Source organism: Vicia villosa, linkage group LG5 (assembly GCF_029867415.1).
Source record: "Vicia villosa cultivar HV-30 ecotype Madison, WI linkage group LG5, Vvil1.0, whole genome shotgun sequence".
Classification (NCBI taxonomy): Eukaryota; Viridiplantae; Streptophyta; class Magnoliopsida; order Fabales; family Fabaceae; genus Vicia; species Vicia villosa.
Genome location: NC_081184.1, coordinates 155,779,625 through 155,851,713, shown reverse-complemented (window position 1 = coordinate 155,851,713; position 72,089 = coordinate 155,779,625). Strand labels below are relative to the sequence as shown.

The 72,089-nt window shown below is 35.1% G+C and overlaps 3 protein-coding genes, 1 long non-coding RNA gene and 1 other non-coding gene across 7 annotated transcripts; 1 reads left to right on the top strand and 4 right to left on the bottom strand.

Moving 5' to 3' along the window:
• Window positions 1–5,067: 5,067 nt before the first annotated feature.
• LOC131603373 (B3 domain-containing protein REM16-like) lies at window positions 5,068–7,974 on the bottom strand. 2 transcript variants are annotated; one of them, XM_058875676.1, is made up of 4 exons: window positions 7,688–7,974; window positions 6,542–7,211; window positions 5,799–5,986; window positions 5,068–5,693 (listed from the first exon to the last, which is right to left on the bottom strand). In XM_058875676.1, the coding sequence occupies exons 1-4, from the start codon at window positions 7,796–7,798 to the stop codon at window positions 5,274–5,276; spliced, it is 1,389 nt and encodes a 462-aa protein (XP_058731659.1). In that variant the 5' UTR covers window positions 7,799–7,974; the 3' UTR covers window positions 5,068–5,273. The 2 variants fall into 2 exon arrangements, with proteins under 2 accessions (XP_058731659.1, XP_058731658.1); XM_058875675.1 differs by having other exon boundaries at window positions 6,533–7,211; window positions 7,688–7,973.
• Window positions 7,975–20,633: 12,659 nt separating this feature from the next.
• LOC131607889 (uncharacterized) lies at window positions 20,634–21,407 on the top strand. Its single transcript, XR_009285429.1, has 2 exons — window positions 20,634–21,118; window positions 21,208–21,407. It is a non-coding gene; the product is annotated as an uncharacterized LOC131607889 (long non-coding RNA).
• Window positions 21,408–23,162: 1,755 nt separating this feature from the next.
• On the bottom strand, window positions 23,163–28,162 carry LOC131603370 (protein HIGH CHLOROPHYLL FLUORESCENCE PHENOTYPE 173, chloroplastic). Of its 2 annotated transcripts, XM_058875672.1 has the most exons (16): window positions 28,006–28,162; window positions 27,588–27,824; window positions 27,347–27,502; window positions 27,196–27,246; window positions 25,954–26,088; window positions 25,734–25,757; window positions 25,479–25,590; window positions 25,144–25,269; window positions 24,986–25,035; window positions 24,741–24,899; window positions 24,564–24,659; window positions 24,361–24,476; window positions 24,152–24,275; window positions 23,955–24,068; window positions 23,752–23,832; window positions 23,163–23,622 (listed from the first exon to the last, which is right to left on the bottom strand). In XM_058875672.1, the coding sequence occupies exons 1-16, from the start codon at window positions 28,063–28,065 to the stop codon at window positions 23,476–23,478; spliced, it is 1,788 nt and encodes a 595-aa protein (XP_058731655.1). In that variant the 5' UTR covers window positions 28,066–28,162; the 3' UTR covers window positions 23,163–23,475. The 2 variants fall into 2 exon arrangements, with proteins under 2 accessions (XP_058731655.1, XP_058731656.1); XM_058875673.1 differs by lacking the exon at window positions 28,006–28,162 and having other exon boundaries at window positions 27,347–27,486; window positions 27,588–27,727.
• Window positions 28,163–28,228: 66 nt separating this feature from the next.
• TRNAG-UCC (transfer RNA glycine (anticodon UCC)) lies at window positions 28,229–28,300 on the bottom strand. Its single transcript has one exon. It is a non-coding gene; the product is annotated as a tRNA-Gly (tRNA).
• Window positions 28,301–63,624: 35,324 nt separating this feature from the next.
• Window positions 63,625–66,000, bottom strand: LOC131607888 (protein GRAVITROPIC IN THE LIGHT 1). The gene has a single exon (XM_058879841.1). The coding sequence runs from the start codon at window positions 65,884–65,886 to the stop codon at window positions 64,441–64,443; it is 1,446 nt and encodes a 481-aa protein (XP_058735824.1). The 5' UTR covers window positions 65,887–66,000; the 3' UTR covers window positions 63,625–64,440.
• Window positions 66,001–72,089: the final 6,089 nt, after the last annotated feature.

Below are 72,089 nucleotides of genomic sequence, written 5' to 3'. Positions count from 1 at the left end.
TAACTAAAGGGCTTAAATGCTGTTTTGATCCTTTAAATTTTTTATTGTTTAATTTTGGTCCTCATTTTTAATTGTTTGATTTTGGTCCTTCAAATTTTCAAGGTTTCTAATGCTTGATTTTGATCCCCAAATTTTAGTTGCTTCATTTTGGAAATTGTCCTCTAATGACATTTAGATTAAATTTTTTATTTTTTGGTTGCTTTTTCTATTTTCTTCATTCTTCTGTTTTCAATTTTCTTTTCTATAATTATATTTTTCTATTGAATGTAATATTTAGAAAAATTTTAAATATTTTATTCAACTTATATCTAATGCCAAATTATTTGAAAAAAAACTATTATCTAATTAAAATAATAAACTTTATGGCCAATAACTCCCTCGTATTTAAGCATAAAATTCCAAAGTCTAATAATTCTATTAATCACATATAATTTCAATTTTTTATAAGGGATATTGCATGTTTGTCTGTATATTCTCCGTTGAATGAAATATTTAAGATTTTTAAAATATTACATTCAAAACTTAACTATTAAAAAGAGAAGAAAAATAACATTGTAGAGAAGAAAATTAAAAAAAAAAAAAGAGAGAGAAAAGGCAAAAAAAAAAAAAAGAAATTTAGTCTACATGTCATTTTTAAGACTATCAAATGCAAAAGGGGACAAACTTGAGGAGTCAAAATGAAACAATTGAAACTTAGGGGGCCAAAAGCAATTAGAAAACATGGGGACTAAAATCAAGCAATTGAAACACGAGGGACGAAAATCAAACAATTGAGAGATTTGGGAGGTTAAAACTGCATTTACGCCTAACTAAAATGACAGTTTACTAAATTGGATGAGTGACTTTAAAAATCCAATAATAAATTATGTAATATATTTTGAATTAGTCGATTAAATCATATATTGAATTTTTAAGAAAAAACTTAAATAATTTTTATATAATTGTTTATGAAAAAATTCGAGTTATGTTGATATTAAAAAATTGAAAGAAATGTATAGTTCTATAATAAAATATATTTTAATTTTTTTTTAAATTTTATCCAAGTACTTGAAAAATGGAAGAAAAAAAATTTATAACTGAAAATGATACAAATCAAAAGATAAACCACAAGTTTTTATTTATTTAATTAGAGAGAAGAAAAAAAAACTAATGAAAATATAGTGAAAGTTATGAAAAGAATGAGTAAAATTATAACTGAAAAGAATTCATGCTCATTTTAGCTAGAAAATTAAATGCCAATCAATATATATTTGGTGTACTTAAATAATCATATTAATTTGCATCAAACAGTTTTTCAAATAATTTATTTGTGTTTTTTTGAATTAAGAATATACCCCTGTATTTATCTAATTGCTAAAAATAAGTAATAAGTAATTTGTCTCAAATTTTAAACGCACATTTGTATAGAATAAACTAGTAACAAACTTGTGCACGCGCATGTGTTTTGTTATGTTACGCGCATTTATTTACATAATATATTTATTTTAAATAGAAGGTTAACAAAATATTTAGATTATTAATAAATTTTTTCGTATGTAAATATATTTAAATCAATAATAGATTTTTTGCGTTAAATTATTTTTGGATCAAAAAAATTTGATCATAAATATCATTTCTGGTATATAAAAATATTTAAATCAATAATAAAATTTTTATCATATACAAATATTATTTTTGTTTAGGTATCATTTACAAAAATATTTGGATCAATAGTAAATTTTCATATATAAAAATATTTAAATGAATAATAAATTTTTTCCCGTATACTACTTTTGAATAAAAAATATTTGGATCATAAATACCATTTTTCGTATATAAAAATATATAGATCAATAATAGATTTTTTCCCGTATACAAATATTATTTTTGTTTAGGTATCATTTACAAAAATATTTGGATCAATAATAAATTTTCGTATATAAAATTATTTAGATCAATAATAAATTTTTTCGCGTATACCATTTTTTAATAAAAAATATTTGGATCATAAAAATCATTTTTCATATATAAAAATATATAAATAAATAATATATTTTTTCCATATACAAATATTATTTTTGTTTATGTATTATTTACAAAAATATTTGGATCAATAGTAAATTTTCGTATATAAAAATATTTTCATCAATAATAAATTTTTTCCCGTATCATTTTTGAATCAAAAAAATTTTAATCATAAATACCATTTTTCGTATGTAAAAATATATAGAAAAATAATAGATTTTTTCCCGTATACAAATATTATTTTTGTTTAGGTATCATTTACAAAAATATTTGGATCAATAGTAAATTTTCGTATATAAAAAATTTAAATCAATAATAGATTTTTTTCCTGTATATCATTTTTGAATAAAAAATATTTGGATCATAAATATCATTTTTTTATATAAAAATATATAAATCAATAATAAATTTTTTTCCGTGTATAAATATTATTATTTTTTAAACAAAATCATAATCTATATTATTAAAAATATATATTGAGAGATAAAAAAAAATTGTTATATTTAAAAGACTAAAAACATATTTAATTTTATAATTAAATGTTATTAAATCTTAATTTATCGAGATAAAAAGATGAAATGAAAAGATGTTGGATTTTTTGTTAGATAGAAAAGAGAGAAAGAATAGTATAGAATAAAAGAAGGGTAAGAAAAAATAATATTAAAAAAAAGAAGGAAATTATAATTGAGCATATAACATGTTTAATTGGTCCAAACTTGACAACCAAAGGCATAATAGAACAAACATGAAGTTGAAATAGTCTAAAGTGACACCATTGGTTATAACAAGTTAATTTTGGATACAACTTACCCTCAATTTGATGATGTGACAGAATAAAAAGAAAGGCTTGATGAGAGATTTTTAGAACATTTAATTTTCTTATATTATAGGTTGAAAATTTATAATACACAAAATTAATGACGTATACAATAAAAATAATGGAATGAATATTATATACAAAACTTATATGTTACATGGTTAATCATATGTTATTGTTTCACATGTTACTTTAGGTGTTAAGTTGAAGATATTTGAAATTTTATTAGGCCAGACTAAAAATGTCTCACACAATGTTGAAACACTCAGGGAGACAAACTGATATGAATTAAACGATAAACAATTTAAACAAATAACAGATAAAGAACACTGAATCAATAACTCATTTAGGTGTAATGTCACCTTACGTCAAGAGGGTTTCAGCCCAAAGAAACGAAACTTCACTAATTCAAGTAGTTAATAGTATATAGGGCAATCTTATCTGAACTCTTCCGGTTCAACATCATTTTCCTAATACTACTTGTGAATTTCAACACAAACTCTCTCTAAATATGATATCACCTCGCTTTCACCCAAACACTTTCCCAAGTTCTTGCAAAAACTAATTATTTGTCACGTGATTCAAATCATAATTACAAACTGTTTTGGGCTGGCCAGAGGCCCAAATAACCAAGGTCAAATTCATCTCTAATCCACTCCACTTGACCCAATGTATAAAGTCAGTTCACACGGAAAGTAAGATATAATCTCCCTGATCTCCATTTTTTTCCTACATTCATCTTGAATCTTGAACTGACTAGAGCGTGGAAGTGCTTACCATGTAGGTTCACCTCGCACCACCGTAAAGTAGATCGGAGAAACAATTTAAGATCATTAGTTTTCCAGCTGCATTCCATTTGTGATTCCCAAACAAAACAATGGCGTCGTTTGTGGAAAACGACATCTGATTTCCGCTAATTTTCATCTTCAGGTCAATCTTGATCTCATATTTGATCTGTAACTGCAATAGAAAAAGCAAAGACACCAACTTCGGTAATTATGTCTAAAAATCTTCGATACATCTCCTGAATCAAACGTTATCCAAATATCACCGATTGAAGAATTTTGTGATATTACATCACCTAGCATTTATCCTCTACATTATTTGGATAACAAACATTGCAGTGTAATTAGGTTGCTAAATTTGATATTGGGAATTGGAATAGTGTCAATTAATAGTTTCAATACAGTGTGACTGTGTGACCAATCCATTTGCTAAAATTGTTTTATTATGATAAGTCAATTAGGTCCCGTGTCTTGAAATGCAATTGGTTTTCTGGATCTTTTGATACAAGTACAAGCCAAACCAATGTGGTACACTTAGGGCTGTTCAAAAAATCTAAGAATTGAACCGAACCGCCGAACTGAATCGAACTGAAGTTAAAATAATCGAACCGTTATGTATGGTTAGTGAACCAAACCATTATAACAAATAGTTCTAATATCGAACTGTAACTGAAACCAAACCAAACTGAAAATGAAAAATGTTTAAAACAAGTTTAAAATTTTTTTTAACAAATAAATAAAAAAGAGCTTAATGGTTCGGTTCTTTGATAAACGGTTCGGTTTGTGAAAAATTATCTTCAAACGGTTCAGTACGGTTCGGAATTTCAAAACGGTATATCAAATCAATAATTTTGGTTCAGTTCGGTTCTTAGTAAATTGAAACGGTTCGGTTCAGTTCAAGTGAATTTTTATTATGGTTCAGTTTTTTTCCCGAACAGTACCATGAACACCCCTAGGTACACCCAATTCTCACCAATATCTCCAAACCAGAAAATAGGCTATTTGGCAGCAACAACACTTGCTGCAACAACCAATTCTGCACCAATATCTCCAAACCAGAAAATAGGCTATTTGGCAGCAACAACACTTGCTGCAACAACGTGATTGGAACAATGTTGAACCTGTAAGTATTTACGACATAGTCAATTTTACCTGCAAAATTAATTGAAATGATGACCAATAGCAGATCTGTTGACTCAGCTCAATCATTGAATTAGGAGATTTTGCATGGCTTTTGAACCATGCCAATTATTTCTAAATTTGGCTCATGCTAAACATCTTCGTGACCGTGTATTGAGTTCAAAATTGTTTGAAAGTTTAACTTGTAGATGATTGAACTCCAAAACATAGGCTTATGAACATGAAAGTTGCTTGACCAATTGCTCATGTAAGAGATAATAATAAACTTGCAAAACCTTGAACAATAGATCAATCCATGAAACTAGATAGATCAACTCAAACTTGAGCCTTAAAAAGTCTAGCTGTTGCAGTAGAAAGTTTACATATGTGAATTACGTAGGTAGAAGCAGAAGATTGAACAAGTTAAACAATCCAACATAACATCCAAAATACAAACACATTTCATATTACACACCCCAACACAACTATTAACATATACTATTGCATAATTCTAACGATGAAACTTTCTTCGGACGATCAAGTTCTGTTTAGACAGCACTGGTAAGTGGTTCAACGGACTCGAGTTCTGTTTGGACAGCACCGGTTCGTGTTTTCTTAATTGACCTCCTCTTTCCCTGAGATTTCACCTCGGTTGGTGTTTTCTTACTTGACCTCTTCTTTCCAGGTGAATTCACAGCAGTGAGAGGAGTAATCTCCTCAACTACTCTAAAAATGGTAATGTCTAAGATCAAAGTTTTGTCCATATAACCAGCAGGCTTAAACAAACACACATCAAACTCTTCAAGATTATTTTCTAGCGCAAAATATTTCCACCCACCGGTAAGTCCTCCACTGTTACGAATATTATAATAGAAGTATTTCCCAAGCCATTCACTCTCACCCATGCGTAATATCACTTCTTGAGATGACGGAGAAAGATGGTTTATTATCCACTTGTTAGGGAATGACTAGTCGCAAAATATAAATACAATTAGTAGCAACGTATGAGTTGTATAATATGCAGGAAGTAACCAAAATTCACAACCAAATTTGAAAGGGAGGAAGTAGTTTACCACGAAGAATTTCTTGTATACATGCGTGGGTCGCATGGTTACAAGTAACGTGTCTGCGGCACATGTTGCCTGGGCCAACTGAAGAGTATTTTCAATCTCATTTTTTGTGACAGGCCTTCTATTTGAAGTATATAGTTCCTTGGTTCCAGATCCAACCTTTGGAGAAACCTTGGGAGAGAGTTCAGCACCTTAAAGACATGATCGAACACAAAAGTGATACATCGACACTAATAATAGTTTGAGAAAAATGAATTAATTGAATGTAATAACGTGTTTCAGTCATGTTGGTGTTCGATACCAACACGTGTTTGACATTAGATACACCTTCCAACAGAATTAAATGTCAGAGCTACAAAGATTTCTTTAATTGATTCCACAAAGCACTAGTGAAGTGTCACAATGTTGGACTCAAAAAAGTATACAGTAAACTATAATGTCCAACTATTATTGAACAAAAATGTTGTGGTTTTTCAAAATCAAAATTTTCTGCATGTAATTTCACTCATTCAAGAGTTTTGAAGATAAAAATATATCCATAAAACAGTAGTAAGATAAGTTTCTTGGTGAATGTGGTTTTCAGTGATGCGCAGATATGCTGATAGTTTTTACTATTGCACTCAGTGGACAATATAAATTGTTTCTTGTGCAATGGTTAAAACTATGTGATCAATACATCACTTTTACCATAACTGTTCCTTGTTTCTTTCTCTAATTGATAAAAGTATAAATGTTACCAGACACACAATTACGAGCTCTTTCGTGAGAATTAGCGGTTTTTGATGGTCTTCCTCTCTTTTTGATAGGGACAGGTGTATCGGCATAAACAGTTTTTGGTGGCCTCCTCGTCCGTTTACCCGTTGTTTGGAAGGGACCAGTTTTTGGCTCGGTGTCAGTGACTGCATCAGACATGAATTGCTCGGCGGCGGAAGCAGATTCAATACCAGCATTAGAAGTCTTGCCATTAGTAGTTTCGATAGGCACAGCAAGTGGCACTCGGATACTGTTAAGATGCAAAGATTTCTCAGGTGAAACACCTTCATCAACACCATTAGGAGTCTTAACTTCTTCAACAGAATTATCTGAGTCCCTTTTCTTGTTAGACCATCCACCCCCCTGTTCCTTATAGGCGGCATGCTGACATTTTCGAACAAAATAACAAGCTGCTTTCTCACATAAACTCTTGCCATCAAAGATTAAAACCTCAAACAACGATTCACCGTTGTACTTAAAGACAAGGAAATCATTTTCTTTCAAAGAGTGTTCTTTCACGAATTGTTGCCAACCGCGCGTGAAGTACAAGGTATGGTCTCTAGTTGTCAACTCTATATTCCACAGCACTCCACCAGGTCCTTTTAGGGTCACACTTTCAGGCAAGTTTTTCTTTATATTGTCAGAAAATGTTTTGGGAATTGCCTGAAAACAAAAAAAATACCTATTTGTTGGTAGACTACATGCATAAAAGTTAATCTCAACCTATGAAGGCCAACACAAACACTGGACTCGGCACTAACATCGACGTGTCCACATCAGTAATAATTTTAGAAAATATATCAGTAATCAAATGTATTGGTGTCATGTCGGTGTGTCAAGACATTCAACCAGACATACATTCATATGTGTCAGACACCAAACACACCTTCAATTAGAAGTATTTGTGCTACATAGATCATAACTATCCCATTGAAAAACAACCATTAATAATCTCAAGTATACTATTTAAATAGTGATAATAACAACCCAAGATCAAACATATTACAATCTATGAATCTCCTCTACCATGATGCATGCATGATCAGAACCTAAAATGTAAATGCATGCTTCATCTATAGCAATGTAAGCCAAAACAATATGGAGATGCAATGAAACAAAAGAATGAAAGGAATACTAACAAGTTGTTGATCAAAATCAGAGCGGAGAAATTGGGTGAAATGGATAAACTGAAAATGTGTCCAGTAAATGTCTTCCTCCCATGCTGTGCACACTCCTCTTCTTCCACCCATTTGAAACAGAAGCCGATACGAAAATGGTTGAGAGCTGAAACACTTTAACAGTTAACACTGAAAATGGCAATGAAGGACATTGAAAATAGACAGAAAATGTGAGACAAACCAATATATCAGGAAAAACACTTGTGTTGCTAAAGATAGAAAGCATTAAGCATAAAATTCCAAAAGTGTGATACTTTCAAGAGCTTTCACTTCACAACTCAAGTTACTTGCTGGTCTAAACAAAATTATTATATTCCTGACTTGATGTATCTTTCTTTTTTCACTGTAGTAGTTAAAAACCCGTGAGTTGCACAGATCAATTATATAGCATAAAATTAAAATTTATTGTTAATTTTGTTTAAAATTATTTTTAATATCAATTAAATTAGAAAAAAACTTTTTTGAAAATTTTAGGTTCTGATCATGCATGGATCCTGGTCGAGTCATTTTAGATACGGTGTAGATGTCACTTCACAACTTGCAAGGGCTTTGAGAGAAATTCAAATTACAAAGTAGACATTGCATTTTAGTCCTAATTAACTATCACCAAACTATCTTGTCCTTTCCTTTATATTAATTTACACTAAGAAAACATTAAAAAAAAAAACTTAAATACACCTTTGGTCCCTGTAAGTTAGCGAATTTTTGATTTTCGTCTCTGTATGTTTTTTTTTGTTGGTATGAGTAAGCAAAAAGCATGATATAGGGACTCAGGCCCAGAAAAAAACTTACAGGGACGAAAATCAAAAACTCGCTAACTTACATAAACCAAAGGTGCATTTAAGCCAAAAAATAAATATCTAATGTCTCACTTTTTCCCAATATAATTCATCACAAAGTGACACATGGTCTCGATCCAATTATTATTTTTTAACTTCAACTTTCTCCATCTAATTCAATCTCTTTTAGGATGTGTTTGATTCTCAAGAGAAATTATGAAGAGAGAAGTAGATAAAAGAGAAAGATGTGAAAAATATAATAAATTTTAAACATTGATTGGTATAAGAGATAGAGAAGAGAAATAGAAAAGAAAGGAATGGGATGGTTTTGTGAATTGAGTAATAAGTCATTTTCTAAAACTTTATCTAGAATATATATACAACTTAAAAAATTATTTTGTCAAATTAAATTCATTTAAGAGCCATAAAACAACTTAAGTAGTAAATAATAAGCCAAAAATAAATTAAATCTCTTGAGTGATGGCTACAGTAAAGTGCTATTAATTACCGTTAAAGACATCATCGTCCCATTACTATACATGCATGCAGCCACACAATCAAGGATACAATAGTCATTTTGTAAATAATTAGGCTCTTCCTTCCCGAAATAGATCATTTGCACTTTGGATCCTCTCATTCCCTCCTTCCTTCTCCTTCAAACAAAATAACTGTGAGAAGAAAGAGAAAATGAATAAAAAAAAAATCATAAATTAAAGAAGAGAGATGAAATATAAGAGAGAAATAGAGAAATTAATGAAGGAGAGAGTTGGAGAGAAATTAGTGAAGGAGAGGATCCAAGCCCGATCATGTGTAGTATTTTTGGTGCTATCATCTCTCATGTGTCATATCTGGCCATTAGATTTAAATCTAATGGTTTAATTTTCTTTCACTTTTTCTCTCCCCTCTCTATAAATTAATTTAATGGTTTGAATTTGAGCAAAATGGTAAGCAGAAAATATCTAGCATGAGAGGATTCATGTCCGTTCTTTCCCTTTCTTCGCTAGAAAGAGGAGAAAACAAAAAGGTGATTTTTAGCATCTCTTATTTCTCTCTCTTTAACTTCTCTCATGCACCAAATAAGAGAAACACACGCTCTTTTCTCCACTTCTCTCTATTCTACTTCTCTCTTTACTATTTCTCTTTAAACAATCATAATCATAATGTTGATTCAAATTTCAAATTTGTTCCACATTTCTTTTTCTCTCACTTTTTACTTTTATTTTTAATTTTTTTTCTCATTTCATTTTCTTTTTCCCTTTTTATTTTTTTCTAAGTATAAATAAAAAAAATTAAACCCCCTTTTAATTTTTTTTCTCGCAATTTATTTATTATCACTAAAAATACTAATAATCTATTTTTTAATTTTAATAAAATTTACAATTTATTTTATCTCACAAGTCCCTATCAACACAATATCTATTTTATTTTAATCAATCATTGTCTAAATATGAGAGACAAAATCATTATTTTTAAATATTATTTTTGTGTTAGGTATGTTTTTGATCCCTATAAAATTATTAAATTTTGTTTTTGGTCCCTATGAAAAATGATATATTTTGGTCCCTAAAAATTATTATCCACGTAATTTTAGTCCCTACTGTTAAACCGATGTGTATTTTTGAATGATTATTTTACAGACATGTTTAGAATATTTTAAAAAGTTTCTTGAAAAAAAAAAACTCAAAATTTGATTTCTAAGTCAAGATTCGCATTAATTTTATCATTATCTTTTGAAATTTAAAAAATTCATATTTAATTCTTCTCATTTTAAAAAATTCTATAATTTGGTAATGAAACATTTTATAGTATTCTAAACACGTAGGAAAAAAACTATTCAGAAATTTAAAATTTCAAGAGTAATTAAACAGTTTTTAGAATTTTAGAAAATAGCAAGGACTAAAACTGAATACATAAAAATTTTGTAGGGACCAAAATATGTCATTTTTTTTATAGTGACTAAAATTGAAAATTGAAATATTTATAGGAACCAAAAACTTATTTAACTCTTAATTTTTTTATTTCCCCATCTCACGGTGCATTTTTTTTAAATAAATCATTTTAAATTTTGCATGTGTATCTAAATACATTTTATATTATATCAAATGATTTTTTATCTTACTGGTCATTATCAGCACAATGTCTATTTTATTTTAATCAATAATTTAACTTGATTTAAAGACATAATTATTATTTTGAAATATCAAAATTTCTTTTTTTTTTTTCTTCATCTCACGAAATCATTTTTTCTCTATGCATAATTATTTAATATAATTGAGTTTAAGTAATTATTTTTTATTTTACAATTCAAAAACTTATTTACCATTGGCGTTTGTATATAATTATATTTTATACTATACAAAGAACTCTCTATTTCATAAGTCACTATTAACACAATATATATTTTATTTTAATCAATAATTACTTTAATTTGAAAATAAAATTTTTATTTTCAAATATTAATTTTTTATTTTACAAGTTCTTTTTTTTCTTTGTATTTTAATATAATTGAGTTTATATAATTATTGTTCATTTTAAAATTAATAATTAATTTCAAATTAAAATACATATTTAAATACATTTTATATCATATTAAATAAATTTACTCATACAACTGCAACTGCAGAGATATTCGACTACTTTAGTAATCAGCAGTAAAACTCATGTTCTACTTACATAATTAACAATGCAGCCTAATCACACTAAAAAAATAATGCTTTCGAAGTTGTTGAAAAACTATAACAACAATGTGCCGGATCAAATCCAAACTGTAGTCTGTAGCAAACATTAGATGAAAAAGTAGGAATATGAATTTGAAGAATTTAGTAAAACAATAGTAAAACTGACATCATGCTTACATAACAACATATATAGCCTGATTACACTAAAAAAAATACTGCTTTCAAAATTGTTTATTAATCCAACTCAATAAATACAACCTGATAGATATTGAATATTAAACATAGTCAATTTTACTCAATAGTAAATAGATTGAGTTCTAACTTTATTTTTACTAATCTAACTCACATACCATTATGTACTTTGTCGACATAAGCTTGAGTGGTTAAAGTTAGATTGACATAATTAAGTAATGCATTACTTTCAAAAAAGAGTAAAATTAAAGCTAGAAACATGACAAAGCTAACCAAGGTTTAAATAGATCTAGTAGTACTCCAAACTCCAACGCAAAAATAATGACTCCATAAACAATTGACTTAGAACCTAGCATATTACTTACACATTTACAACTGGTTAATTAATTTGATACCAACATTATACCAACCCAAATAAATAATCTAAACCTCTATTTTTCTCAACAAATGTCACATTGAGAACAATCCTCAATAATCATTAAATATCTTATTGAGCACAACTCTCATCGTTAGTAAAAAGTTGATTTTATAAAATAACCTTTAAAATTTTCATTTTCGGATATCTTTCAATAAATATAAAAATGAAGATATATTAATAAACTGAGGGAATAATACTTAATAATCATTATCAGCACTTGCAAAGTAAAGGACGTGATGTTTAATTTTCCACCATGTCCTCTTTGTACCTAAAAGATGAAAACAAACTCTGACATTTAAATGAAAAGTAAATAAAGAAAAAGAAAAAGGTAACATAGCTCCCTAAAATACAGACACGGGCATAATAAAGATCACAGAAGGGGAAACGAAAAGAGAATTTTTCAATCTATTTCTTAAATCTTTTAGTTATTTCACAAAATTTCACTTATATTTTTTATTTTCGTAGATGTATATTCGAAAATACATTTTTATTTTAAAATTGTTTTTTCGTAGGTGCATCTACATAAACATTTTAAATTAGTATTTGTTGGCAAAAACTACAAATAAATTCAGTTCAGAGATTAGGTACATCTACAGAATGACTTAGCGCTATAATATTTTGTAGATGTACCTATGGAAGCATCTGATATAACCAGCATGATCACTCCCCCTTTGTCACATTTCTTTTTCATCACTCACTCTCACCACCCTAAAAAACCCTACTTCATCAATATCATTTTTCACTCCAAAGCTCCAACTTTTTAGTGCAACAAATCAAAGGGAGCAAGAGAAGACTCAATTTCAGGTAAATAGTCATCTTTATCCATTGCATTGCCCACATTATGCATGAATTTTCTGCAAAAAAAAAAAATTATGTTGCTTCCGTAGGTACATCTACGGAACATGTTGAAGATGAACACGTTTCGGAGGTGCATCTACGAAAGGTGTCTGTGTTGTTTTTTTACATCAGTCTTGTAATTTTGTGTTATTTATGTTCTTGGTTACGAATAGATATGGTGCACCCCGATAATATCTCAAGAGAATTAGTTCCTTCGTCGATATTTCTCCGAATGTTGAAGGGGTAGTCGTAAAGTTAGTGCGGTAGATGTTGGCGGTGACTTTAATAACAAGCAAGAGTTTGATGATCGGAAAAGCATGCTCACATGGATTCGTTAGAGGGGGAGTACAAACTTGACGAAGTCATCAGAAAGATTCAGAGGCTTAGAACAAAGACCTCACTTGAGACCAAAGAAACAGAACATTGGTGGGATGAAGTGGAAAACGACATTGATGTCATTCAAATGATGTATGGATCAGATGAAATTGTTTTGACTATTGTAATTTTTTAGATGTAGTTTTTAATTTTCTGTTTGAAATTTCGATGTAATGTCGATTTTAATCAATGAATGTTTCTTTTCCCGTTGTTTTGTTGATTTTGAATTTATTCCGCAGGTGTACCTACGGTGTGTTCTGTATGTGCATCTAAGATATATTTTCACACAAATGTAAAAAAAAAGGTACTTCCAAAAATACATCTACAGAATCAGGGGAACAATTTTGTCAATTCAGTGATGCGTGAGAGATCTAAGAGGTCTAATAAGAAATTCTCAAATGAAAATATATATGAAATTTAAAAAAAAAATCATCAAACTTTATTTTCATTTAATTAATTTAATCGGGGTTTCTATTTCCGAATTTAATCATATGAATGTATAATAAATAAGTAGTCGTGTTAAACCATCTCGATTAGTGGACACAACGCTGTTAAAAAAAATTATAAGAAAATTTTGTTATTTATTATAATCCTCTCTATTTCGAAAAAGATTAACTTTTATAGATTCACGAATAGATAATACTCAATTTCAATCGCACTTTTGGTGATGGAGAGAATGGGGAGAATTAAAGAAATAAAAATTATATTATTGAATTGTATAAATAATAACTATTTATACAGTTCTCATTGGGTTTAGGCTTACCCAACTTAAATTATATTTGATATTATTATATTAGATTATATTTGATATTACATCTAATATCTAAATAATATATAAATCCTAATAATATATCAACACTATGTAGCACAAATACCTTTTTTTTTAATAAGCAATTGATTATAAGAAATGCACTAGGGGTGCAACCCTTACAAAGAGACGGACCAAAAAAGGCGAATCAAAAGCCAACTAAGGGAGCCTTGTACCAATTATAAAAATCGGATAAAGCTTGGCTAGAAATCAACCACCTCCAAGAGGAAAAAATAATGTTGTTATACACCCAATCAAAGCAAAAAGGTTTGTTTTCGAAAACCATCGAGTTTCTCATACACCAAACACTCCAATTTGTTGCAATCCAAATAGAAAGGATCTTGTCTTTTATGTTGGAACTCTTGACCCTAGCAAGAATGGATCCGAAATTCATAAGCTCCGCCAAAGACAAGTTAGAATCCGATCCCAGCCAAGCAAGAACTTTGTTCCAGATGTTAACAACCACCGGACAGACGAAAAACAGGTGAGAAAGAGACTCCGGCTGATCCTCACAGAACAAGCAAGCTGGAGAAGGAATGTTAGCAACTCCCCTATGATATAATTGGTCTTTAACAGGAAGTTTCCCCGCGAGGAGCCTCCACGCGAAAATCTGAATACGGATCGGTATGTTTAAAGACCAAACAGATTTCATGTGACTGACAGTGATGGCTGGCCACGCGAAATCTTTTACTTCCTCCATCTTTCGCGAAACAGAGGACACCGAGAACCCGCCATCAGAATTCAAGGTCCACTCGAACTCATCCTCTTTCTCCTCATCCAACTCGACTTGCTGCAGCAGGTTTTGAAGGTCCCTCCACTCCCTCTGAACAGAGATGCTGCTGGGAATCGAGTGCTGAAGAGCCGTATCAGCTTCTCTCGAATCCGTGTCCTGCAGAAAAGCAGAAAAAACATTGAACAGCCTCTGAATATCCCAGCAATGGTCTGCTCCCCTGGCCTGAAAGAATTCCTCAACCGAAGCTAGCTTATTGGATGAGAGATCGTACATATCCGGGAATAAGGCCCTGAGAGACTGGTTTCCCAACCAAGAACAATCCCAAAACAGAGTATTTTTGCCATCTCCTACTCTAAAATTCACATAGCTATGGAAGCCTTCCTCCACTCCTTCTAGTTGCACATTGTTGCTCATTACATCTTTCCACCACAAAGAGTCCTTGTTAGAGATGGATGTTCCGGCAGATGCTTGCACCTTGAGTCTTGGATTAAAGTATCTTAAATCCACGAATCTCCTCCAAATAGGGTCTTTCTCCGTAAGAATGCGCCATTTCCATTTGAGGAGAAGCGCTTTGTTCAAGACTCCCACATCCCTAATCCCCAACCCTCCTTTTTCCTTTGGCTTGCACACAATCTCCCATCTAACCCAATGAATACTTCTTTTACACGCGTCTCCGCTCCATAAAAAATTACTTTGGATTTCTCTTATCTCTTGTAAAATCTTCTTAGGGGCTTTGAAGAACGATAATGAGAAAATAGGGATAGCATTGATAACCGAATTGATAAGAGTCAACCTTCCCCCTATGGAAATATTCCTCCCTTTCCAAGAAGAAAGTCTATTTTTGATTTTAGCAATAAGCTCCCTCCAAGACTTCTTCCTTCTAGGATTAGACCCCACCAAAACGCCAAGGAATTTGGTAGGAAAACCACCTTTTTTGCAAGCAAGAAACGAGGTTGCCGAGTGCATGAACCAATCACTCACATTAACTCCTAACACATTGCTTTTGTTAAAATTGATTTTGAGCCCCGACACGAGTTCAAACGCTCTAAGATTCACTTTCAAGCTCCAAAGATTGTCACAAGTTGGTTCCCCTAAAATAACGGTGTCGTCCGCAAATTGAAGAATATCGACGAACTCTCCCTCCTCCACTCCATATCTAAATGGTTTGAAATCCCCCACTTCAATCGATTTGTTGAAAATAGATGTTAAACCTTCCATTGCCATGACAAAGAGAAAAGGCGACAACGGATCTCCTTGACGTAAACCTCTTTGGACCGAGAACTCTTTGGTAGCACTTCCGTTAACCAAGATGGAGAAATGACTCGAGAAGACACATGCTTCCATCCAAGACATCCATCTCATGCCAAATCCCATCCTCTTCAAAATGAACCGAAGATAGTTCCAAGAAACGGTGTCGTAAGCTTTCTCAAAATCTACCTTAAGCAACATGCAACTCATCTTCTTTTTCCTCGACCAATCTACAATCTCGTTGACCAAAAGCACACCGTCCATCATGTTTCTATTCGGGGCAAACGCGGTTTGGTTGAGCGAAATCAAATTGCCAATCACACCTTTTAACCTATTAGCTAGCAACTTAGCCAAGATCTTATAGATGCTCCCTACCAAGCAAATGGGGCGATATTCACTAAGCTCCTGGGGGTTGATGTTCTTCGGGATCAAAGTCAAAAAAGATGATGTTATAGCTTTGATTAATTTTCCTTTTGAATGAAAATCGTTGCACAAAGCCATGATATCTCCTTTTAAAAGCACCCAAAACTTTTTAAAGAAATCTAAGGAGAAACCGTCCGGCCCCGGACTTTTGTTGCCGTCACACGCCCACACAGCCTCCTTAACTTCTTCTTCCGAAAACAGCTTTTCGACATCAATAGAATCCTGGGGCAGCAGCTTCTTAAAACTGATGCCTGTGAGTTCAGGTCTGCATTGAACTTCCTCCTTGAAAAAATCACGATAGTGATCAAAAACGTACTCTTTAACCTCCTTGACAGCTTCCAATCTCCCACTGTTAGAATTAATAGAGCACAAGTTATTTCTCCTCCTTCTTTCCCTCATGAAATTGTGAAAGTAACGAGTATTCCCATCTCCTTCGGAAAGCCACATTTGCCTAGATTTGGTACGGATAAGCCTTTCTTTTTTGGTAAGATTGAGCCAATAATCCGCCAACGCCTTAGATCTTTTAGCCACCACCTCCTCCGAGACATTTCCTGCAAAATTAACAAACATATTATCTAAAATATTCATTTCCTCCCCGGCCTTCTTTATGTTGAGGTCAATCCACCCGTACACCTCCTTGTTCCACCCCACTAAACTCTTCTTTAGGATTTTCATCTTCTCAACCATACAGTAGTCCCCTCTCCCTTTAACCTCAATGGAATTCCACTCCTTTATGATGAAGGATTTGAAGTCGGCATGATCAAACCAAGAATTATTGAATCTAAAGGGTTTCGGGCCCCAATTTTGTCTATTATGTTTCAACCAAATCGGTGCGTGATCCGAGACGTCTCTAACACCAATGTATTGACCTTCTACCTTCCAATCTTCAATGAAGTCCTCCGATAGGAGAAATCTATCAAGCCGACTCATAGCTTTGCCGTTGCTATTGAGCCAAGTAAATTTTCCTCCTATTGAAGGAGGATCCACCAATTCCATATCATCAATGAAAGCCTTAAATCCCGCAATCTCCCTTTTAAAACTCCTCCCCATCTTTCCGACTCTTTCTTCCGAGGAGGATATAGAGTTGAAGTCACCTCCTACACACCAAGCTCCCTTCTCATTTTTCTCCTTAAACTCTAGCAGACTCTTCCAAGACTCCATTCTACTGTTAAAATCACACGAGGCATAAACGTTGACGAAATAAATCAACTTTCCCTCCTTTTTTACACAAAGACCAAGGTAGCCTTGACCTCTAAAACTGAAAATCAAATTAAAGAAATCTTTCTTCCACATAGTCAGAAGACCCCCAGACGCCCCTTCCGCCTTCGAGAAAGACCAATCCACCGAATCACCTCCCCACAACTCCTTAACAATGCTTTTGTCCAAAACACCCAATTTGGTCTCCTGGATAAAGCTAATGTCAACCTCCCCTGTCCTTATTAAGCAGCCAACTCTCTTTCTCTTAACGATATTACCACCACCTCTCAAATTCAATGAAAAGACTATCATTAAACAACCTTATCAGGATTCGCCTTTATCTCCCTCTCCTCTTTTCTCTCTCTCAACTCAAGCTTCCCCAATTTGCTGATAGGATCAAAATCCGAAGAAACATTAGTAATGCCCAACCTGATCATTGAATTCCATAGCCCATTAGAGGCTTTATTCATCACTCCATTGACTATCCTAAGGTTGCAATTTCTAATGTCAGCACTGTTGAGAGAATCTCCCGAAAGAGAAAGCGGCCCCTGAAGAAAGTTATTGTTAGGATAGAAAGAAGAACCTGGGTTTGAGCCTTGAGGGGTAAAACGAAGGTCGTTCCTGACTGGTTTGAAAACTTCCACCGGATGAACGAAATCCTCCACCACCGCTCCAAGGTTAAGCACCTCTCTCATCTTTTTACGCACCTTTTTTGAGTTTTTCGTTTTACCTTTCCTAATCTCCTCCCCTATTTCCAAATGAAAATTGTTATCAAGATTAGGATCAAGAAAAGACATCTTCTTAGCTTCTGAAACCGTGAGAATCCGAGGTGGGCTGGAGTGTCCACAAATCGGATCTCCCAAAGGAGCGCTGTCTAGGACTTTGTCCACAACCCCAAATGGGCCTGCCCTCTTTTCACCACTTGGGCCTTTGTAAAAAGAGCACTTTTTGTTGTTGGATGGCCCAACAGAAAGAATAGGAAAGGGTTCCTCTTCTTTGGGCGCTATAACGAATAAACCTGCGGGTCCCTCCCTTTTCAAAAAAATCGCATCCTCCCCCTTAGGGTTAAACCTTAATCTTTCTAGACTGCAGGCTACGTGGCTCAAAGAGAGTGGTGAAGAGTTGACCGAATTGCACAATCTCTCAGAGCCTAGGAATGGAGATTCCTTAAACTCTGATCCCTCATAAATGCCCTCTGCACAAACATCGTTAGGGATAACTTGATCCCTCTCCCCAGGTAAAAACTCATTTGCCTTTTTAGAGTCAGCGGTGTCCTTCTCGGCAACATCCCCTTTTCCAGTGCCTCGAGCCTCTCCCATATCTTCCAAGCCATCAGCACCCCTATAATCCATCTCAGAAGAAGCTACACTAGCAGAGAATTCCGATGAAGCAAAGGATGCACCACCGGAGACTTCTCTCTCCTCCATGAGAACCTGAGGTTCCTCAATCAACATAATGTTATGCCAATTACCATCTATACATGCCCTAACATTGCTCCTGATGCTGTCTACCAAGTGAGTGAACACCATAATTTTCAGAACGTCCAATCTAGTAGGATTACCTCTAATGCAATCGAAACTCGCCACGCTCCCGAAGTCTGATAACAAGGATCTCAGGAAATCTTCGTTTCTCACGTGACTAGGGATTCCATAACAAGAAATCCAAACCGCCCTAGCACATTCCACGTCAGTTGCCTTCCACTCCCTGATTTCTTTGAACCAATGGTTTTTCCATTCACCTCCATCCTTGAGTAAAGCTTCAAGATCCCCTTCTACCGACTCCTCCAGGAGACATAAGTTAGGACCTAACGGAATGGCCTTAACAGAGAATATGCCTTCATCAAGCAAACTTTGACACACACCGTATGCTAAACCTGGGGAGAGGGAGATCCCCACCTTCTTGTTGCTAAAGGCTTTCTTCTCTAACTCGCTAGAAGAAAAGAAAAAGGATTTACAGGCTTCCTTATTCTCCGTTACATCACTAACGTTCTTGCCCTTCAGCACTTCTGCGAAACTCTTTGAAGGGCCAGAGCACGTAAGATTGCTGTTAGGGCCTAAAAAAGGTAAAGAATTGTTCCTCTGATTAAGATCTTTGTCCTTCGCGAAGCCCTTCTTGCCATGCAGAACAACCTCCTTCCTTTTAATTTTCGAGATGTTAGCTTTCAACTTCCTCCCCTCCAGCCATACATTGTCCAACTTGATCTCCATAAGTCTAGTGTCCGCCACGTCTAGAAATCTCACGAAACCGAACCTCGAACCCCTCCAGTCTTTTTTTGGTGGAATAACTATCTCCTCAATCAAACCAAAATCCTTGAGCTCAAAGTACAAGTCTTCAGCTCTCCATTTAGCTTCAAAATCTGTTAAGAAAAAGGTTGAGGACACACCACCCTTGCCTACAGAAGGATTCTTCCAAATGTCCCACCTAGGGATGAAGGACGCGAAACCTTTGCTCCTACTGACTTTAGTCCATCCTCCGACTCCTCTGGACCAAGCCTGAGCCATCCCAAGACCAAGAAGAAAAGCAAAGAAAACTAAACCCTAGCGCAGCTTCTCTCTCTAACTTTCTCTCTCATTGTTTTATACTTCATACAATGGAGTTTGGTAGCTGAATCTTGAGTCTGCTATGTAGCACAGATACCTTGAAAAAAATGTGTCTGTGTCCATATCGGTATCGGACATTTGCACTGACACTTGTGATTACATTTAATTTATTTATTTTTTCAAATTATTATCGGTCTTGCGGTGTCAATATCGAAGTCAAATTTGAAGTGTCCGTGTTTCGTAGATACACATATAATTGCATAGAGAAACAGATATTTAGTCGGATGACATTTCAATTATCCAAATGAAGAGTGAAATTTCTTAAGCTATAAAACTAAAAAAAGAAGAGGACAAACATGGTGGCCCAAAAATTAGAAGTCCACATTTACACATGCTTCCGTTGAATCTGTTGTCACTACCAAGTAGGGGCAAACACCAATTGAGGTTGTGTTGTTCTATTATGGTAATACAACTAAATAATGTTTATATAAATGTTTTTTATTTTATTATAAATGATTAATATATTAATTGTTAGGTTAGTATTTTCTTATTTGTAGATAATGGAACACTGATCTATTAATGTATTTATGATATTTTTGTACAACTATCAACTGAATTGATAGTCATTGATAGTCAGTATAAAATATATAGTTAATTATGTAACCAAAATTAAATACATGGCAATCAAATAAACACCTAACAAGAATCTCAATTAATATATTAACTAAATCATCCTATGATGGTGCTCACGACCTATCTATGATTGCATACATACAGCCATACACGTCCTTATCAAAGTTCCTACCTTCTGCATCATTAGCCCCTCTTCATATTTGTCTCCTTTTTTCAAATGCTACCATCATCATTCATTCTTCATATTTTCAACTATCATACATACTCTTATCTCAGAATAAAATGATAGCTAAAACAACCGTTTCATGTGAAACTTATCCACAAAAGGTTCAAATTGTTACAAAATCAGTTTCTGATAGATTGTTGCAGAAATTCTATGATGAGCCACTGTTTGATTTTGATTATGAGAAAAGTGGATTGTGGTCTCCTCCAGTTCCACGTACGGTTTTCTTGAGTTCACCAGGAAGCATATTTACTCATAGAGAATTGCTTGATAGACTCAGAAACACAAATGCACGAAGAAAAATCAGAGTCTGTTCAAATTTTGTCTTCATGTTTCATTGCTTTGTTTTTCTCTCTCTTAATTTGCACTGAATTATTCTACCTTGTTCTTTTGGCAGGTGTTCTGTTGTTCCTGAGTATGAAGATTTCAAGCTCTACATTATGTTCAAAATTTCGGTGTGATTGAATTATTATATTCACATGAACTTAGTTAAATATTTGTTTTTGTTTTAGCTAAATTTGATTTGTGATTTATTTGTATATGTTTGTTTACGTGAGAAGCATATAGAATATGAATTTTTTATGACTTTCCAATGAATTGCTTTTAGAGGTGATTTGTAAGATAGAGTACTATTTTGGACATGTTAATTGAAAATTTTTAAGAAATTTTAAACAATTTAAATGATTCATTTGAAATTTATTATTTTGAGAAAAAAAATTGTTTTGATGAAGTATCAAAATTATTTACGGCTAAATCTTTAAAGCCAATTTTATAAATTTTAAAATTTTTGGAATAAATTTAAAATTTGAAAAATAGAGATCAAATTGCAATTTTTAAAAATTTAAAGGAATTAGTTAGTACAATTTTAAAAATGATTAGGGACCAATTTGTAATTTTTGAAAATTTTAAGGATCAAATTTAAAATTTTGAAAAATATGAAAACCAACTTATAAGCTTTGAATTAACAACAATATTCAATTTGGCAGTCACATTTTTACGGTGGGAAAATTTTAAATTCTTTAATTTTAAAAGTAATTTCAAAATCATGAAATTTAAATTCAACAAAATATTGTATAAATTTCTGTGGTTTTAACAACACTTCCTATTTATTATCTAAATAATAATAATAAAATTCAAATTATTTTAAATTGCTTCAAAACATGTAATGGATCGGATAATGATAGTGAAAAAAATGTGTTTTAATATAATATGTGTATGTACAAAAAAAAAAAAATAATATAATATATGTAGGGATGCCGAAGGGGAAGATTTGGGCAGACTATTATAGTACTCGTTCGCATACTTGCGGTTTGAAAACATCTTCGTACTCGAAGGCTTGAAAATTTGTACGCGTACCCGTATCCTATAGATACATAAGTATCCATATTCATACCCGTTTATCTATACTTCTAATAAAAAAATATTGATCAATTATAATCTATCATGTCATTTTAAATTTCTAACAACATTTTAAAAAAAATCAAGAATATTATTGTTAAGTTAAAAAATCAACAAATATTTATATTAAAATGGGTACAAGTTTATAGTAATGTACTTAATTAAATTGATAAGAATATATTAATAAAATTAAAAACATATAAATATATACTATGCGGATATAGGACGGGATGGGTACCCGTGCCCATGTCCATACCCGCTTATTTTAGTGGATAATTGCTCGTATCCATACCCGTGCTCATTTTACGAGTTTTTACCCTATTCAATATGGATAATTTTGCGGATACCCACCGGTGTCATCCCTAAATATGTGTTGTGTTAATATAATATAACATTGGATTAATCATTTAATTAATTAATTATGTAATAACAACTTCATATCTATGATTTGTTAGAATCCTTATGGTCTGTTTGGTTTGGCTTTTCAGCCACCAAACGTGCGTCTCAGAGCCTTTTCAATGTGGTTTTTAAAAGCTACAAAATGTAGCTTCATGTCAAACGCGAAAATGCACCGTGATTTTAGAAAAAGCCACCGCTAAACCAAACCCACTATTAGTATACAATTCCTCATTAGTGTTAGAACAATGTTTTAATTAAATGAATCTTTTGGAAGAAATTCGTTAAGATATCGATGTAATGTTCCATACATTGTCTTCTAGTTGAACTGACAGAAAGGGGCCGTAGCAATTTGTCCAAAAGTATTTAAGAAGAACGAAGGACCATGTGACCCGTGAGTCTCTTACAGCAAAGATTCTACAGGAAGTATGAAAACAAAGCATTTAATTGCTCAAGTCAAAATCATTTAACAGAGAAAAGCTTAAAATCAGTTTTTAACATTCAAATATCCAAGTTATGTAGAATCAATTTGGGTTTCCAAATAATATGAAATCATGATTGTGAGAATAAATCATACTATAGGATAGATATTTTACAGATATTGGAGTCAAAACCAAATTTATTTTGGTATATGAAAAGTGTGGTGTGTTTATTCTTTCCCTTCCTATCTGCTAAAACAAACAAGGAAAAGGAAAAGTATGTTTAAGCACAATAATATACATGCATCTTGTATATGGCAACATTCATGTCTAGCCTTTTGAAGTATCATAGTTTTGTTTGGCTTATATTTCTTTGGATTGAAAGATTATGTGCAGCTTTCAATGTACTATTATAGCCTCAATATCCATAGCTGAACTGCAATGCAAGAACATTAAACAGGCACAGGATTTTGTTGGAGGGCTTCCTTCCCTGTTATGCCTTCTTTTAAGTTTTTAAAGTATATGTCATAGTCCTTTTCTGGAGGAGGATTTTCTGGATCCACGGTAAACGGCTCGCTAAATGGAATAACACTTTTGACCTGCAATAGATATAGTCGCATAGATGATGTAAAGCTTCCAAATTAGAATGAGATTGTCCGCAATCGAATTACTAGATTCATATATGGATTGGGGATTGGCCACAATCGAATGTAAAGGAAAAGGCTGACCTCGAATGTTTTATCACATGCATAAGGGCTTTCAAGTGCAGCTACGCACATCCGAGCAACCTCATCCCTTGATATTTTACCCTATTATGCATTAAATTGGAAAATGAGTGACAAAGAAGCAAAATGCTATTATACAGAAATACCGATATGTGAGATGAATGTTTAGCAAGAGCTCTTAAACCAAGAAAATGTTTTCTCAATACCGTAATATTATCTCCTTGATCAAAGATTATATCAGCTCCAGCAGGTTCTTCAGTTAATGCACAAGGCCTCACGATCGCATATGGAATGCCACTTTCTCGGATTAAATCCTCGCCCTATTGCAGCATTAATTGCTCTCAGCAAATGAAGATGTAACACAGAAATGGAAACAAATAAGGAGCCATCAACAGTATTCTACCTTTAGTTTAAATGTGAGGATATAATCCAGTTCCTTGTTTAATCGAACTGCAGGAGGCTGTTTACTTAGATCAAGTCCAGGCCTTTCTGGTCTGGTAACTCCCGCTGAGCCCACATGTACAAATCTTAATGACAGAAACACAGCAAAAAGAATAAGCATATAGGGATGAAAAAAAGGATAGGAAAGGCATCAAGAAAATAAGGCTATACCTAGGAGTTATTGGATCATTTATATATGCCTTTATGCTAGACACTGGAAGCTCAAACGGACCTTCTGCAAACGTCTCGTTTAATTTACCATCATATTCAAACTTGCTGAACATGAGCTGCAGAGAATTTTGCTTTACCATTAAGAACATGTGTGTGAGATAGCAAGGCCAAAAGACAAAGAAATACTAACAACAGGGCCATGCCTGCAGGGATGCAACATTGCTGGGATCAAATGGCGGAGCATCAGACACAGTTTTTGCTCGAAATATGGGCCTTAGGGAAGAAAACGGCAATCGAATCTGTGAAAGGCAAAAAAAAAAACTGTTGAGAGCTGTCATTAAATAAAATAAACGGTATCTATGGTATTAGATTTCAACTACCGATTGCCATTTGCCTTTCTCTGTGTTAAAGCCTATAGTGTACCCAAGAGCATCCCAATCGGGGCTTGTGCGTATGATGACCTTATATCTTCGCCCATCACCTTTTAGACGGAACTCCAAACCATCATATGCAGAGAGATCCTCAGGTTCTGAAAAATTCTGAAAACCCATTATGTAAACTCTCTTCTTTTCATTTAACACTTAGTTTCCCGCAATACTTGGTTAAATTAAATATTGCAGTTTACCTTTGTTCTGATACTTGTAAAACCGCCATTATTTGCAGATGAAACAACACCTGGATTAGACCAAGGCTGTATTATTTTGAGCGGTAAAATACAAAGGACATGCTATTCAAGTCCCCTAGAAGTACAATTGCACACATTTGCTAGAATTGGATACATACCTTTAAAAACCCCAGTTGGTCCACCATTTTCACTACCATTTGAGTCAATTTGAAAAGTACTTTCACTAACTCCACCCATTACCACGTCATCTAAAGCGCCCCAAGAAAGCTGCTTGTAACTTTCGCCTGCCAGAAAGTTAGAGAAAGAAATATGATCAATAGGATGCACAGAAGAAACAAAATCACTTGTTCAATTTTTACTGTTTTCTTTTTAATAGGCAAGCACACAGAGCATAAATCTAAGTTGGTGGTCACTCGCCATTCATGTGTTGAAAATTTGATCAAGAAATATAAAAGTTGAATTAATCAAGCATTGCTGTCAACTAGGCACCTACCTTCAAATCCAAATAATAGCTTTCCATTTCGAAGTCCAAGGTTGTTCTTCACAGCCTTGATCAAATTTTTCATTCCTATGTACTCCACTTTTTCTGGTGAATCACCTTTTATCTGATTTCAATAACCAAAAACTAAGAGAAAAGCTTCTAGAATTTCTCAGGATGAGCTTGTATACAAACTGGACTTTTAAATTAAATAGGCGACAGATCTGACTCTGAAGATAGTCTCAACAAAAGGGAAAAACAGTTATTTACCTCTGGCTCAAAGAACTTAATTCCCTGCATCAAAAATAAATTCAATCAGTTAGAAAGAGATGATTATGAAGCCTTCAACAAACATTCAATGACTAAGACATTGAGAAAATTAGTCAGTTGAGTTGATATAAGTCAGCAATAGTCCACTCATTTCCCATGAAAGATATACATTGATTAAGAAAAACCGCATTTATATGCTTTATAAAGTGAGTGAACATACTTGGCTGTATTTTGCTCTGTCCGGAGTGTCTCCTTCTTTAGGGCCAACAATAACAGAAACGGCGTTGATCACTCTCTTCACTCCTTTAAAGTATTCAGGGATCAAAGTACTATCTTTTGTAATGTCTCCAACAACCTTAGTTTCAGCAAAAAGGTTAGTTGGTCATAACGTAGAGGAAGTAAGGGATAGGTAAAATTTATCAATTTTTATGCAGTTTAAAATATGTAATCAAAGAAGACGTATAAATATAAAACAGGAAAGTTTAGCATTGATGAACATCGTTATCTTCCACTATCTAGTCTTAAAATTTACGTAAATCTTCATGCACAGATTAGTAGACTTTGTACTTGGCAGGCAGTCAATTTATCATCTCTTTTGCAAACAAACACATACCCTTCATCTGAATAGTCAATCCAGGATAGCAGTGCGGAGCAGCCGACCCCAAAAATGGGACAGCGGGATGACCGCTATTTGATAATTTTTTGGACAAATTACATGAGTAATAATTATAAACATATCTTCAACGTAAAATTAAACAAATAGCTCAAAACCCCTTTTAAAATCAAAGCACAAGACTTAATAAAAAACACTCAAGAACCAACAAGTCTTTATCAAAACTCTTAATCAGCATCAAGTCTTAATCAAAACATCACTTCCCAAAATTCAACCTTAAGTACTAAATATTAAAATTAAAACTATCATAGAAATCAAATATCATCATAATTGAAGTCTTTAAAGCAAAAAAACATCATCAAATAAGTCTTCTTCTTCAACATATTCCTCTTCATCCTCCACCCTATTATCTTCTTCAAACTCTTTATTTTCTTTAATGTGGTTAAAAAAAACAGAGAAGGAAAAAGACAGGATTGAGTCTCAACTCAAATTTGATTGAAAAACCCAAAATTCACCTTAAAACGTTTTTCAGAGGGAAAAGGATAGTGGAACAGAAACCGCTATGGGCAAGGAACCACTCCGCTCCCGCTATTTATCCTATAGTGGCCGCTATAGTGTTCTGCACCGCTAAGGCTCTTCCCATAACAGCCAGCCCCCGCTCCGATATAGCACCCCTATTGACTACTCTGCCCTCCATAAGTAACACTTTTTCCGTTATTTCAGGATCCATCATATTTAGGTCCAATTCCATCTCATTGTCAATATCAAATTATTGCAAACTACGAAAGTACATTTATATTACCTTATGAATTGTAAAATATTTCAGCACAATCAATTAAACTAACTCACCAAGTCAACATCCGAGCCTAACATCTTTCTTGCTTTCTCTTCATTTCTAACCTGATAGATATCAATACAGAACTTAAATACAATACTTAATATCCATTGATTCAAATTATTCGCACCGAGAACTCATCAAATGCAAGCCACAAAACAATACCAATACTCGAACAGGAATTCCTTTCTTCCGTAACACGTCAACTACTCTTCGCCCAACACCACCAGTAGCTCCAGCAACAAGAACAATATCCGAAGTCCCCATAACCGATTCACTCGGGGAAGGACTGGATAGTTTCCCAACTAGAAAGTCAAAGAACTTCACAATTCAGAAATGATAAACATTCATTAGTTCATCCACAATTCAAAGAAATGATAAATATTCAGAAATGAAAAAATGTTACCTTAGCAGGAGATGGAGGTCCATTGAAGAAGTATAAAGTTTTTATAAATCTTCCTAAATCCCAACTTTGTCCTCCGGATTTAGCTGATATGGATGGTCTATGTGTTCTAGGAGAAATTCTTGTTGAGTTTTGTTCATAAATTAGTGCATGAGGTTTAGCATATATTTGAAGAAAAGGTTTAGGCAATGTAGGGTTTGAAATTTTCTGACAGAAATTTCTTTTAGGAAATTTTGGGCTCTGCAACACAAATTAAATAAAAAAAATTTGATTTTAGTAATTAACCACAGCAATTAGAATTTAGAATCAATAATCAACATGCATGGATAAGTTATGTTCATGACATGCTGATAAACAATAACTTGAATTCACACAATTAATAACAAGATTATTATGTGTTATAATGAGTTGAAAATTTTACCTGAAAATTGAGGATAGGAGTGGAAGAAGAAAATGAAAGAGTTGTTGAACACCATTCCATTGAGGAAGTTACTAGTTGTTGTAGGAATAATGTGTGAAGTTAATGTTGCGGTGATATTTGGAGTGCAAAATTGATATGAACCACAAATACCAAAACGGTTCGTTTCATATGGGGTACACTTACTTACTATCGGTCAATTAGAAGAGAAAAAAACATATAAAAATGCGTTTGCCGGGAGTCGAACCCGGGTCTATTGCTTGGAAGGCAATTATCCTAACCGTTGGACTACAAACGCTGATGTTTTAAACTACAATAAGTTTTTATTTATTGAAAAATATTATTTAGCTTTTTTCACAAGATCAATACTAGCATTTGCATTAGTAATTTAGTATAGTCTTTTGGATTTTTTAAGAAATTTTATTTATACGCACTCTGAGGAGTGAGAGTATAAATATACTTTATATTATTAATTAATTATTCATAATTATTATTTTTTAGTATTTGATTTTTACTTTAATTATATTTAAAATATTATTTTTAAATGATTGTGAAGCTCTAATTATAAAACTTTCAATCTAAAAATGTAAAAATGACATACATATTATTAATTGGTTAAGATTTTAAAAAATCAAATTTTATTTGAACAATCAACTGTTTTAATTATTTTATTTTAATAAATGATCAGATTTAAAATGAAAGTTTATCCCGCAAAATTTCTTTAGATAAAGGGAAGCCTTGAGTTTTGTCACTTATTCTTATCAATACAATTTTAATATTTTTTTAAGGAAAAAACTGCAATTTACCATATAAGAAAGTAAGTAATATGTTCTGGTTAAGTAAAAAATGTCATTTGCTCTAATTGGTCAGTCACTTCATTTTGGGGATAAATTAGGTCCTACAAAATGTTAATCCTACTAATTAACTTTTTTTCACGATATTAAATGCATCATTTGTTTTCAATGTACCAATTCATTTCATGTGCTCAAATACAACGTATCATTTGATTTTCCAACAAACATAAACCACTGCATTATTTCTGATGATTTCAAATAGCACACACCTAGGGTCACACAAGAAATCATAGGAGACCCTAGGCTTCTTTTCTCCCAAGCTTCATGTTACCCCCTCAGGCATTAGGGAATATCCATATGGCATGCAAACTACAATGATGGCAAGCCTACAAACTAATGCATCGACATATGCAAATAATGCAATGTATATTACATCACCTTTAAATCCATACTTAGCATCGGGATCTTCTATAAGCAATCAAAGTCAAATGGCAAAACCACGAGGAGGATTAGGACATATCCCTCTAATTATGCCACCTTTAACTAATAGTTCCCTCTTGTCAATGAGGCAACAAATGGATGAAAGTAACCATGATATGGTGAATATGTGTTTAATTCTCTGATTCAAAACATAATTCATAGTGACCAACAATTGGTTCATCAAATGGGTCAAATTGCTGACTTCTTTGGTGCTCCTCAAGCGCCTATTCGGCCAATCCCTCAAATCCAAAATGTTAGACCAATTCAAAATCTAGAAGTACCAAACAACGAAGGAATTCCTAATGATCAAGGACATCAAATAATGCCTCAACAGGTCCAACAACCCATACCTAGGATAGTTGGAGATGACTTAGGTTGAAATGGCATAGAGCTAGTGTTAGTTAATAGAAATCAAGATGCAGACCAAGGGGTTAGAAATGTCCAATAAAATAATTTTTGGGGGAAAAACAACATAGCCAATATGGTCGAACAAATCTTAGCCCAATTCATAGGCCTAATTTTTTTCCCTTGTCTGAGTATGTTCTAAAAATTGAACTTCCCAGAGGTTGGAAGATTTCTAAGTGTATAAAGTTTGTAAGAGACACTATTGAGTCCACTCTCGAGCATGTTGCTTGATATCAATCAGAGGCAGGGGATCTAGCCAACAATGAAAACTTGAAAATGAAATATTTTCCTAACTCTTTAACTATGAATGCCTTCACGTGGTTCACCACCTTACCTCCAAATTATATATTCAATTGGAATCAATTGGAAAGGGTGTTCCATGAGCAGTTTTACATGGCTCAGTCGAAGATAAGTTTGAAGGAGTTAGCCGGTGTGAAACAAAAAGTGGTTGAGTCAATAGATGGTTATCTCAATAGATTCAGGACATGTCCTTTCAGAGTATACAATTACATCTTAAACCTTTTAACTCTCCTATTTTCATGGTTTGTTCTGTGATAAGACCCATTAGACAAAGCTATTTTTTTAAGTAAACAAAACTTTCAAAGTTAAACCAAAACTACTTTCATATTTTAATTTAACCATCTAATTTATATATATAAAATATCAATCTTCAATTTTTGTTCCATTAATTCATATCCGATATTGTCTGCACTTTTGTATAGAAATTCGTAAATGCCACAAAAGTCCAAGTGAAGCTAATTTCTCATAACAGGGTTCTAACTAAGAGTTACATAAGGTTAGTAATTTAGACATCCCTCATAACTGTATGGCTGATAGAGTTTACTAACTCATTATATTGATAAAAATACACATATTAATAATCGTAAAAAAAAAGCATGATTAAAGAAGACAATTGATAAAGTAATGTTTAAGCAAATAGAATTTGTAATTGCAAATGCAATGGAAAATACATCAACACTAGTTGTTCTCCAATTACAAGTAAAAACAAAGTAGATAATTATAATTGATTTCTTACAAGTGGAAAGGTCATGATACCATAGCTAGCAGTCTACTTATATAACCTAAAATCCCTGATAATGTGTGATTATTTGTCATAAAGCCTTAGTCTTTCGGTACATTACAGTCAGGAAGCAAAACATACTAGAAAGAAAAATTGTCAGGGATCTGGAAAATTTTGTGGTTCATGGACTTTTTCACTTGTAATTAAGTTTTACTATGGGCGTAAAAGTGAATCACGTAGGGCCATTATTAACTATTATAATCCACTCGTAAGTATCCTTGTTTTTATTGTTCGATTTGTATTTTTAATCTTTTTTTGCCTTGGCAATAACTGACGTAATTACAAATAATGCGAGGCCCATAATTCTCTTTGTCTTTTGCTCATTTTCTCTATTACCTCCTTCTTTCTCCAATAACCTCTGGACTCGAGCTTGATCACTTGGATATAAGCCATAATCATTCATTTTTCACTATTTTACAAAACAAACAACAACAACATATATCATAGTAAAAAAGACATAAAATTAGATGAAAACATGAAAGCGATGATGATACCAAACTTAAAAATACCATGAAAATCTGACTTATCAGAAATACAGTCAATGACAACTGTTGAGGCTTGATGTTGAGGCCACCTAGTTGTTATCCTCTAACATTGAGACAAATTGGGTCAGTGGGGTAATTAAACATGTGTTGGATTGATAAATAAGGGGTAACTCATGATTACTATATGGGTACCTAATCATAAAGATTCTTATTCCTGTTGGAATTAGTCTAGAAGGGGAATAGTTAGATTCTAGCTACACAATGATTGGAAAGAATACTCTGAAGTAGATGAGGATCAGAGACAATAATGGGGTCTTAGAGAAAAATGCTTCTATTGGACACGCAAATCGGGATCCTTAACAACCAGGGCCAGCAAACCTAGATTAGTTGATTATGACCACCTCAAACTCATCCAATAGAAGCTCTGTTTAGCACCATTCCAAAACCTAAAGATAATGACATGATGCTTTGAAATAACATTGAGACATTTCATTAGATGTATCTCTAAGTAGCCTTCATCGTAAATCATCTTGCTAGCTTGGGAGTACCAAATCCTCCTGAACATTCAATGATTATGATGATGATGATGGCAACAACCAGTAATTATCTTGATGTACTTGTTTGCTTGTCTTATTTTTTCTTTATGTTTATTCTTAAGTTCTTTAATGTAATCCCTACTTTTTAATATGAGTTATGCTTTCAAAAACTAAAATCAATTTTTGTTATAAGTTTTAAAATTTTTAAAAACCAAATCAATTTTAATTTTGAGTTATGAAATTAATGCTTCCATGATAAATATATCTTAGTCCAAACTATTCATGACATTAGATTTGTAAAATTATTAAGATATTACAAATATATAATGCATTTCTTATAATTAATTTTAACAATAATGGTTAAAATTGTTTATTGTTATATGCATGTCAGAATGGTGATTATTAGTCGTCAGAGTGGTGTTAGTTGGTGGTGGTTAGAGTTGTGGTTGATGGAGATGACTAGTGGTGATTTGTGATGATTAGAGTGGTGGTTAGAATGGTAATATATGGTTAACTAGTGAAAGACAATAGTCAAAGTAGTAGTCGACAATTGTCAATGTGGTGGCTTTGGTGGTGGTCATAATAGTGGTTGGTGGTAGGGGTGTTCGCGGTGCAGTTTGGGCGGTTTTGATGAAAAAAATCATCCGAACCGCAAGAGAAAAAATTGTGCAGTTTGGTTTGGTTCGGTTGGCTTTTAAAAAAAATCCGAACCAAACCAAACCAAACTAATGCGGTTTGGTTCGGTTTTTTACAAATATTTTATTGAGCCATAATACACATATAGATGACAACATAATTTTTTATTTAGACATTCATACACTATCAAATAACAACAAAACTCGTCATATTTTGACAACAATTTTTCATTTAATATGTAAAAATTAAATTAGACAAAATTGGAATATTAAATATAAAATAATAACATAAAATAATATAAAAATTATTATAATGAAACAAAATAATATAAGAGACAAGAGATTAGTGAAGGTGAAAAAGAAAAAAAAAGTGTTGAGAGATTAGAGAAGAAAATGTGCGATAAAAACGAAACTGAAATACAGAACATTTACATAAAAATAGAAAGTGAAAAAGAAAGAATATAAGAGAGTAGAAATTATAGAAGAAGAAGGAAGATGTATGTGGCAAAGAAGGTGCAATAATGTTATTTGAGATTTGAGAAGATCGGGACTGAAATTATATGTATAAGGATGAGAAAATTGTTGGTAATCATAAGGCTAAGGTATAATAGGTTTAAGTTTGGGTTGGATGTGAGTTAAGTAAAATTTAGGTTGTAACATAATGCGGTTTGATTCGGTTTGGTTCGGTTTACAAAATACAAACCGCAAACCGTGCGGTTTTGTTAAAAGATGACCCAAACTAATCCGAACCAAATGCGGTTTTTTACGGTTTCGATTTAGTTTGGTTTGGTTTGCAGTTTTCTATTGGGTTGATTTGGTTTTGGACACCCCTAGTTGGTGGTGACTAAAGTGATGGTAAACGGTGATCAATAAGGTGGTTAGTAGTTGTCATAATAATGGCTGGTGGCGACCAAAGTGGAGGTTGATGGGTATTAGAATGGTGATCAAATTATAGATCATAGGTGGATAAAGTGGTGATAAGAGGTGATTGAAGATGGTGGTCGTAATGGTGGTCAGGGTGGTTGGTGATAACTAGAGTGGTTGATGGTCGTAGAAAATTAAAGATCATATTTGAATAAAATGGTAATATGAGGTGAGAATGTGGAGGTTGGAGTGGTGGTTGACAATGACCGTAGTGGTGGTCAGAATAAAGGTTGGAATAGTAGTCGGCTAGAGTCGTAGCAATAGTAAGAATAATGAAGGACGATAATTATTGGTGGTGTCTGTTTACGGTGATTTCCGGTAAACAACCGCTAGTCTTCCAAACTATAATAAATATGATTTGGTTACTCGCAGGATCGACTAGATTGATCCTAGGACACATAGTCAAAAAGATTGTTATCAATGTTCATTTGAACCATATTCATGATTCGTCTTCGTCAATAAGCGTTGTTCGATTAAAGAACAAGTAATCTTGATAATCACTTTGTTATATGTAAGTATGATTTCAATGAAAAGATAAATAACATAACATATGAAACTAAAAGGACTGTTAAAACGTAAAGAATCTTAGAATGCAGAAACGTTAAAGACTTTGAAAATAAATGACATGAAAGTAATTCGAAAGTAAATGACATTAAAGTAAAGATACAAAAATGTAAATGGCAAGAAGTAAATGGAATGCAGTAATTCTGAAAGATATTTGAAAACGAAAGATAATACACATGTATTAAAGTGGTGGTGTCATACGTACATTTTCTCAGCGAACTCTTTCTCTTAACGCTTGATACTTGAGTAAATATGTGAGTGATTTGTACAAAATGAACACACAAAATCCTAACATTAAGACTCCTATTTATACTAGTTTCGACCTTAACGGTCCTACACTAATCTGCTGCCACGTCTCTCATAAGAACTTCCAGCGACGCCATCTGTTACTTGGACAGTTACGAAACCGTCTTCGAATTTCAAATCTTCCCGCCTGAGTCCGTCTTCGACGCGTGGCAGTGTATTAAAAACACTACGAAAACACGCTAAGTAGTAATACTTGAATATATTTTATAAATTTTGTCTAAGTCCCCGAAGACACATACTTTCGCTAGCTTTCAGTATTCATTATCTTCATAACGAACTTAGAAATCTTTATTCTCGAAGCATGGCCATCAGTAGCCATCTTTTATTTCTAAGGGATGGCCATCAGTAACCATCTTTCCTTCGATTTTCCACTTCTTCGAAGGACAAATATTACAAGACGAAATCTTCAGCTAACAAATTGCCCCCAATAAATGCTTGTTTCGAAAATCAACAGAAATAGGCGTTTCTTGTCATCATAAGATTTCGTTTCTTATTGATCTTTGAGAGTTCCAAGACTGCTGACTAACGTCATAATCATTGATGACCCTGTTCCCGAAACGTCTTGTCATTTTCAAAGATGTCTTCTCATAACTTACATTCCCACGTTTTTGACCTTACTTCTTGATCATTACTCCTACATACTAGGAGTGAAGCCAATTTATTCAACCACCGTCGGATTAAATCACCAGCCGCCACGTGTTCTTTGGGTTTTACCCAAAAGATTTAAAAAGGGTTTCCGTTAAACCTTTAAATACTTGGTCTTGCACTTCTATACAACCTTTCATTCCTATTTCTTCATCTTCTTCAACAGAAAAACCAACATCCTCAATCTTTTCAAAATCTTGCTTTCTTAATCAAAATCTCTCTATGGCTTCATCTTCAAATGTTCTTCAACCTGTTCTGAAGCTCCAATCAACAACACGGTCTGGGGAACAAGAGCACATTCCAAACCCTAACACCGAAGAAGTACGCGCTATTTACGCTTCCCAGGTAATCATTCCCTTTGAACTTTCTGGAAAATCTCTTGCTTTTATGGGTCCGTTACCAGGTGAAAATATTTCATCTCTGAATAGATTCTTCCCTGCTTATTACAAGACTAGACCATTAGTTAGCAAAACTAAGATAGATGAAGATGGTTGTTCTCCCTCAGGAAAATCTGCTAACATTAAAGAAACTTCAACTGTAACCCCTTTGGCTTTGACGAAAATTAGGTTAAACTATATGACCAACGTTGTAAAAGTGTTTAGGTCAATTCCTTTAGCCAAAGATCCTGATTTGTACTATGCCTGGTTAGAAAAAGTAGAGAAACAGAAAGAATCCTTCTGGAAATCGTTAGGAATATACGATTTGATTCAACTGTCAAAAACAGGCTTAGAATATAACCAACCCATGCTAGTAGCAGCGGTTCACTTTTGGGATGCTTCTCACAACACTTTCCATCTCCCATGTGGAATGGTTACCCCCACTCTTTTCGATGTGGCTGCGATTACAGGACTTCGACCAACTGGCGAAACCTTCGATCCCAATGAGATGGATACTGATACTATTGGTTTTAATGACTCGCTAGTCACTTATACTGCATTCATCCAGAAGCACCATATCACCACCGAAACGGCAGTATCCGACGAAGAGCATATTGCTTTCTTAGCGCTATGGCTCTTACGATGTGCCTTCTGCTCAAGATCCATACAAGTTGCAAAGAGATACCTTTGCATGGCTAATCAGTTGCATGCTGGAAAAAAGCTCAACCTCAGCCAACTGCTTTTAGGGTCTCTTTATGAAAACCTCAGCGAAGCTGCAAACCTTACCAAGAATTACAAATCCGGTACTTTGCTTTATGCTGGTCCTTTCTGGCTATTGCAACTGTGGCTTAACGCTACATTCGAAACTCATCTTCCCTTTCGAGGAAACGTCAATGAGGAAGATAGCAAAATCAAGAATCGAACTATAGAAGGGACCAGGTTAGCTTACCTAACTCCAAAAGAAGAAACTGGGAAGCTTCGTGAACACTTTCTGGCGTATTCAATGATGTTTGCCCAGCGTAATCAGTTCGATCCTTCTATGGCCCCGTTTGTACACAGAACAATAGGTCCCGAATGGTTTACTCGAAAATTCCCATCAACATCTCAGGATCAACAAACTGAGTCTATGGAAATTTGGGAAGCCTTTCTGACTCCAAGGTTATTTTCTCATCGCCTTCGACCATCAAAAGGTCAATGTATTCTCGTGTGCTATCAACCAAATTTGGTCTCGAAACAGTTTGGGTTGGTTTAAATAAAACCCAAGTGCTTATATGAGAAAAGGAGCCATATGTGTTTCCATACCTTGTACTTGACTGAAGGAGAATGTGAAACAAAAATCAACAAATACGTTGGCACCACCAATTTTTCTCCTGTTCCTTTCGAACCTGCTTTTTACTCTACACCAGATTTTCACCAATGGTGGACGGATTATTATAGCTCCCAAATCTTTGATGCCGATAGTCTTGCTCAAGAACTAACTGCAGCTTTTGCTGATGTGCAGGAGAATTTTCACAAAGGTACTTCAACTCATATTAAAGAAATCCAAGCTTTTCAAAAATTCTTTGAAACTATCTACAGGCCTGATGATCTTAGTCGGACCGTTCGTGAGGCTGCAGTCATTTTGCGCGAAAAGTTTTCCGCCAAACTGGATAAGTTGAAATTGCCCTCGTATGTTCGACCAGAACTACGTTATGAAGTGGCTTTCAAACTTAATCCTCCAAAATTCCCTCTACTGCCAAGTGCGGATTTTGGTGTGGCTTTGAGCCCTCCTTTTCCAAATTGGTTTGTGTGTGGCAACGTTCTAAAAGACCTTCAAAACAGTACTAAAAAACGCGCCGAACGAGTGGTTCCGACTAAGCATACCTTGGATACTTTCAAAGGACATCTACATATAGATCTTGAACATGTTCGTGTCTTGACTCCAATACCTGAAGGTTTGGATTCAGACAATCTTTTCGACTGACTTTTCTTTTCTTTGCTGATATACTGATTTCAGTTTCAACTACAGTTGTTGCGCGAAGGAGGAAGATTAAGGAAGCTCCTGCCCAAAAGGATTCTGGGACATCTAAGAGCAACAAACCAAGTGAGAGTGACTCCATCGTCACTGACAAGAAACCCACGGTACATACCCATCTCATATTCTTAATCTTGTACAATCTGTGAGTAGTACTCATCTTACTTATCATCTATTTTCCAGAGCTCGAAACCCCCAACAGGTTCGAAGCGGAAAGTTTCTTCGACAGCTGCCTCAGATGGCGAAGATAAATCCCCTCCTCGTACTAGACAAGGACACAGGAAGAAACAAAAAGTTGTTACCCCTTCAAGAAAAGGGAAAGGGATAAGTCCCTCTAAAGCTGCTTCTCCTGGTGATAAGGCATCCTCTGAAGAGTCTCCTTTGAAAGTTGCCAGCAATGCTTTCGTTGTTGAAAGTCATAATTCAAGCCCAGATAATATCCCAACCAAGGTATTTGAGTTTCACCCCACATATTATCTTGTAATTTTAACTAAATGATTGAACTGACATTTTACCTTGTTATTGCAGGACGACGCTGGTACTGCCACTTCAGGTTTTAAGGATCATGGCCTTACCATTAATGTTGACAAACTTTACGGTAATCGCCAATCTTTAACTTTCGTCAATAAACCCCTCAAAGGCTTATCTTTATGACTAACTCTGCTCCGTTTAATACAGATATCTCTCAAAACAAAACTCATGTTCTCTCCCCAGTCTTCGAAGATGTTAGGCCAATCGCCACCATATTGCCTAATGAACCGGTCGAAGAAAGCCAATCCACTGACGAATCCCCACCTACTCACCAAGACAAAAATTTGGAAGAAGATCACCCATTCTCAGGAAGCGACAATGTGAACCTACAACCACATGACAACGAAGATACTGCATCGGAGCAAGATGCTATGGAGGAGACTTCTAAACCAGAAAAACAAGATCCTCAAGGGACTTCGACTCTTGATACAGAAGCCATTCCTGGGACAACTTCGACGCTTGCCCCTGCAAAGCCTACTCCTTCGGAGCTGGAACAACTTAAGCAAACTGATCCTCTTAGTTTCCTAAAGGCTATTATGAATGTGAATACTTCTTCTCCTTCGAAACTTGATGTCTCTCCAGCTGTGACTGTAGAATCTGGTGACAAGGAAGATATTCCTAGCCTCCTTCGACAAATAAAAGAGAGATTCTTTGGGGTCAATCTTGTGGATGTTCTCAGCCGGGAACCTATTAAGAGTCACAACTTAAATCAACTTTTAAAGAAAGTAGATTTGCTTCAAGTCTCCACAGAAGTTTCAGAGGTAATTGTTCTGCTAGGTTCTCTAATTGATCAACTCCAAGCCAACATTCTTCGAAAGCAAAATGTCGAAAAAGAGCTATCTGAGACAATGGCCTCTCATGACTCTTCATGGAATTCTGCTGTGGATGCAACGAAACAAGGTGAGGCCCTCAAGCTTAAGCATTCAGAAAATCAGAAGGCTTTTGATGATTACGAGAAGAACATCAACTCCTGGAAACAAGAGATAAAGGTACTCGAGGACAAGATAAAGGAAGCTGAACGTTGTCAGGCAGCCATACAAAAATCCAACCAACAGGATTTGCTCGAAGTGGTGCAGTAGGGGATTAACCATTTCGAGACTGCACAGAAATTAGTGCCAGAGATCGAAAGATTGAAGAAACAACGGGCATTAATTGAGCTTCGTATGTCTTCGTGGGAAACTCAATACTTGAAGATCAAAAACAATCTCCCTGAGGATTTTAACTAGTTGTTTCCAATCCTGTAACTTGTTGCATTTTCGTTTTGTAATCGAAGCTTTTATAAAAACATCTATTCGTATGCTTGACTTCTATTTTCTTTGTTTATATCTACAATGTTCGCCAGCACTATTTTAGCGAATCTTTCAATTTCTGCCAAAATATATCTTTAGATTTTCTACAGTGCTTTTATTTAATGCAACGTATAGACCCTGAACATCCTTCGCAGCATCCTTGCCTCTAGACTTGACGTTTCCACTTCTCTAGCCATAATCATTATTGAACAGTGACGTCACTTTCTTCAAAACATCAATTTAAGACGTGCGTGCATCAGTTTCATGATTACTTCTCAACTTCCAAGGGCGGGAAACGGCGGAAGCCATAACTTCTCTCTTTGGAAAACCAAACGCAGTCCAATCAATCATTAACAATTTAAAACCACCCTTCAGTATCCCCAGTCTATATAAAGGATCTAATATTGCCTTCATTTCTTCATTCATGCGCTTTCTCTCCAAACTAAACACAGAAAAAGAAAACACACAACTTCTTTCTCAAAAAACCTTTCTTTTCCTTGCAATGGCTGAACCTCTTTCCTTTAATAACATCAAAGCCCTCCTCAAGAACGAGTTCAGACTTTCTGAGGATGAACTTGTTCGTAACTTCATCAACGTCGAAACCCTTTTTGTCAATCAAGAACTGGACTTCTATTTTGAAGAAGTCTTGGAGGGTGCTATCTACCCTAACATGTTGGCAGAATTCTGGATGAATGCGTCCCTACGCATAGATCCTGAAGGTAGGACCATCATTGATTCTAATATTCGACATGCTCGTCTTAGCATCACTCCCACCACTATTGCCAACCTAATGAGATGCAATAACTCTGGGGAAACTTTTGATGACAACAGTTTCAACATGACTACTCATCTCATGTTGAGAACTCTTATGGATAACGACCGCTTCAGTGCCAAAGTTATCAGGATCTGGCACCAGATGCTCGTGGGAAACTTTCAACCTCGGAGGATTGATGAAAACAACATCATGGTTGAAGACTTGGAGTTTATCCTTTGTGGTCTTCGAGGGAAGAAAATTAACATTCCTTTGATGATCTTTAAAGGACTTGTTAAGGCTGTCTCTATTGGTGTCAACCGTCAAGGGAGTGTGACCTGTCTTCCATACGGGAGACTCCTCAGTTACATTTTCCTTAGGAAAGGTGTAGTGAAGAGGATGCGCATTTTTGGAGCCATGGATATGTTCGAAGCTGAACCCTCGCCTGTGCTGTCCTTGGAAGGTTTAGACCAAAGGATTAACTAGCAAGTTTTTATGCTTTCTTTTTCTTTTGTAATCTCAGATCCTGTTTTTTGGATCCTTTTGTAATGCACGTACTCCTATTATGAATGAAAAATATTTTGGTGTCTCTTTAGACTCTTTTCCTTCCATTTAACAATCTATTCTGATTGTAAAGCCATTTTGATCAATGTGACATATATGTTTTGACACATGCCTGACCATTTTGGCTTTCGTAGTACCCTAAGTATCTACGTTTTTGCAATCTTTACTTCGTACATACTTGGTTTATATCTCTTCAAATATTTCCCGTTTACTCTTAAGATCCTACGATCTTCTGCTAACTCTTCAATTTCGTAAGCATTGTTCGAAAATACTTTTAAGATTCGAAAGGGTCCTTCCCAATGTGGGGACCATTTACCAAGTACCTGATTCTTTCGATCTATAGGTAAAATAACTTTCCAAACTAAGTCATTATTAACAAAAGTTTTACCTTTCACCTTTTTGTTGTATGCTCTGGACACTCTTTCCTTTTGCCTTTTTATCATTTCCAGTGCTCGAAGTCTGTCTTCGTCCAAATCTACTAACTCATTCATCATTAACTCCCAGTACACGTTGGGAGGAATGTTTGCTTGTCTTTGTATTCTTACCGATTACAAATATATCTCAATTGGGAGTACTGCATCATGTCCAAATGTCAACTGGAAAGGAGTTGTATTTATAGCTTCTTTTGGAGATGTTCGACAAGCCCAGAGTGCTTGATCTAAAGTCTTATGCCAATTCTTGGGTTTCTTTCCCACATGTTTCTTAATAAGGCCAATTATTATTTTGTTTGCTGCTTCAACCTGTCCATTTGCTTGAGCATAGTAAGGTGTAGAAGTAAATAACTTGAAACCTATTTCTCTGGCAAAATCTTGCATTTTCCGTCCAGTAAAGACTGATCCCTGATCGGTTGTTATACTTTCTGGGATTCCAAACCTATATATAATATGTTTCTGAATAAACTCAATCACAGCCTCTTGATCCACATTTGCCAGTGGTATTGCTTCGACCCATTTTGTGAAATAGTCTATTCCTACCAAAATGTACCTTTGACCTTTAGATGACTTGGGGTGAATTTCTCCAATCAAATCTAATGCCCATCCCCTAAAAGGCCACGGTTTTACTATCGTACTTAATTCGTTTGCTGGAGCGTGTTGGGTACCTGCATGTTCTTGGCACTCTTGGCACCCTTTCGCAAACTCTATGCAATCTTTTAACATCGAAGGCCAATACATCCCATAACGAAACAAGAGCCATTTCATTTTGTGCCCTGCTTGATGTGCACCACATGCCCCACTATGTACGTTCGACAGAGCCAAGTATGCTTCTGCTTCACCCAAGCATTTCAACAATACCCCTTCAGGAGTTTTCTTGAACAATTCATTTCCCATCAGGAAATATGATAAGGCTCTATACTTGATTTTCCTGTCTGTATCCGTCGAAGGATTTTTCAGATAGTTAATAATTGGACTCCTCCAATCTGTGTCTGCCAATGAGTCTATATTTAGTACTTCGAATTCTTCTTTGTTGGCATAACCCAATTGTGAGTTCTCTAGATCACTTGGAGAAAGTTTAGTAGACATTGCTCGTCCTCTTACTTCAATCAATTCCTCCAACTTTTCTTTTGATACTTTATATCCTGAAGCTAATTGTGCCAAGTCGTTTGCTTCCTGGTTATTCACCCTTGATACGTGTTTTAATTCCACATATTCGAATCTCTTGAGTAGCCTATTTGCAATGACAAAATACATGATCAAATTCTCTTTGATACACTTGTACTCCTTTGTCAATTGTTTGATGACCAATTCGGAGTCTCCTTTAATTTCGACTCTGGTTGCCCCCAATTCTAACAAAGCCTCAAGTCCAGCAATTAATGCTTCGTATTCAGCTTCATTGTTGGAGCATAATGGACCTTCGATTTTATACTTGAGCTTTGTTGGAATTCCATCAGGAGAAATTATCAACATTCCAACTCCAGTACCCTCTCTATGTGTTGAACCATCGAAGTATAACTTCCAAGGTTTTAAGTCCACATAATGCTGATGATTCTCAACCACCACATGGTCGACAATGAAGTCTGACACAATTTGACCTTTCATTGCCTTGAGAGGCTGAAATATTAATGAATATTCAGTAAGGGCCAAAGCCCACTTGCCAATTCGACTATGTAGTATTGGCTTAGATAACATATGTTTAATAACATCACAATGAGATGAAACGTAAACATCAACTGGCTTTATATAATACTTAAGTTTAATACAGGAGAAATACAAGCAAAGGCAGAGCTTTTCTATATCAGTATATCTAGTCTCTGCATCATTGAGTACTCTACTTAAGTAATAAATGGCTCTTTCGATGCCATTCTCATCTTCTTGTGCCAGCATGCTGCCTATTGTTTTATCTGACGCTGAAATGTATAGGCGCATGTGCTTCTTCCCATTTGGGGGAGACAGAATTGGTGGACAAGTCAAGTATTGCTTTATCTGATCGAAAGCTTCTTGACGTTCAGCATGCCATTCAAATTTTCCTTGCTTAAGCCGTAGTAGAGGTGAGAAAGCTTGCGTGCGTCCACTCAAGTTAGAGATAAATCTTCTTAAGAAATTTATCTTACCCAATAATGATTGTAGTTCTTTCTTCGTGGATGGAGACTTGGTTTCCATAATGGCTTTTGTCTTGTTCTGGTTAACTTCTATCCCTTTTTTGTGGACTACGAAACCCAAGAAATCACCTGCCTGCACAAAGAAAGCACATTTGAGGGGGTTCATCTTCAAGCCATATTTCCTCATTCTTTCGAATGATTGGCTCAGATGATCGAGATGACTCATACCCGAGGTAGATTTTACCACAATGTCATCTATATATACTTGCATGAATGTTTCTATAAAGTCATGAAATATAGAATTCATTGCTCTTTGATAAGTTGCCCCAGCGTTTTTCAAACCAAAAGGCATCACAACCCATTCGTAAGTGCCTATTGCCCCTGGGCAACGAAATGCTGTTTTGGATACATCATCTTCTGCTATAAAGATTTGATTGTATCCTGAATATCCATCCAACATGCTCAAATACTCAAAACCTGCGGCTGAGTCTACTAGCATTTCCGCTACAGGCATGGGATACTCGTCTTTAGGAGTAACTGCATTAAGGTCACGAAAGTCTATGCATACTCTTAATGAGCCATTCTTTTTAATTACAGGTACTATATTAGCAATCCATTCAACATACCTTGTAGTTTGGATAAATTTGCAACGCAAGAGCCTTTCGACCTCTGCTTTAATCTTCGAGTGAATCTCTGGCGCGAATCTTCTGGGAGTTTGCTTTATAGGCTTCTTCCCTTCTTTTATTGGTAATTTTAATTCGACTAAGTCTATTTCTAGACCAAGCATCTCATCATAATCCCAAGCAAAACAATCTCTGTTTTCTTTCAGCATTTTGATGACCGTTGCTTTTAATTCTGGTTCTAGTTTTGCGCTGATATATGTTATCCTTTTTTGATCACTGTCTCCAAGATTTACTTCTTCAAGTGGATCTTGGGCCAACATCTTTATGTTCGACGCCATTGGGTCTTTTTCGAATCCCAAAGGTTCCTCGTCGTATATTGCATCTAACCTTTGATTTGGTTCTTCTCTTATGATCTCTTCGTCTGGAGCCGTGTCTTCAGAGAGTTTGAAACTCGTACGTATCTCCAATTCTGTTATTCCTTCTTTGGTTAGAACTGCATCTATCTTTGTATTTGATAGTTCGGCTTCGAGAGCCGCTTTCCTTTTGTTCTCGGCCACATAGGCCGAAATCTTTTCGAAGAACGAAGACTCAGACATGATTAATGTCATCGTCCCAGCCTGTTGGCCGTACTGTTGGATAATTCTCCAATGGTGCTGTATCTGCTGGACCATCCATGATCTCTCTATCCCATTGGAATCCATTTGGGTGTAAAGTTAAATAGTACAATGCATTTTTATTTGGGGTATACATCTCTTCTGCAGCATGACAAGGGCCTATGTTTGCCAGGTTCCTATCGAAGTTGGTTTTATTCACCTGGTTGACTTCAGCCATATAGTAACTCTGATCACCTTCGATATTCTCCACTATACCATCTTCCCTCCAAATTGTCACCCTCTGATGCATTGTTGAGGGCACAGCTGCTACCCCATGAATCCATTCCCTACCAAGCAAAAGGTTGTAGTTTGCTTTTGCTGGTATAACCATGAACATAGTTGGCCTGGTAACTGAGCCTACTGTCAAATTGACCTGAACGACTCCCAGTGTTAGTCATATTTTGCCTTCGTAGTTAGATAAAACCATGTTATGTGGCCTTATATCCGTATCGAACATACCAATTCTCTTTAGCATGTATTGAGGCATTAGGTTCACTGCTGCTCCCCCATCAACTAGGACTTTATTAATGCCAACATTCTCAATCTTAGCCCTGATATAGAGTGGCTTCAAATGATTTCACATACCCTCATCAGGCCTTTCGAAGAAAGCATTATGTTCTTCAACTGCACCATTATTCAGCACATAGTAACACACAGGTATGTGTTTTGCCATTTCTTTGATATCAGCCTCTTCACAGTCTTCCACTTCAGTTTCCTGATTAAACTCGTGAGGGAGTACGGATACAACATTGCAATTCAATTTTATAGATGACACTCCATCAGAATCAAAATCATTTGTCATTCTATCCTCTTCTTTCCAGGAATTTGAACGCATCTTTTCTTCTTCATCCAAGAGTTTTTCAGCTTCGAATAATCTGCGTTCCACCGGAGGTTTGTTTGACTTTGCCCCCTGGTGTGGGACTTGGTTGCTACTAGATTCTCCAGTTTCTCTTGGCCTGTATTCCTTCTGACCCTTTTTTATTCTCTGATGCCTTCTCCACTGGGACCGAGACATAGGATTTTTTCCTTTATAATTCTCCAATCGATACGCCTCTCGATTTGGTCTTTGAAATTGTTTCTTATATGCCATTGCAGTTCTCCCTCCTTGGTCCCAACTTCGCCATTTGTTGGTTCTTGCATCAGCTTGCACCCACCTATCCCTGGGTGCATCTGCGGGGATTTTGAATGTTACCCTTCGAGCTCTGGGGTGTGGGCTATCGGGCCTCTTTGTTGGAGTCCATATGTTGAAACCGTACAGGTTAGGACGCAACCCCTGAGTTTCTCGACTCATGTAGCAGTACACACGTTCGAATGATCGTGCTAGCATTTCATCATAGACTGCCCCACATCTGGGGCACAGAGCAACTTCAGTGTTTCCTTTGTGGCATCTGACCAAAAATCCTACTAAGCTTTCCTCCATCCTTGGGTACAGTTGTAGTAGGGGATTTGGCTCTCTTCCTGGGTGTTCCCATCTTTCACGTCGAGCCCTTTCGAAGTTGGCTTCGACCCTTCGATTCAGCATGATCGAACACCTTGGACACATCCATTGTTTACCACCATTTCTCTTATGACAATTCCAGAGGTAGTCTTTGAGGCTCTCAGTTTTTGGAGGAACTTCGATGTCCCCATTTTGCCTCGTCAGCCATATCTCTAGTTCGCCAAACTCAGACACTGGGCGTCTGGCGCTGACCATGTTAACCACTGCTGGAGGAACTTCAGAGATTTGGATTTTCTGGAGTTTCATCCTGAGGTCTTCAGTGGCCTCACTGTTTTCTTCCTTCGATGCTTCAGTTATCTCTGTTTTGGAAGATTCTTCAATATCAGTATTGAAGACTATGTCACCATTTAGGCTTTCAGTAGCCTGCTTTCCATTGAACATTGTTTTAGTTTCCACAACTTCGACTTCAGATGCCTCCACCATGTTGATATCTTCTACCTCACAGAGGCTAGCGTCAGCAATGTTCAGGGGATTGGTATCGACCCTCATGTGATTCTTGGTCTTGTCAGCAAACTTCAACCTTCCATCATTGATAGCATTTTGAATTAGATCCCTGAAAAGAAAACATTGAGAAGTTTTATGGCCTAAAAAACCATGATATTTACAAAAACCTCTTTTCTTCCGTTGTTCCAACGGAGGAATTTTGGAATTTGGAGGTAGTATCATTTGGCCATCTTTTACTAGTAAATCAAATATTTCATCACACCTGGTAACGTCGAATGTATAAGTTTTCTTAGGGAACCTATCATTCTTATCGTTTTCTAATGGGTTTTTTCCATTTGCAGGATTTAGCAATTTGCAGGCATAAGGTGGCGCTTCTTTCAACTCAGCCAAGTCTATTTCGACTTCTTCAGGGCTATATGAGTCATTGAAAGACTCATCATCAGCGTCCTCGGCTTCAACGTACGCTACCCTTTCCTTCTTATAACTTTTATTTGCCCTAACTTTTTCTGCCTTCAGACGTTCGACCTGTCGAACCCTGTCTGCTAATTGGGCCATGTCCCTAAGGTATTGGGTATCTAGTTTCTTTCTTATTGAATAATCTAGACCACCCGCAGCCATCTCGACAAGTTCATGCTCTGGGACTGTTGTAAAACACCTTGATTTCAACAGACGGAACCTATTCAAGTAGTCATCAATTGTTTATGTGAATTTTCTCTTAACACTGGCCAATTCTTTCAAACTTATCTTAGTTTGGCCCATATAGAATTGCTCATGGAACAACCTTTCTAAGTATGCCCACGCATCTATCGAATTTGGTGGCAAAGTAGTAAACCAAATGAAGGCATTCTTTGTCAGCGAACTAGGGAAATATTTGATCCTTAAATCCTCGTTTCCCGCTAAGTCTCCTGCTTCTGTCAAATATCTAGCAATATGTTCCACCGTTGACTCATTAGTTTCGCCTGAAAATTTTGTAAATTTGGGTACCTTAGTGCCCCTAGGCAATTCTGTCTGCATGATATAATCTGATATAGGGGATGTATAATTTGGACGTCTAAGTCCAGTACTAAGGCCATTATTGGCCATAACCCTTTCTATCATGGCAGTTAAGTTATTTTCTGTAGCCAGATTTTCTCTTCTGACTCTTTGGACAACCTCATCTGGGTGTTCGTTCCTACCCACAACCCTTAATCTGGGTCGCTCTTCCTCCGTTTCCTGTCGAACGGGGACGGTTCTTTGATTTGAAGCCTCTAAGTTAATTACTGGAGTTCCTTCGATCGTCTCTGTTCTTCGTGAGGGGCCTAAATCCCTAGTGGGTGTCCTAGATAACGGAACTATATCTTGTACACGTTCCATAATGGGCCTCTCTTCTTGATTCGAAGGCTGTTTGTCTTTCCTTCTAGGTGGTGTTACTCCCATGAACTCTGCCATTCGATTCATTTGAGATGATATATTTTGGAAAGTCTCCACGTTTTCCCTATTTGTAGTATCAATATTTGTCACTAGTGGGTTTAAAATTGAAGTCAATTCTCTGGCCAAAGCCCCTAACATATCATGGTTGCTTGCATCCATTTCTTGTCGAAATGCTGCTTGGTTATTTGTGGTAAAGTGGGGCATCTGGGTAGAAAAACTAGTGTTGTGTGCACTTCGACCCACTGAACTAACATTCGGTGAAAATGTCGCATTGTTAGTTGGGGCATATATAGGTCATGCCCCTCGTACGCCTGTTCCATATTGGTATGGCATTCCATATGGATTATTTGGTCTCCATTCGAAAGCAGAATTCGTGGCTTGACCAAACAAATTGTTTGCAGCATTTGTCGAGGAAAACGGTACGTCCTCTGCACTTGTGGATGAGGGTGCGGTTGTCGACACTGAAACTGGAATAGTCCCTGAGGGTCCTGTATTATTTTCAGGCATAGCCTGGGAATTATCTGCAGGTCTCGATCCATTTGGACCCGTTGTATCCCGTGTTCCTTGAGTGGAAGTCAAATTTGCCGCTCCTGATCCTGAACCTTGTGGGGGATCTTGATCACCCCCTGCACTGGCCGTAACGACCATTTTCCTGTTGTACCTTCGTTTGGGAATCGGTTGTGCACTGTTCGTTAATTTACCGTTCCTAAGGTTCATACAAGGTCTTGATATTGTCTAGACAAAAATAAAGCAATTGATTAAAACAATCCGCTTGACACTGTCCCACCAGGTGTGCCAATTTGTTTACGGTGATTTCCGGTAAACAACCGCTAGTCTTCCAAACTATAATAAATATGATTTGGTTACTCGCAGGATCGACTAGATTGATCCTAGGACACATAGTCAAAAAGATTGTTATCAATGTTCATTTGAACCATATTCATGATCCGTCTTCGTCAATAAGCGTTGTTCGATTAAAGAACAAGTAATCTTGATAATCACTTTGTTATATGTAAGTATGATTTCAATGAAAAGATAAATAACATAACATATGAAACTAAAAGGACTGTTAAAACGTAAAGAATCTTAGAATGCAGAAACGTTAAAGACTTTGAAAATAAATGACATGAAAGTAATTCGAAAGTAAATGACATTAAAGTAAAGATACAGAAATGTAAATGGCAAGAAGTAAATGGAATGCAGTAATTCTGAAAGATATTTGAAAACGAAAGATAATACACATGTATTAAAGTGGTGGTGTCATACGTACATTTTCTCAGCGAACTCTTTCTCTTAACGCTTGATACTTGAGTAAATATGTGAGTGATTTGTACAAAATGAACACACAAAATCCTAACATTAAGACTCCTATTTATACTAGTTTCGACCTTAACGGTCCTACACTAATCTGCTGCCACGTCTCTCATAAGAACTTCCAGCGACGCCATCTGTTACTTGGACAGTTACGAAACCGTCTTCGAATTTCAAATCTTCCCGCCTGAGTCCGTCTTCGACGCGTGGCAGTGTATTAAAAACACTACGAAAACACGCTAAGTAGTAATACTTGAATATATTTTATAAATTTTGTCTAAGTCCCCGAAGACACATACTTTCGCTAGCTTTCAGTATTCATTATCTTCATAACGAACTTAGAAATCTTTATTCTCGAAGCATGGCCATCAGTAGCCATCTTTTATTTTTAAGGGATGGCCATCAGTAACCATCTTTCCTTCGATTTTCCACTTCTTCGAAGGACAAATATTACAAGACGAAATCTTCAGCTAACAATGTCTTAACTTAAAAAGAAAGATAAATTTAAAAACTTATTTTTTATTATTTATTCTAGTGGAGAACTATTTTAAAATTAAACAGAAACACTAAATTATCTTTATTTTGTGGAGCATATGTTGATTTTAAAATTAATTTTCAAAACTAAAAAGTAAAAACTCACACCCACCCCGAGTATGGTCTAAGATGTTTTATATTCGTCAAACTTTGTATTTTTTTATAGCATTCTTCTTTCTATAAATATAGTTTTTATTTATTTGCTTTAATTTTATTAGAAAATGTACAATTGTTTTTGGTGTTGACACCAAACAAGACAAGACTGCTTACTTTCGGTAATTAGGCGAATCATGTCCCAACGGAGCCAAAGCCAATGATGCGACATGTAAATAAATCAAATGTTTTTTATGTATCCATTCTTCCCTACACCACCACATTCACACCCCTTTATTTTACATTTTTACTCACTCATTTGACAATACGATGGACTACTATTCAACAAGACAACGACAGTGTAACTTTCGACTCCATTTCCTATTCTCCTTGAACGTGAATCACCACATAAAAGTCAGCAACATTATGTCCCCATGTTAATGTTATGCTAAAACTGTTGCATGATATCCTCGTGGTGAATAACTATATTCTGGCTAGATAGAGATACTTGGAAGAAGCTGTATAATGTTATTACTATGATATTTGCAAAAATAAAAATGATAAAAGGAGTATTGATACTATTTTTTAATATAGTATTAATTATTAATTTTAAATTGCATGGTCTAAATATTTGATTTTGCGGTGACAAAAATATTTTAAATGATTTTTTAAAATTTAAAATAAATTGAAGATGAAATAATTTTCTGGACATCTTTTATATAGAAAATGAATTGAATAATAAAATATCAGTTGTAAAATCAGTTATATATTTCAAAAGTTGTAATTTCTATTTTAATTTAGGATAACTTCTAAAAATAAAATCAGTTGTATTCGATAAAAACTAAAATTAATTTTATATATTGAAAACAATTTTATTTTTTTTAAATATAAAAATCAACCCCTTTAATGCAACTCAGTTGATTGTTATAAAAATATTTAATTAAATTGAAACTCGCGACATTATATTTATTGTAGAGTCAAACATGGGCTAATACTATTTATATCACCATCAAATTAATATATTCCGGCAAACAGTCCTTTCGCTCGTTCCCTTAGGGCTTTTTGGGGGTCATTGATGTGATGAATATACAAATGCTCTTTCAAGGTTTACTAATAAAAAATATTTTACATATATTAAGAATGATAATTTGATAAGTTGGATGGGATGTTCGCATGCGCCTCCGATGATAAAAGTAATATGTTAACGCTTTCTTTTGTTTGCACCTTTATCTTTGCCCCGGTCCTCTTTTTGTTAGTCACAACATCCTCAACTGTATATGTATATGTACTTTTGAGAAACTCTTTTCTATCTCTTTTGTCGTTCTTGACATAGGTGGAGAAACATTCCATTTTTATCAAACCCTTTATGGCATCCTTCTGCTGGATGCAGTCATCGGTGTTGTGGTCGTGACCCTGGTGGAAGCGGCAATGTTTCTTCTTATCAATTATGGATGACTCATTGAAGGGGAAATGGTTTCTGGCTCTGTATTTCCGGAACTTCGTGTTATCGCACTCTTGGTAAATCTTCTCCCATGAGGCATTCAAAGGAGTACACTTATCGTATCAACCACAAGTCCCATGGTCAGATTCATCTCTCTATCTGTTGGAGTCTTTTTAGGATGAGTGGCCATAGTTTGCATTTGCTATGCCCGACTATCAAGCTGGACTTTAAGTTTCTCCTAAATGTTGATGAAAGGTTGTGCTCTATTCAATAACTCTTTAGCTCCAGCTTATGCCTCAATGAGTTATCCTATAACAGGTGGTTCTCATATATCTAACATTTCAGACGCTATTTAGCTCCTTTTACTTACATGGATACTTACGTGTAAAGATCGATGTTAGACTGTAAGATATCTTTCTTTCCATGTGTTATCTCGCTTAAAGCATCTATCATCACCGACTTCCTTTTTGAGGCTGTGAAATGAGAGGTGATGCTCTCACATTGGTCGGACAATGACTTAATACTCCCATCCAAAAGAGCTTTGAACTAGAGTTTGGTGGATCCCATTAGAGTTATCGCAAATAGTTTGCACTTGGAAGCTTCATCGGGGTGGAGGTAGTTCTAAAAGTTCATCAACGAATTATATGTGCTCATCAAGATCTCCTTTCCCATCGTACTCCTTCAGTGTAGGAAGTTTCTCCAACGACTTTGGCATTTGACTCTGTAGGATGCGGAAACAAAGAGGATGTTTATGCCAATTCTTTATCGGTGGTTTTTTAACCTGGTCTTGAAGAGGAACATGGCTACCTCGGTATCCCATAGGGCTTTGAGGAAGAGCCCAACGTCTTTTGCTTTTTTGTTGATATAGGGATTATGGAGCTTCGTCTTTCCAAGATGAGACAGACTCTGGAACGAATTTATGATTCCTTCTGAAAATGACCTTTTGAACATTGTTTCCCCTTGGTGGTGCGTTGTGTAGGATTTCTTCCAAACGAATCAATCTTTCTTCTATCGCCTGCGAGTGTTGTTGCCAAACTATGTTATACATAATGTTCAGTAACTCATTAGCACCTTTCACTCCAAGGTTAGCCTGCAACAACTGGAAACCAAGTAATGTCTCTGGCCTTGAGGCCGATGGTGGTACTATAGGCTTAAGCGAAGGCTCGCTCTATCGGATCTGCGATGCATATCCTGCAATCTGAGGAGGATGGAGTAGATCAGGATGCAACAAAGTGTTTGCAAGAGCTTGATTTATGTTGGCTTGAGTAGGAGGATAAGGCAGAGGATCAAAGTTGATTTGCTACTAGAATAGATAGAGGACAGAGGATCTGATGTTCAATCTTAAGAACTCTAATATGATAGGTTGAGAAGGCTTCAAATCTATGAATCGAATCGAGGATGTGCAATCATGGAAAACGCGAGAATCAGAAATTGATTCCCACAAATATCACCATTCTTTTGTTATGGATCCATAAATAATTGAAGAATGGTGGTTGCAATGAACAATAGTGGTCTTGAACCTCATATATAGTGAATGAATGGTTGACCTACAAGGTTAGCATTCAAACGCTCAAGTTAGTATGTCAAGGAGAAAAGTGAATGAATTTTGAATTTAAAATTGTGTACTTGAAATTGGCACGCATGCCCTTTATATAATGGAGTGGTTATAACAACCAGTTATTCTCTAGGTGTGGGATGCGTTGATTCGTTGGATCTATCTTGGCTATGAATCTCTTATACTTTTTCCTAGGGTAGTTTCCCTACGCTGCGAGCAATTGAGCGGATCATTGCTACCTAGGAACTGCGCTTGATGGCCATTATGGTCGGCCCAGATCATTTATCTATTTATTTTAAATATTTAATTTGTTATCGATCTTTTTCATTTTGTTATTTTAATTATTATATATTATGTTATATATTACTTCAAACCTGTTATTTTAAAACATAATAACTAAAATAAAATTTAAATAATTAAAAATATCTAAATTAAATAAATAAATAAAATAGAATTATAAAAAATAAAAAATACAACATATTTAATTGAACAACACTAGACATGGCAATAAAACCCAGACCCACGGGTACCCATCCGAACCCGCCCCGAAGTTGACGGAGAAAACCCGCTTTGACTGGGTTTGGGTTCGGGTTTGGGTTTTCCCCGATTAGAAAATATGGGGATGGGTCAGGTAATGGGGACACTAGTACCCACCCCGAACCCGTCCCCGAACTCGCCCCGTTTATTTCAATAGGTACATTATTATTTATATTTCATAATTTATATTATTAAATATGTGGCTAACATTTTAATAATTTGATTTGTATTTATTATTTTAAATATTTGAAATATATGTATGAAATTTTTTTAGATTGTTTTATTTTGTTATTTATAATGTAATTTGATTTTTGAAAATGTAAATATTTTTATTTTAAAAATTAATTTTACAAAATACATGGTGGCAGGGCGGGGATACCCAAACCCAACCCGAACCCGTTAAGGACGGGTTTGTGTTTTAATTCCCCATCCCCGTTTGGGTTTAGGGTGGGTAACGGGGATTGATTGGGGATTCGGGTTTGGGTTTGGGGGAGGTAAAAACCGTCCCCGACCCGCCCCGTTGCCATGCCTAAACAACACTAAACAAATTTGAGTTGAATGATAACAACTCCTAATAAATTAAGTTTTTAAAATTGTACCAAAAAATAATAATTAATTTCTATCATTAGGATATTTGCTTAGCAACAAATTAAATACTCTTAAATATCTTCGAAAACAAGATCCGTAGTGCTAGTTAAGTTTACTAAATTTAGATTTGATATTAAACTAATAGATATTTCATTGAATTTAGTTACTTGTCTCGTTTTCATGTCTAGTGTTTCATTTGAATTCAATGAATAATTAATTTCTAAATAATCAAGATTCATGTATTATTCAACTCGAACAATACAACGCAACCCCATACCATTGCTCCTCATGTCCAAATCACATATTTTCAAACCCCACATATCTTTTTCTCTTGACTTTGCCCTTCAAACTCACCTTTTTTTTCTTTCTGTATTACTAATACTATATTATAGCACTTCCCTATATCTCAATTGTGTTATTCTTTTTGCAATTGTTGGAATTCACATGGCACGATCTAGGATTTCCCTACTCATATTCTTGATTCTTTTTGCTTCACTATGTTATTGTTTAGAAGGAAGAAATCTTGTTGTGGGAGCAGAGAAGCAGTGGAGAAAGATGAAGATGAAGGCATCTTCAAGGGATAGTTTGTTTCTAAGTGCACTTCCTAAGGGAACTGTTCCATCTTCTTCTCCAACTAAAAAAGGACATGCTGTTGTTGTTGATGAGAAGCTCATAGAACGACACCTCATAAGCATGGATCCTCGTCTTCTTATTGTATCTGTCCCTAGCCCTGGAATTGGCCATTAATTTGTTTTTTTTTTCTTTCAATTTTGATCTTTTTTTATTTTTATTTCAAGGTTTTTGTTGGGTGATATTGTTAGATTCTTTGTATGGTAGGTGAAGCTAGCAGGAAGGAGAGTATAGTTGAAAGTTGAAACGCGTAAAAGAATAATAATTTGTATAGATTCATTGAATGTTTTCATCTGTTTTGGAAATGAGTAAAAGGAGAAACTTTAAAAGTTTGAAACAGAGGGTTGCATTTTTAAGATGTAAACTTTGCAATTAGTGTTATGTTTGACTATGTAGCGATGACACTTTTGATATGTCTGGTGTTCCGTTAGTGGCCATGTAAATTCGGCATGATGTTTGGGCAACCTCAAACTTGTTGAGAATGTTTATGAAAGTGAGAACGCGACAATGAACCGCATGAATTGATCTTTATTGTTATGCGGTAGAATTATAATTGTTCGGTGAGCGATGAAATAATGTTTACTAAGGTAAATTTGAATTTTCGATACAGTGAAAAGGGAGTTGACTTGTAAGGTTAGCATTCCAACGATTAAGTTAGTAAGAGAATTAAAAGTGATGTGAGAATGAGAATTGATTTGAATGCTTGAAAAATGATGCGCTTTTCCTCTTAAATAGTGGGGGTGGTTCTCAACATAAAGCATGAATGAGACGTGGATCGCGGTCAGTCGTAAGGTTGATCTAGAGGGTCAGCAACTATGAAGCACATACTGCCCAAACACGACACCGACACCGGCACGACGACACTAATAATAAATTTTAAAAAAATGAATAAATTAAATGTAATCACAAGTGTTGGTGTAGGTGTGCGACACAGACATTGACACATATACCATACTTCAAAGGTGTTGATGCTACATAGGTCAACACATTTCATGAATGCGGAATTACCTGCTTTATGGGGGAAAATAGGTCAACCTAATTTAGGGCGCCATTGAACCTTTCGTCTTGGATCTTGTGTTCGACTCATAATAGTTTCCCCAAGTCTTTATCTTTGCTTTGTAGGATGAGAGTTTGCGACACATGGCGTAGTTTAGTTGCTTGGTCTCGGGAGGCAAAATCCTTTGATGGGACGTTAGAGTCATTGGTAACAAACATATTTAATGCCTCTTTTGTAATAGGTAATGTTTTGCTGGAAATTACGGACGCGTGTCTCTTTGCTAGTTGGTGATGATGCCTCATCTTCTTTAGAGTACTTGAGTACTATGCACAATCTTCGATGAAATCTCAGTCGTTGGTGTGGGTAATGGGTCATATGATCCTTAAGAGATAAGCCACATATAAGAGGCTTCTGAAGCAACATTTTACCATTTTCCGGTCAATATCGGCCGAAAACATAACTTCTTCATGCTTTATACCATCTTTCTTTCTTGTGAGTTTCGCCACTCCTTATCTAGGTTAAGCTCATACACGGTCCTCGCTCATTGATATTTGGCATATTTCATTCTATTAGCCATCTAGTGGTAATCCCCCTACATTTTAATATTTTCCTCAATTTTCTATTTTATTTCTATTTTGGATTAAACACCCATTAAGGTTCTTTTTCTGTTTTATTTTTGTTTTGGATTAAAAGCCCATTATGGTTTCTTTTTATGTATTTAAATACCTTTGGGTGTGACAGTCAAAGTTATCTTTGATCATTACAAAATTCAAGTATTTTCTCTTTTGATGGATTCCAAAATTTTATCTGACAAGTTTGTCGCTTGCAAACTGGTGTTTTTGTTCTGGGTTTAGCGCTTGCTAATCCTTTGTGATTCTGACAGCGTTAGGTGGCATCAGAGCATGTTTTCTCTTATTTCTTTTTGTAGATTTTAGCCATGTGAGATCAACCATTGACCAAAGCAGACCTTGAGGGAGTTACCGCGTATTTGACCACGACCCTAAATGCTTTGACTAAATAGATGGCGCGACTTTAACAACTCAGGTGAACAACACCAACAATAATTAGAACCATCGAAGAGATAGGATAAGGAAACCGATTAGAGTTATGTAAGGTGAAAACAATAATGTTGTTATTGCTGAAAATTCGAGTTGTATAGAAGAAGAACTTGATGAGGAAAAGATAATTGATCCTGGGAATCGACATAACTGTGATTATCGAGTAAAGGTTGATATTCCATAATTCTACAGAACGATGAGAGTGGATGAGTTTTTGGATTGGCAGATCGACATTGACATATTCTTCGACGTCATAGGCATCCTTGAGAACAATCAAGTTAAAATGGTGGCGATTAGGCTGAAGAGTAATGTTGTTGTCTGGTGGAATAAAATTATTGTTCAGAGGCAGAGGCAAATAAAAGGGTTGGTCAGATCTTAGCGAAGAATGAAACAATTATTGCTCAAGGAATGAGAACTACAACAGAATACACCGTTGAGTTTCTGTGTTTCTCTGAGCGTAATGAACTAGGAGAATAAATAATTCAGAAGGTAGCTTGATACATCAGTGGCTTAAAGGGATCTTTGCAGGAGAAGATGGGTTTGCACAATGTATAGATTGTGGATGAGACTTCCAGTCTAGCTTTAAAGGTAGAATTGATAGAGAAATCCCCTCAAAACTTCTCTTTTAGGTATTTGTCCCAGAATAACTTTGAATCAGTAGGCGGCAAGGAAATGAGTGCAACAAATAACTATTCCAACCCCGAGAATAAGGGGACTAGCAGCCCTAACAATGTGAAATAGGGTAAAACACCAGTCCTGAGGCAAAATAATTCATCTGCTAAACCCTCTGAAGACACATGCTATCATTGGAATGGAAGAGGTCACAAATCAAATGTTTGTCTAACAAGGAGAGTCGTTGTTGTTGGGGAAGAAATGGAAGAGGAAAAAGAAATAGTAGAACATGCAGTTGAGAACGATGAATATGTAAGGGTTGAGTTTGCAGAGGAAGAATATGATGATATGGTAAATTTTATGTTGTAGAGAATTTTACTAGCATTTAAGGGTTAAAGGCATCATAAGAATTTGTTTAAAACACATTGTTCTATCAAGAACAAGGTGTGTAATCTAACTGTGGATAGTGGCAACATGGAGTATATGGTGTCACCAAAATTGCTAGATTATTTTAATTTTCCCACAAAATCTCATGAGAAACCATACACTCTCGGTTGGGTTCGCAAGGGCTCACAAGTTTGAGTAACACTAGCGTGCAAAGTTTCTATCTCAACTAGGAAGCATTTCAGAGAAGAGGTACTTTGTGATGTTCTTAATATGGATATTTGTCATATTTTACTTGGTATGCCTTGGTAGTTTGATAATGTTATCCCTTATCGAGGACGGGATAACATGATGATGTTTACATGGGGCACACATAAAATTGTTATGACTCCTGTTTTGCACTTTGAATAAAATCCACGAGGAAAGAAGTCTTATTTCTTGGTGATGATGCATAGCGAAAAGGAGTTTGATGAGACTGTTAAAGAAACTTAATTTTTCTTTCAAATGGTGATTAAATAGTTGATTAGTATTGTAAACAAGGAAGCAACAACTCCAGAAGAAGTGTTAGGGATCCTAGAGAATTTCAAGGAGTTGACTGTAGATGAACTACCAAATAATTTGCCTCATATGTGAGATAAACACAGAAAAGTTAAAATTTTCAATGTGGGAGACGATGTGATGATGTTTCTGCGTATAAGGAGATGTTACTAGTTCGTACTTACAGCAAGCTGCAACCACGCAAGTATGGCCAATTTAAAGTGACCCAGAAGATCAATGATAATGCTTATAAGATGAAGCTTTTTATCAAGAAGAGAACTCGGGGTCGAGTTCTTTAGAGGTGGGGGAGACTGATGTAGGAAGTCTAACTGCGCATATAAAAGAAGAAGTTGTGCCTCAGAATGGTTCGACAGAAATTGTGCAGGTTTGGCGTCTTATATCAGAATGACAATTATCATACCTTTCCAGATAGGGAATCGGCTCAGAAGTCCAACTTATTATTGCCATATGACATATGGACGTTTTAAGCCACTCAAGTTTCTTTCAATCCTGAATACCACATTTTAATATTTTTCATAATTTTCTATTTTATTTTTGTTTTAGATTAAAAGCCCATCAGGGTTTCTTTTTCTATTTTATTTTTATTTTGGACTAAAAGTCCAATAAAGTTTCTTTTATATATTTAAACACTTTTGGATGTGACCGTCAAGGTTATATATGATCATAATAAAATTCAAGTATTTTTTTGGTGGATTCCAAAACATTCTCTAACAGGTTTGTCGCTTGTAAACATTCTTTTTTTGTTCTAGGCTTAGCGCTCGCTAATCCTTCGTGATTCCGACTGCGTCAAATTCAATCTCAATTAAGCCTTGGCCAAAATTGTGGCATATGTTTCTTTAACAACATGCCCATCCATTTTTTTTTGTTTAAACTTGTTCTAATGTTAAACAATCATCTTCCTCTATTCGTATCTCTACAAAAGTATATTTTTGAATTTAATCTGAAGGTTTAAAAATATACTTTTTGGACTATTTTTAAGCAAAATGGGATGAATGACTCACTTACAAAATACTATTGTATTTTAAGTACGCACAAAAATATACTTCTGAATTTCTGAATTTTAAAAAGACATTTTCAAATGTTCTATGAATGACTATTCACTAGGAAAATCAATTCCTTATAAAAATTATGATAAACTCTTAAATAGACTCATTAGTTCACTTGGTTAGAATGTGATGCTAATGACAAGAACATAGGTTCAAAATCTGCATAGGCCATTGATAATGTTCAATTTGTTAAACTTAAACATGTGAATCTTATCTCAATTTGAATTACCAACGCCTCTTATTATGTCTACCCATGTGTTTGTTTCTAGAAACTCACAACTTCTAAAGACTTTGTTTGTTAGCTCACCAAAATAAAGACTTTGTTTGTTAGCTCACCAAAATAAGCCATAGCTTATGCCATCAAGAAACCTAACAACACACACAGATTGTGTATTTTTATTACTCATGAAAAGGGTTGTTCTGTTTGTCATCATGGTGCCAAACAAACAGTAGTTGAAATTTTCTTAAAGGTACGATAAGGTACAGATTGATGACTTCTTTAGTTACTTAGTAGTTAGATTTTCTCCAAAGGGTCTTTGCATTAGGAGTGCAAATCAAGCTACGAATAAACTAAAACACCTAAATTTGCAAAAGATTATCATCCTATATATTGAATGAGAACTTCAACTTTTACTTTATTAAATTCAACAATTTTATGTCTCGCAAATCTAGTGATCTTTAGTCAAACTTAATCTTCAATTAACTTTTCCTATCACTAGGTTATTTAAAAAAAGTGACATTTTCTAACACGAGTTAGAAAATTAAGACCGTTCGTTGTCTAGAAGTTGAACAACTCTATCCAGGATAATGGGTTAGGTATACTCGATAATCATAACGCATAGGTATTCGTTATAATTCCAATTGGATGGCCTATTTTGTCATATAAGACATTCAAAGCTTCTCCCTTATGGAATCTTAAATTCAAATTACACGACCCCACCAATCTCTACAATCAAAATATCAAAGAGGAGAGGTAGGAAATAAGCATGTCCATCTTGTTTAAAGTTGTATTGCAAAAATACATAACGAAGTAGGAAGGATATTGCAAAGGCCGCGAGTTAAAATTTTGGTCTGCGACGCAAAAAAAAAAAGTAGGGCAGTCCCGCGGGCAACGTAGATTTTTAGTTTTAAAATTGCAAATACTTATGTTAATGTCCGCACCCGCTAAAACATGCAAAAAACAGAGTGGGCGAAGTGGACATATAGTGTCAGAAGCTAAAAGTTAAGCTCCTCCCGCTAAAAAGTGTAGGCAAAACAGACATGCTCGACGAGGCGGATCAGTTCTGTCATCCCTAATCAAGATCATATCTCAAATCTCTTCGTCCATTTATATAGGATTACAACACTTCCTTTATTCCATAATAATAAACATTTTTAATTAAAAAAAATTCTTAGTTAACATATACTATAAACATCACTATTTTTTAAAATTGTGTTCCATAGTGAAATCTGAATTGATTAATAGACAAAGAAGAACTTGTTGCACTAAACTTGAGCTTTCGATATGGTGGAGTGGGGGTTGACCTACAAGATTAACACTCTAACACTCAAGTCAATAAAATCATGAAAGGGATACGTAAGTCAGAATGAATTTGAATATCTATGAAATAACGCGTCTTTCCTCTTAAATACGAGGAACAAATCACAACGGTAAGCCTCGAGTGAGGCGTGGGTCGCAGTCAACTTGGGTTGTGAATTTTTCATACCTCTGTCTCTTTTCGAAAGATTTTTTCTACTATTTACATTTTCTTATAGGAGTGTTTGTGTCTGAACTTGTTTGCCTATTTTGTCTTGTCTGTAGTAGGCTCTTCTTTGTAGTGCTTCTGATTATGAAGATTGTACTAACAATTACTAGAAAGGGAAATAAAGATAACTCGGGCGATTGGGAGGACTATTAGCATAACATTTTTGACGTGCTCAGTTCGACAAAGAGAATATGATTAATTATGAGACAATACAAAGTTAAAAAATGAGGAAATTTGGTTATATGTTCGACATGAGTATCCAAAATTTCGACCTTAGTGTCGAGTTCGGCGCACCTTCCCTAAGTTCTGGGACTTAGCATATTTTCCAAAATTATAAGAGTGTTATTTTCATAAACTCGACAACTGAGTATCTACAGTGACAAAATTAAAAAGACAAAAATAGTCCTCCCAGTCGAACTCAAAAATTAAAAAGACAAATGAGTCTCTTGATTCTCTTTAAGAGAGAATCGTCCAAATCTTATTGTTGAATCAAAATCATTAAAATAAAAAATAGTTAAGAAACAATACACGGAGAAAATAGTCTAAGGAAACCGCTAAAAAAGCCAATAACATAACCAAAGGTGAAAATATTCAAGAAAATAAAAAGACATCACCACAAAAATAACATACTATAACTCCTACTCGGAACACAAGCGAGAAAATAATTTAAATATTTATTTTAATTAAAAAGATCAATGTTTAAATAACTACACTGATCCAGTCGATCGAATCGGTTGAACTGAGAATCCGAAGGGTCACCGGTCAAATTTAATTGTTGGATCAGGTAAGCGATTTAACTAGTGAGAATCGGCCAGAATCGATGAACCTGTGATTTTAGAAAATCGACGGGTTAAATGCTTTCATTTTTTCCCGACAAAATGATGTCGTTTTGATATATTTTGTTTAAAAATAAAATAAACTATAATTAGATTTTGTTCAAAACTTATTTGGAACAACTTTCCATCCTTAAATTTGAAGTGTTGTGTGGGATGACTATGGTTAAAATTTGAATTTAAAGAATGAATGTCTGAAATAATGATACATTAAAAATTTGAAATTCTAAAATTTTCAAGGTGTCTGATCTTTTTAGAAACTGAGTCATCCAATTTGAGCGATTTGATAGCTATATAATTTTGTTATTAAGACGAATTTATTCTATCGAATTATTCGATTTAATTTGATTTAGTAATGTGATTCGACCAATGACTCAATGATTCGATCAATAAACTGATGACCGAATATCTTTACCAATTTGATGTCTGATCGGAGTTTTAAAACATTGAAAAAGATACATTTGGAAATTTTTTAGAGAATAGGATCGTTTTATTATTAAGAAATTCAAAATAGTTGATCATTAAAAGAACTTATAAAATGTTGACCCAGGACAGGACTTATGCCACGGCTTCTTTCTTGTGTTCGTACGTTTTTATTTTACCATAAAAATTGATTTTTGAATGAATTGATTTTATAAATTTAATTTTAGTTAAAAAATAAATTGAATGAAAATTAATACAAAATTACAAATTTTAATTTTAAATTTAAATTAGTTTTTAAAACAAAATCACAAAATCACTTAGAATAAGAAAAAAAACAAAACATTTTAAGTCAAATTAACATATCTAAAATTATATTCTGAGTGTTTTAAGGGCATGTTTGATAAAAACAGCGGTTGACTAATAAGTTAGCTGATAGCTTATAGTTTATGACTGATGGATGATGATTAATGGCTTATAGCTTATAGCGGATGGTTGAGACTAATAGCTTATAAGCTAATTGAAGTGTTTGGTAAAATTAACGGTTCAATTAACTTATAAATGTAAAATGACATAAAAGATATTTAATATATAATTATTTTATTTTAAATTAAAATAAATTATAAGGGTTAAAAATGGATTTTAATTAAAATAATAAGGATAAAAAAGGATGAAAAAATAATAAGCTATAAGACATAAGCTAAAACGTTATTTGAAATAGCATCTGGAAAATAAGCTATAAGTTAGTAAAATAAGTTATAAGCTCGTGATGAAAAGACCATTACTAAACGGGTCTAAATTATCATATGAGCTTATAAGACATAAGACATAAGCTCGAAAATATGTCTTACCAAACAGAGCCTTAATGTAAAATCAAAGTATCATACATATGCCATCTTTTTGTTTTAATGTATCCACCGATAATATTTGGTGTGGAGAGTGTTACAAAATAGAATCTCTACTAAAGACAATTTATTCAAAAGGGGAGTGTTATCAAATAGCCAAACAGGCTATACAGGGTAGTGCGGGAGAGAGGAATCGGTATCTCATATTTTCTCATATTTTCTTTGAGTGTCCTAAACTTGCAAGTGTGTGGAAGCTCATATGCAACTGGATAGGAGTGGTTACAAATCTACATAATGATGGATGGCAACACCTTGAACAATTTGAAGGACTGCTTGGATCACAAAGAAATTTAACCATGAAATTGAGAGTTATATGGGCTGCTTGTGTGTGGTGCATTTGGAGAGTTAGGAATAACAAAGTGTTTCAGAACGAGGAAATACAAATGGAAAAACTGGTAGAAGAGTCGAAGATTTTGGCTTGGAGATGGCTCAAACTTAAATCAAATTATATTGCTGACGATATAGTCGCATGGTGTAAAAGTCCTAAGGCGTGTTTCGGCATACTTGATGAATGAGAAACCGGGTTCGTGCAGAGCTGGAGTGGTTCTCGTTATTGGGTGTCGCATTTTGAGTTGCAGCCGTAGGTCTTATTTCATCAGTTTGAATTCTGTCAAGGCAGTCTTATTTCATCCGTTTGAATTCTGTCAAGGCAGTCTTGGCACATTGTAGTGGTAATCGATATATTGCACTGCTTGGTTCTAGTTGGCAAGTCTATTGGTGCTGGTGCTTTTCTGGTTGTGACTCTATTAGTGGCTGAGGTGTATTTCGGTAGTTATTAAGTTCTGGCTCGAGATTGTTCAATGGTAATATTCACAACTCGATAGTCCCGTTTATTAGTGCGTATCAGCCCGTTTACGATGTTTTTCGGCTGATATGGTTATTTATTTTAGTGCTAGTTTTTATCTCAGTTAACAGTTTTGTGTTGCTGTCTGTTGGAAAGATGGTGTGAACTGTGGTAGTGTGGCTACTACTGATAAGCCTAAAACTCTTGCTGTAATTGGTTTTATTTGGCATCACTTATGCCAAGTTTTATTGATTCTGTTTTTTTGCCCATTCCAAAAAAATATTGGATACTCGATTGAATTAATTGTTTCTCCCGTTGACACTGCATCCCTGGCCCATCATCATGCACCTAAGGCAGGCTTTAGCCTCTGCTCACTTTCTAAAGAATGTAATAAAATTTTAATTCAAAACACATCTATCATTACATATGAACAAAAAAAACATTGTTCACGACCAGTAAACACAATAATACAAGCGTGTAAAGTTTACAAATTCAAAATTCAACCCTTGAAAGTTTACAAATTTAATCTAATTAAAATATCCTAAGCGTGTAATTCTTAGGATACTCATAATCTTTCTCACATTACACTGTACTACAACATAATGTACACATTACATCTACAATAGCAGAAAACTGAAGAAAAAATGTTCAAAAAATGTATACAACACTTTGCACCTAAGCACCCCTATTTTTCCTCAAGTAATTAACAACAACGGACTACTAGTTATTATATTTTATAAATATTTTAAAATTAAAACTAACCCTCAGTGTATATACTTAACAATTAACAATAATACATTATACAATATTATGAGTATATTAATATACTCATAATATATGGTACATAACATGAAATGAAAAACTAATTTCTATAGGAACTTCTAGAAGAATCCATAAGAGATAGGTAAACCTGACTCTGAATCACTGTCTTACCAATTTTGAAACCCGGCACCACCGTGAAAACCACCCGAAGCTCACCGGAGTTAGAATCAATAGAATCCCTTGAACATGAAGCAGTAGTTGAACTTGAAACTGATTCTTCTATGATACTTTCCATGTAAACCTCAGAGAATCTAGTATTCTTCTTGACCTGAAAAGCAGTGATAGTTTCTTGAAATGATAATGCTAAGTAATGCAGAGTCCAAACGCGCTTTGCCATCTCAGAAAACGCTAAGAAAAAAGCCGAATCCGGAAACTCTCCGGAGTTAACTAGCTTTCTCTGGTTCAAGTTTCCGAACAAAGAACACTCCATTTTAGCATGAACAAGTTGAAGGTATTTGGATTTTAGAAACTTGGCGAAAGACGAGTTTGGATTGTTCTCTAAGTACTGTTTTGGACTTATAGATTTCAGCTTCTTGAATTTCTCAAAGTAGAGATTCTGATGAGTATTGTGAAGAGGTTCATTTGATGAAACGAAATTCGGATAGTTGAAGCCTTCAAACATTGTTATGCAAACGAATGATTCGAATGCGAAACAACGATGACTTGGTTTACTGCAAACCGCGTTTGGATGAATGAATTTAACCGCTGCTTCAACATCCCAGTTCGCCGATTCCATTTCTTCGATCATAAGTTTCACGAAACTACGTACTGATCTCAAAGTATGGTGAAGAAAATAAACAAAGTGAGTATGATTCAACGATGAAAGTTCGAGGCTAACAAACAGTGACATAGAAGCGTTAGAATTCAGCTTTTTCTCGAGTGATTTGTTGAATGAATTGCAATCATCGAGTTTTTTCCGAAGAGATTGGATTCGAGAGTCTCTAGCGTCGACCTCTCCTTGAATCTTCTTGATGGTGATTTCGTATGTTTTCATTATGCTTTGTTGTTCTTGAATCTCTGCAAGCATTATTGTAACTTGAGGCGAAAGATCAAGATCTTTTTTCAAGAACCTACGTTTCAATTCTGAGATGGATCTTAGTTCTTCCACCACGGCTTGATCTGCTGCTTGAATGGAGTCATTGTTGTATGGATGTTGAGCCATTTGAAGCTCGGCGTACGCCGCTTTGATCGTCGTGACTCCGGCGAAAAGCCGAGCTATTAGAGCTTCCATAACTGCTTTGTTTCTAACATTGTTTTTGTTCTTGTTCTGGTTCTTATTCTTGTTGTTATGGTTTTCATTGGTATTGATGTGATGATCTGAGAAAGGTTCTTGATCTTCTTTCACTTTGAGATTTGAATTGAGCATGCAAATTCCGTTGTTTGAAGCTATTTTCGTTGCGCTTTTGAGATTAATCACCTTCTGGAATGTCTTGGCGAATTTCTTGCTTCGGTTGTTCATTGCTGATTTTGGTTTCATTGTTTCCATCTTCTCAAAAGCATAAGAATTTAATTGAGAAAGTAATGAAATTTGAAGAGAAAGAGTTTGTTTGAGCTTGTGTGAATTAATGTTTGAAAAAAAAGAAGATTTTGATTGGAAAAGTAGACACAAATGTTTGACTAAAGGATAGTGATAGCTAATAATAATAATAAGATTTTTCTTTAAATTGAAGAAATATAAATTATCATTAAAAATTATATTAGTACTAATCAATATATATTAAATTAAAATTATTGAAACTAAGTGGAAAAATGAAGGATATAGTAGAATTATTAAAGGCGGGAAAAGAAAAAGTGTAGGACTTATTTTGCTTTATGATGATAAATACTCAAAGTAGGCTTGTAGTATAAGAACTTTGAATTTGAAGCCATTGATTTTTTTTCTTCTTTTTTCCTCCACCTACTTAATTTTTGGGAATAATAAATATATAGTGCTACCCAGAGATATGATAGTGTGGGACCTACTATGTTACAAGATTGATGATTTTGTTTGTGATCTAATTATGGACCCTACACAATTATTCAAAATGAGCTTGCCAAGAACTGTGAATCCATGATGCTTCACTGTTTGAGAACATTATGAAAACATGAATGGTTAAGGATTAAGGAACTTTTGTTTATTTGTTCGTAAACTAGAAGATTTGGCATGTTAATAATATATTATGGTTTATTGTGAGACAACAATCAATGAAAAAAAAATTTAAATAACCAGGTTTGATAAAAAAAATACGGAAAAAACTATGTTTTTGGGGTATTTACCAAACTGTCTAGGTTTGGGATATCAGAATACTGAATGCGTCAAATGAAATGGCGTATAAGTGTAAATTTTGGGTGCATGCGCCAAATGAATTGGCATGCCCTAAAATCCAATATGTTTGCGCCAAATGGAATGGCGCATAAGTCTAGGGTTTTTGCCCTAGAAGCCAAACCATTTGGCGCCTTAGTTCTAGGGCCTTTTTATTTTTTTCTTTTTTTTTTAATTCATATTAGTTGAATATATTAAACTTAAATTTTTTTTTTTATTTTATTTGTTATGATATTTACAGAAATAAATTTGTAAAATATTTTTTTCGCCTTATAAATGTAATGCAGAAAACGAAAATCAAAATTGTAACATCGATTACAATATAATTTAAGAACTAAACATCGATTACAATATAATTTAAAAACTAAACATCGGTTACAATTAATTTCAGAAACGATACCAAAGATTAATGAAAAATACAACAACATGATCAATGACGTCCATCACCAAGATAGCCATCCGTTCCGCAACCTGGTCTTATAATGGGACGTTTACCGCGATCGTTGATTCCGCCGCGAATATTGACACCGCCTCTTGCCCTATCTCTACCCCTACCCCTGCCCCTTTGTGCTTCTTGTTGGGTTTGTGTCACGGGGGCTGGTACTGGGATGTCGCGTGGATCGCTGTCTATGAATTCGTCGACGCCCCCATAATTATCCGGAAAACCGCTGTTGTAAAGTCGGCTACCCATTCCCTCAAATGTGTTTATTCGTGGTGGTGGAGTGGGGTGGGAAAAGACCTCCGGTTCATAGCATCCCGCAGCACTAGAACTACCTTGGTTAAAGCCGAATTGGTTTGTAGGTGTTGCGTAGCCGGAGGGGGCGCCACGGTGAGAGGATTCACCATGAGGACCATCGTCGGGACTAAGATGAAGGCTAGATGAACCGGGAGTTAGGTTTTGGCCGAATCCCCTTGAGGACCCAACAAATGTTGCAAATCCGAATGGTTGTGAGTGGGTCTGATATTGGTCCGAGGAAGGATGGCGGTCTTCATACCCTTGTAATGGTTGAGATTGGGATTGGAACATATTTGATTGGCGGATGTTGCGTGCGGAACGGGATGGAGTACTGAAAATATTTTGTTGTTGTTGCTGGATTTGTTGTTGTTCCTGGAGTTGTTGTTGTCGTTGCTGTTGTAGGAGTTGTTGTTGGCGGTGTTGCAGGCTTTGTTGTTGTCGCTGCTGAAGTCGTTGTTGTTGCCGGAGTTGTTGTTGTTCTTGTTGTTGTTGTTGTGGTTCTTCTTCCGGTTGTTGTTGTTGTGGCAAGATGTAGTTCTGTGCACGGGGATCAATCAAATAGAATGGAGCTGCAAGAAACAGGTTAGGGGTTGTGGCTGTACGATACCAACTCATGTACTCAGGAGAAGGTTTCATTTCATGGTCACTAACGGGGAAGTTTAGGACATACTGGCGACGGTTCTTCCACATCTGGCGATGATCGGGTGCAAAATCCTTCCAGTGTTGGTGTGTCCATTGATGGTTCACTCTTTTTAGGTGCCACACTCCCAAGTCAACAGGAGGGTCGGGTATCCGTTGACGCATCCCAAATTGAAGCATCACCCGGTCACTTTGATGCATTTCTATTATGTTGTACCGGATTAAGCAGCACTTTGTCGTCCAGATTTTTGCATCCTGAGCTCTAGGCTCATACTCACACTCGAGATACGGTCGCCATATGAACTGGATGCATGAGATTTATACATTACTTCGGGAAAAAATATTTAAGGAAAATACTTATAAAAAAGAAGAAAAGAATTAGAGATAATACTTGATGGGGTCCAAGGTGATCAATTAGCGTGCGGTACATTGTGATATTTGACCGCGGATTACGTGTGAAGTCCATTTTTTTCACACAATATCTACAACAAAAATATAATGATTTAGTTAGAATGGAGTAGAATGTGTAAGGAGAAAATGGTATACTAAAAACTTACCTCAAGGCATACGGAAAGTCCCAACTTCCGTTGTTAACCGGGGCCAGTATGGGCATCCTCCACCACCCCCACACCTGCACCAACAGGGCGCATCCATAGAATGTGCAGGACTCAGCAACCGCGTTTTTGCATAGTGACTGGTACAAGGTAGCCAGTACCGCAGACCCCCAGCTGTACAGACCTACTCTACTAAAATCCATTAGCAAAAGAAGATACATAAAGTTAACCGTGTTACCCGTGCTATCCGGGAACAAAACGTTTCCAATAAGCAACAATACATAACACCTAGTTTTCTGCAGTATGGTCTCTTGGGGAGACGCATCATTCAAGTGAAATTTTTTATAATGCTCCTTTAACCTCTTGAGGTTAACACCTTGCCCCCTAGCACCAACGGCTCCTTCTATCAAGTCTATTCCAATTGCCTCTTGGCATAAGCTATTAGCCTGCATAACACAACCATTAATTGCCTTACCATCAACAGGAAGGCCGAGTAGCATATGAACATCTTCAAGGGTGATGGTGCACTCCCCTGTTGGAAGATGGAAGGTGTGTGTCTCGGGCCTCCAGCGTTCTAGCAAAGCAAGAACAAACTTGTGGTCAATAGAAGACTCGGCGATCCTGCTAATCGGACCGAAACCAGCAATGTTCAGGTATGGTATAATGCGGTCGTCTGGAGCGATGGTATGTTTACTACGAGTGCGAAAACGTTGAACGTTCTGAAAAGAGTAAGCATGCCCAAAAAAATCAGTTAGTTTATCAGGGACAGTTGCATGATTTTAAAGTAATACTAATACACTTACGAAGGTTGCGATGTTCTGGGGGGTTCCTCTGTGTGTTTCGCCCATGGTTAGGAGAGACATGGTTGAAGGCTGAAAATTCGTAAGCTGATTGCAAAAGGATTGTTCTAAGAGTAGATGAGTGATAATGGTGATGTATCTCCAGAATTCCAAGTGCTTTATATATTGATGAGGAAAAAAACGGTAACATCATGCATGCTTGACATGTCAACACAACCATAAGTGTTTGGTGTTGCTTCTGCAGGATGTGTTGGCATGCATGCAGTCAAACTATCGGTGACAAGGCATGGTGGGATGCATGCAGCTCAGGTCTAGGTGACAGCTCGGGTAGCATGCATGCAGGAGTAGGAGGAATCCTGGCAGGAAGCTGATCAGGAATCTTATCAGAAATTTTTGCAGTCGCATGCTTGTTAACAGTAACTCCATGCTGGTTTACAGTAACTCCTGGAATCGTTTCAGAACATGCAGGTGGGGACCATGTGGGACCAGGTGGGCCCCTGGGGGTCCACACATAATACATATGCGCCAAATGATTTGGCTTATTCTCCAAAAGTTCCTTCTTATGCGCCAAACCATTTGGCGACTTGCAGTTGATTTTTTTAACTAATGCGCCATTCCATTTGGCGCATTAGAAGGCCCTATTTTTTTTTTCAAAATTAGGGTTTACGTGTATGCCTTGTATACGAAACCCTAATTGTGATCCAGACCTAAGGCAAGACTTCAGACCCTCTATAAATTAGGGTTTACTATGTGCATTAGTACACACAAGCAAAAAATGAGATCTCGAATAAGGCCAGATAGCTCGCACCGGACTACAGAGCCTCCACCCCCTGTGAGGCGTTTCGACTATGAACCGGACTATCGTCGAAGGACTGGATACGTCATTTTCTCTGCCGTCAAACCTCCTATGCAGGTGTTGTTTTGGAACATTCAAACCATGGACCAGCTTAAGAGAACCCTCTTAAGGTTTTTGGACGGAGAGTGGAGTCCAGGCGAACAAATCAGATCTATCAAGAGACTTAGAACAAGGGGCGGTGTTTTTCTTGAAAGACAGCGTTGGTGGGAGACTATGGAGGACGACATTCAATGCACTCGAATGATGGAGGACAGAGAAGACATTGTCCTAACCGTTGTAATTTCCTAGATGTCGCAATTTCTTTACCCTTTCAATTACTTCTGTACCGTCCAATTAAATGCTCTGAGCATATATTAATGAAATGTTTTTTTAACATTACCAAGTTTCCTATTAGTATTTAAGTTATTAATAATTAACAAAGTTATTTTCCTCTGTATTTCACCCCCTATAAATATAGGTATGAGTGTGTGGAGTTGAAGTACCAACTCTTTCTTCATTCTTACTGCAAACACTAAAAAATGAACTCAGTTTGGGCTGTCGTTTTTTTTTGAGGAAGGTAGGCACATGCGTGTCTGCCTTAACCCCCACTGGAATTTCCAGAGAATTGTTAGAGCCATCAACACTGGGTTTCGTCAACTAGATGGTTCAACCAGAAAAGTTAAACAGATAGATTACCGTTGTCCATACATTACGTTGACGGATAATAATCCAGAAGGCACCTACATGTATCATTGGGACCGTGTGAAAGACGATGTGGACGTGGATCTAATGTTTTGGACATACAGTGGAGAGGTTAACCGAGGCGTTGAAGATCCACTTGTTCTTGCAGTGATACTTGAGTAGTTTAGATTAAGTGTTGTTTTCTTTGTTGCAATGATCGAGCGTGTACTACAAGTTTTTATTTGTTATTTTGCAATGTAATATTGTGATATACCGGTTGTTTTGGGTTGCCAAAACCGGATCGTTCAATTAAAATTAATGTGGTCGTTGTGTTAATTATGGTTTTTTGAAGATTAATTACGTTATATAAATAAATAAATAAATAAACATATATATATATATAAATATAAATATATATATATATATATATATAAATATATATATATATATATATATATATATATATATATATATATATATATGTATATAAATATATATTATGTATATATATAAATAAAAACATATACATGAATATAGAAATAAATAAATAAATAAATAAATATATATATATATATATATAAATATATATATATATATATATATATATATATATATATATATATATATATATATATATATGTATATAAATAAATATTTATTTCAGAACTAGCTGCTAGATGTAGGGCTGCATGTATGCTTTGTCTAGGGGGAAATCGTTGCAGGAATCTTACCAGGAATCGTTGCAGGAATCTTATCAGGAATCGTTTCAGGACATATGCAGACGCATGCTAGGGTACATGACATATATAAATAAATAAATAAATATATATATATACATAAATAAATATTTATATATATACATAAATAATTATATAAATATAAATAAATATTGATATATATATATATATAAATAAATAAATATATAATTATAAATAAATATTGATATATATATATATATATATATATATATATATATATATATATATATACATAAATAAATAAATATATAAATATAAATAAATATTTATATATATATATATATATAAATATTTATTTCAGAACTAGCTGCTAGATGTAGGGCTGCATGCATGCTTTGTCTAGGGGGAATCGTTGCAGGAATCTTATCAGGAATCGTTGCAGGA

Coding starts and splice junctions, on each gene's coding strand:
- LOC131603370 (XM_058875672.1), bottom strand. CDS start 28,065: ATGGAATGGTGTTCAACAACTCTTTCATTTTCTTCTTCCACTCCTATC. Junction 25,591..25,733: donor TTAAGTTCTTTGAGCCAGAG/GTAAATAACTGT, acceptor TATTGAAATCAG/ATAAAAGGTGATTCACCAGA. Junction 24,276..24,360: donor AATGATCCAATAACTCCTAG/GTATAGCCTTAT, acceptor TCTGTCATTAAG/ATTTGTACATGTGGGCTCAG.
- LOC131607888 (XM_058879841.1), bottom strand. CDS start 65,886: ATGGAAACAATGAAACCAAAATCAGCAATGAACAACCGAAGCAAGAAA.
- LOC131603373 (XM_058875675.1), bottom strand. CDS start 7,798: ATGGGTGGAAGAAGAGGAGTGTGCACAGCATGGGAGGAAGACATTTAC. Junction 7,212..7,687: donor CTGATTTTGATCAACAACTT/GTTAGTATTCCT, acceptor TTTTGTTTTCAG/GCAATTCCCAAAACATTTTC. Junction 5,987..6,532: donor AGCTCGTAATTGTGTGTCTG/GTAACATTTATA, acceptor CATGTCTTTAAG/GTGCTGAACTCTCTCCCAAG.